Source organism: Macrotis lagotis, chromosome 8 (assembly GCF_037893015.1).
Source record: "Macrotis lagotis isolate mMagLag1 chromosome 8, bilby.v1.9.chrom.fasta, whole genome shotgun sequence".
Lineage (NCBI taxonomy): Eukaryota > Metazoa > Chordata > Mammalia > Peramelemorphia > Peramelidae > Macrotis > Macrotis lagotis.
Window position 1 is genome coordinate 60,875,661 of NC_133665.1, and position 68,928 is coordinate 60,944,588.

At 41.7% G+C, this 68,928-nt stretch overlaps 6 protein-coding genes and 1 pseudogene across 10 annotated transcripts; 5 read left to right on the forward strand and 2 right to left on the reverse strand.

Moving 5' to 3' along the window:
- The first annotated feature begins 3,112 nt into the window (after positions 1–3,112).
- On the forward strand, positions 3,113–10,418 carry CORO1A (coronin 1A). Its single transcript, XM_074197326.1, has 11 exons — positions 3,113–3,240; positions 5,170–5,368; positions 6,972–7,094; positions 7,476–7,605; positions 7,703–7,887; positions 8,069–8,188; positions 8,593–8,697; positions 8,828–8,973; positions 9,064–9,121; positions 9,440–9,655; positions 9,913–10,418. The coding sequence occupies exons 2-11, from the start codon at positions 5,171–5,173 to the stop codon at positions 10,015–10,017; spliced, it is 1,386 nt and encodes a 461-aa protein (XP_074053427.1). The 5' UTR covers positions 3,113–3,240; position 5,170; the 3' UTR covers positions 10,018–10,418.
- A 2,308-nt stretch (positions 10,419–12,726) lies between these two features.
- Positions 12,727–14,385, reverse strand: BOLA2B (bolA family member 2B). Of its 2 annotated transcripts, XM_074197329.1 has the most exons (4): positions 14,124–14,385; positions 13,894–13,991; positions 13,684–13,814; positions 12,727–13,419 (listed from the first exon to the last, which is right to left on the reverse strand). In XM_074197329.1, the coding sequence occupies exons 1-3, from the start codon at positions 14,184–14,186 to the stop codon at positions 13,715–13,717; spliced, it is 261 nt and encodes an 86-aa protein (XP_074053430.1). In that variant the 5' UTR covers positions 14,187–14,385; the 3' UTR covers positions 12,727–13,419; positions 13,684–13,714. The 2 variants fall into 2 exon arrangements, with proteins under 2 accessions (XP_074053430.1, XP_074053429.1); XM_074197328.1 differs by having other exon boundaries at positions 12,727–13,814; positions 14,124–14,384.
- Positions 14,386–14,539: 154 nt separating this feature from the next.
- SLX1A (SLX1 homolog A, structure-specific endonuclease subunit) lies at positions 14,540–17,417 on the forward strand. The gene is made up of 6 exons (XM_074197327.1): positions 14,540–14,935; positions 15,213–15,264; positions 15,363–15,677; positions 15,783–15,910; positions 16,004–16,094; positions 16,373–17,417. The coding sequence occupies exons 1-6, from the start codon at positions 14,739–14,741 to the stop codon at positions 16,400–16,402; spliced, it is 813 nt and encodes a 270-aa protein (XP_074053428.1). The 5' UTR covers positions 14,540–14,738; the 3' UTR covers positions 16,403–17,417.
- A 3,311-nt stretch (positions 17,418–20,728) lies between these two features.
- LOC141495711 (sulfotransferase 1A1-like) lies at positions 20,729–37,805 on the forward strand. The gene is made up of 8 exons (XM_074197330.1): positions 20,729–20,836; positions 32,488–32,636; positions 32,840–32,965; positions 33,181–33,278; positions 33,570–33,696; positions 33,779–33,873; positions 34,588–34,768; positions 35,629–37,805. Exons 2-8 carry the CDS (start codon positions 32,489–32,491, stop codon positions 35,739–35,741), a joined length of 888 nt encoding a protein of 295 aa, XP_074053431.1. The 5' UTR covers positions 20,729–20,836; position 32,488; the 3' UTR covers positions 35,742–37,805.
- On the reverse strand, positions 34,707–50,877 carry SGF29 (SAGA complex associated factor 29). 4 transcript variants are annotated; one of them, XM_074197332.1, is made up of 10 exons: positions 50,755–50,877; positions 49,449–49,525; positions 46,753–46,828; positions 46,590–46,662; positions 40,359–40,423; positions 39,236–39,365; positions 38,863–39,009; positions 38,647–38,682; positions 38,303–38,465; positions 34,707–36,837 (listed from the first exon to the last, which is right to left on the reverse strand). In XM_074197332.1, the coding sequence occupies exons 2-10, from the start codon at positions 49,521–49,523 to the stop codon at positions 36,721–36,723; spliced, it is 882 nt and encodes a 293-aa protein (XP_074053433.1). In that variant the 5' UTR covers positions 49,524–49,525; positions 50,755–50,877; the 3' UTR covers positions 34,707–36,720. The 4 variants fall into 4 exon arrangements, with proteins under 4 accessions (XP_074053433.1, XP_074053432.1, XP_074053434.1 ...); XM_074197331.1 differs by having other exon boundaries at positions 49,449–49,544; XM_074197333.1 differs by lacking the exon at positions 50,755–50,877 and adding an exon at positions 50,284–50,506 and having other exon boundaries at positions 49,449–49,544.
- Positions 50,878–51,602: 725 nt separating this feature from the next.
- On the forward strand, positions 51,603–52,725 carry LOC141494826 (protein FRG1 pseudogene; annotated as a pseudogene).
- A 5,586-nt stretch (positions 52,726–58,311) lies between these two features.
- On the forward strand, positions 58,312–59,983 carry NUPR1 (nuclear protein 1, transcriptional regulator). Its single transcript, XM_074197336.1, has 3 exons — positions 58,312–58,554; positions 59,340–59,491; positions 59,703–59,983. The coding sequence occupies exons 1-2, from the start codon at positions 58,443–58,445 to the stop codon at positions 59,474–59,476; spliced, it is 249 nt and encodes an 82-aa protein (XP_074053437.1). The 5' UTR covers positions 58,312–58,442; the 3' UTR covers positions 59,477–59,491; positions 59,703–59,983.
- Positions 59,984–68,928: the final 8,945 nt, after the last annotated feature.

Below are 68,928 nucleotides of genomic sequence, written 5' to 3' on the forward strand. Positions count from 1 at the left end.
ACATCACAGGACTTCTGCTCTAATCCAGTGTTATTTCTATTATATCAAGTGGTTTTTTGGTGTAGTCAGCTAGGTCCTTGTATAAAGTTCTGGACTCAGGAAACTGGGTTACTTGTATGTTGCCATAAATGGCCAAGGGATGGTCTTTGTCATGCCAATAATCTGTGGGGACATTCTCCCTACTATTTTACTGAGAATCAGCATCATATACTCAAATCATTGGAAACACCTGAGAAGTCAACCAGTCCAACTTCCTTCAGTGCAGATAATCCTATGTGAGCTTCTCTGACAGGTAATGAACCTCTGCTTGAATGATTCTAGTGAAGGGAAGCTCAGTGTCTCTCAAGAAGCAGCCCATTTGATTTTCCTCATATGAAGCCAATAAACCCTCTCCAAAGAGGACTTGAATTTGAATTGCTACTATGCTTACTACTGAGGTAACCTCAGGCCTCTCTGGATTTCAGTTTCCTCACCTATAAAATGATGGGATTGGACTAAATGATATTTTCTTTCAGTTCTAAAAACTATGATCCCATGAACTTCTCCAAATTGATTCTGAAATCTGTAGTAACATGGTAGGGGAATCTAATCCCTCTTCCTTCTGACTGTTTCATTTTCCCCCTAAGCTTTTACTTTTCCAGAAGAAATATTCCTAGTTCCTTCAAATGTCCTTTCATCATCCATTAGCCACCTTCTTCTAGAAGTTCACCAGTGTGCCAATGTCCTGACATGGAGCTTGATTTATACTGCCACCAAAACAACTGAAGATGACCCCAGTTAATTAGGAATTACATCATATAGTTTGCTTATTGAACTTATAAGGCCTCCAGATATTTTTCTTGCCAATTTCTGACCATTCAAGGCCTTTGCTGTTCTGTAATTGTTTTTAGGTGCAGCCATTGTAGATAGGTAATAAAGAAGAGAGTTAAAGAAAGGTACCTCATTTTAATCCAATTTTAACATAAAATTACCAAATCACAAAGGACAATCATGTTCTATACAATATAAGTATGAGACTAGTCCACCTAGCCCTAGAGGGTAGCCTGAGCAAAAATCTCTTCAGAGACCTCCAGAAAAATAGATTGGAGATACTACTGGAGAAATTAATGTTAGACTTTGTAAAAACCTTCCTGGCTGTGATGGAATGACTGAATGAGGGTAGTATGTGAAGTGGTAACTTTATCTCTCAGCATACAAATTCTCCTGTTTAATCAGAAATATCCATCGGAGAGATGGAGTGGGGGTTGGGGAGGTAGATGGCAGCTAGAGATGAAAGTTATTCCTCCTTCAACCTTCTTCCAAAAAAGTTCAGGAGCCTCTTCCTTCTTAAATAGTTCTTCACTCACTCAACAAACATTTTTTAAAAATTTTATTTATTTATTTATTTATTTTGAATTTTAAAATTTTCCCCCTAATCTTGCTTCCCTCCCCACACCCCCCACAGAAGGCAGTCTTTACATTGTTTCCATGGTATACATTGATCTAAGTTGAATGTGATGAGAGAAATCATATCCTTAAGAGAAAAAAAGTATAAGAAATAGCAAAATTACATAAGATAATTTTTTTTAATTAAAGGTAATAGTTTGTAGTCTTTGTTTAGACTCTACAGTTCTTTCTCTGGATACAGATGGTATTCTCCATTGCAGATACCCAAAATTGTCCCTGACTGTTGCACTGATGGAATGAGCAAGTCCATCAAGGTTGATCATCACCCCCATGTTGCTGTTAGGGTATACAGTGTTCTTCTGGTTCTGCTCATCTTGCTCAACATCAGTTCATGCAAATCCTTCCAGGCTTCCCTGAATTCCCATCCCTCCTGGTTTCTAATAGAACATACCATAACATACATATACCACAATTTGTTTGGTTATTTCCCAATTGATGGACATTCACTCAGTTTCCAATTCTTTGCCACCACAAACAGGGTTGCTATGAGTATTTTTGTACAAGTGATGTTTTTACCCTTTTGCATGATCTCTTCGGGGTATAGACCCAGTAGTAGTATTGCTGGATCAAAGGGTATGTACATTTTTGTTGCCCTTTGGACATAATTCCAAATTGCTCTCCAAAAAGGTTGGATGAGTTCACAGCTCCACCAACAATGCATTAGTGTCCCAGATTTCCCACATCCCTTCCAATTTTGATCATTGTCCTTTCTGGTCATATTGGCCAGTCTCTGAGAGGTGTGAGGTGGTACCTCAGAGATGCTATAATTTGCATTTCTCTAATAAGTAGTGATTTAGAGCAATTTTTCATATGACTATGGATAGCTTTGATTTCCTCACCTGTAAATTGCCTTTGTATATCCCCTGACCATTTGTCAACTGGGGAATGACTTTCAACAAGCATTTATTAGGAGCTTTTGGTGTACAAGATTCCCAGATTTTGGAATTAGTTGCTTTCTCTTTCTCATCAAGTCAGTAGCAGAGACCTAGAAATTGGTATTTTGACAATGCACTCCATTGTACAAAACCCTATGAGCTCAAGAAGTAGCTAGGTCAGGGGAGTGGTGGAATGCAAATATTCTAATAGAAGCAAAGAAGGGTTTGAAGGTGCCTGCCCCCTACTTCATGCGGGAGACTGAACAGGTCTACCAGGAGACTGATAAGAGAGCTAAGAGCCTGAGATCCAAGGGAGTCAAATTGGGCCGTGAAAGAGGAGAGAGAAGTGCTCCTTGCATTTGGACATTAAAAACATGAAATTGTGAGGCAGTGTGGTGAAGCCGAAAGGACCTGGATTTGTAGAGTCCTTGGGTCTAAATTCTAAACCTAGCTGCTGTCTATTCCTATTAACATCTCTGGGCTCAGTTTCCTCATTAGTAAGAGAGGCTTACTCTAAGGCCCCTTCGGGTTCAGGATGGAGGATCATTTGTAACGGGACTGAGCATCTCCAAGCAGCCCCACTGAAAAATGGGGGGGGGGGGCCGTCTCCCGGCAGCCCACCGGCGCCTCCTCTCCATCTCCGCCACTCTCCAGTTGAACTTTGCCTGAGGCAGGTTGGGGGGACCCGAGATCTAAAGACAGTTAAAGGCATAGTGGGCGTGTCCCATTGAATAGTCCTGCCCCCTTCCCTCCCCAAAGGGGTGCTGCCGTTCTTAAAGGGGCCGGGCTAAGCCGTCTGCTTCTCATTCATTGTCTTGACAGGAGCATCCTTTGCCGGGCGGGTGGTGTCTCCCAGGCTCCGACTTCAGCTCCTTCCTCCTCAACAGGCCTGGCCTCCCTGGATCTCAATTTACATCAGGTGAGGCTAAGGGACTTGGGGAGAAGAGAGGATGCATCTACAGGGGAGGCTTGGAGGGTCTGGGTACCCACCCACCTACCAGCCACCTGTGGGTGTGGGTTTGAGTGTGGGAGAAATGTAGGCTGTGGGGACAGAAGAGATGTCAGAGTTATATGCCCACCCCGAGTATTTGTGGGCCTGTCCTCTGCTTGACTATTTCTGTGTCGGTGTGGGTGGGGTGTCTTAAGAGCATTCATTGCCAGCGCTGGATCACTGTAGAGGTCGAGTTGGGGGGATGGGAAGGGAGGAGCTTGTGGGTGAGAATCTGAGTTCCATCCCCACCCCCACCCCCTCACATCACCCCTGGAAGAGTCCATGGGAGCAGGCCTGAGAACATGGGAGGTGTTTGGCTGACGGATAAGCAGAACACTCAGAACTGGGAGACAGGAAGAGGTTTCAGAGAAAAACAAGAAAACCCTAAGTTCCCCTTTCTGTGGTTTCTGGGCCCTGTAGGGTACCTGGGGTAGAAAGGGGGACTGGGTGGGGCAGCAGCTTCCTGCCCTACCCTCCCCCACCCAAAAAATCCCATCAAATCAGCCTAGGCAGGTTCAGGTCAGGAACTCATCTTCCCTAAACCAGAGGCAGACGATTAGGGTCCTCTACATAGAGTCAGAGGGATGGGTGGGAAGGTGGTCAAGATCCAGGACAGCAGCAGCTCTTTTGTACCCTTCCACCCACGGCTCTTCTGCTGAGGGGCACACAACCTGTTGCCCTTGCTGCCTATATACCAGCCTGTGCCCAGGTTCTTTCAGCTCAGGCCTGGAATTCTCAACTTCCCTCCCCAGTGAGGCCTAGTTTGCTAAAGCAGAGCATCTCAGGAAGAGGATGGAGATCTGGGATCATGGGGTATATGGGGTTTAAGGAGAGAAGCCTTTGTATGTCTATCCCCACTTTGGACTGAGTCTGTGGTGTAAGGATTTGGGGATAAGGGAAAGGCTGAAGCCAAAGGCTGTGGGTGAGGTCTCAGCCTCAGCCGGTTCTGAACCTTGTCTGGTCCAGTGATGGAGGAGCTTTTCCCAGTAGAGGAGGATCTAAAAGGAACAAGTATCAGATGTAAAGGAAGCTTGGCTTCTCCTTTGTGTCTATCCTTCATGGCCTCCCAGGAGGGTACCTGCATCCTCTGAGCCTCTGGTCTCCAGGGGAACAGGAGAGGGGCATAGCAACACAAGGGAGCACATTTCTAGAAACATGTCTACTTGGAACAGGAAGGGACCTGCAAAAGCTCTCCTTACTCCTCCCTGGCCGTGGTCTTCATTCAAATCCACAGATTACCGACTTTTGTGCAGGTTTTCTTGTACTAGATGCTCTGAGAGATGGAAAGATACATGAATACGAACCTATCTCTGCTCTCATGCAGGATAGTCAAGTCAGGAAGATGAGGCATGAAATGATAATTAACAAATACCAGATGATGCATAAATGCCAACTGAGGAGGAGCTCAGACAGCAACATGATGTAGGAGTTGAGGAAAGAAAAATCACTGTGCAGCCCATGTGTGCAGATGGAGAGTGGGGAGATGTCAGGCAGAGGGGCAGCTCGTATACATAGACATGCCAGTGAATGGAGTAGAGCCCAGGGACTCTGCAGCAGGCATTGTCTCTAGGGAATTCATGGGAAATAAAGGCTAGAAAGGTAAGCTCACAGAATTTGAACTTGATTCAGTAGTCAAGAGGGAACTGTGGAGGGTTTCTGAATTGTAGGGGAAAGTAATAGGAATTTTAAAACTAATGTGGGAGCATGGTCTGGAAGAGGGAAGACTGGAAGCAGAGAGATCAGTAAGGAGGCTGCTTTTTTAAGCTCATTTTCTATGATGGGGTGAAGCTGGAAGAAAATGGGAAGCTCACAAGGACCCCCTCTGAGTCTCTTTCCTTATGTCCCTCCCCCCCCCAGGATGAGCCGACAGGTGGTCCGAAGCAGCAAGTTCCGACATGTATTTGGGCAACCAGCCAAGGCTGACCAGTGTTATGAGGATGTTAGAGTCTCCCAGACCACTTGGGACAGTGGATTCTGTGCTGTCAACCCCAAGTTTATGGCCTTGATCTGTGAAGCCAGTGGGGGTGGGGCTTTTCTGGTGCTGCCCCTGACCAAGGTAATTCTGGGAGATGGGAGAAAGAAAAGGACAAACCTTCCATGGGAAAGGGGATAGGTAATAAAGGCACCTTCAGTGGTAAGGAAATATCCTTAACCCATGGTTTTAGAATCCTGCAATTTTAGAACTTTAAGAGAGGTGAGAGATCTCGCCCAACTTGCTTACCTGTCCATGGTCACAGTTATTTAGTGATTTAGTTCTAGACCCTGTCTCCTAATTCCCAATCTTTTCACTTTCTTCCTTTTCTTCAGGTGGTCTCACCTGAAGGACATCACATAGGGGAAGGAAGGCTCCACAATGGATCAGAGAAAAGTTAAAGGGCTAAGAGAGAGTACTTTAGGAAATCAGGTCAAAGAGACAGAAACACCTTCCCCTCCCCATATCATAATCTATGGATCAGCTGCTCTTCTGCTGCCCATGGGCTCCCATAAGGGCCTACTGGGGACTGGGGGGGGGGGAGTTAGCTTATGGGAATTGCTCTGCCTGGTCCAACAGCCCAACCTCCATCTTCAGCCTTGCTTCTGCAACTTGGTCTAGAGGGTGGGAGTAGTCTGAAGTCTGAGGTTGTTACCTTAAATGGGCTGATGAAGACAAGCAGAAGAGGAAGTGGTTTTGGGTGCTAAGAACTCAGCCCCTGGCTTCCCCCACCCAACTCTCCACTCCGGAAACCCTGCTCAGTTTGCAGCCCCCGGAAGAAAGGCCCTATTTCCAAACCTCCTGTACCTTGTTTTAGGCTAGAGGGTACAGTGTAGGGAGTTTAAGCACCTTAGTTCTTTCCTTCTTCAATAGCAATCCACCCCTCACCAGAGTGTTCCTCCTACAAGCCCATTACTCTAGCTTCAAGTTTCCAGTTCTTTCTCTGGCTTCTTCCCCTCTCCCAACTTCCCTTCTCAAATCTCCCCCACAAAGAAGAGAGAGAAGCCCCTACTCTTCAGGGAAAAAGATAAACTAGAAAATGATACTTTCCCCTCACTATCCACTATCCTAGGGAGAGAATGGAAGACCCATCCTTACCTTCAATGGCTCTCAAGAATATGGTGGGATGGAAGGAACTAGGAGAAATTCTAAAAAAAAATCTGAACTGGAAAGTACCTTAGAAATCCTTTACTTCATCCTTTTCATTTGATAAATGAGGACACCAAGAGGAAACATGTATCACACATCTGCTGAGTGGCAGAACTGGGTCCTGAATCTCCGGTCCAGTATTCTTTCAACTACCTTAATGATTCCCCCCTTGCTTGGACATTCTCTCCCATCCATTATCTATCAACTCATACATCCAGTTCCTTTTACAAAATAATCTGTGAACAACCAGCATGACAGCAAAAGAAGCCTTACATTTTTCTCCTTTTTCCTACATGAACATACAAGCACAGCTCTGTTTCTCCCACCATTGCTATACCTGCCTGCCCAAGAGAGCCCTTTAGTGTTTTGGATTACCTCCACTTTCCTCTTTTCTTCAATTCTAGAAGTGGGAGGAAGAGAAATACGGAGGATATTACTCCATAGTAGAGGTTCTATAGCACAGAGAGTGTCAAGGCTAGGCTCCAGGTTGGTCTGATGCAGGGTAGTCTGACCTCCTCCCTGACCTCCTATCTCTCAGACTGGCAGGGTAGACAAGAATGTGCCCACCGTCTGTGGCCACACAGCTCCTGTTCTGGACATTGCCTGGTGTCCCCACAATGACAACGTCATTGCCAGTGGCTCTGAGGACTGCATGGTCATGGTGAGTTGGGGCAGCTAGAAAAAGAAGGCACAGGGGAGGAGATGGGAACCTGAGGGAGGTGTCACAGAGTCTAAGGAACTGAGGGAAAGAGACAATGGAGAGGCAGATGAATCTGTGTGGGTCCCTCTTTAGAGTAGAAAAGAGGGGTGGCTAGGTGGCGCAGTGGATAGAACACGGGCCCTGGAGTCAGGAGTACCTTATTTCAAATCCAGCCTCAGACACTTAGTAATTACCTAGCTGTGTGGCCTTGGGCAAGCCACTTAACCCCATTTGCCTTGCAAAAACTTAAAAAAAAAATGCTATAGAGTAGAAGAAAGGGAGAAGGGAGTTGGCCACAAGGGAGGATGGGGTCAGAGAAAGCAGGATTCTTTGTCCTCTCAGGTGTGGGAGATTCCTGATGGGGGCTTGACCTTGCCTCTCCGGGAGCCAGTGGTTACACTAGAGGGGCATACCAAGCGAGTGGGCATTGTGGCCTGGCACCCAACTGCCCAAAATGTGCTTCTCAGTGCAGGTATGAGGGGAGCATGGGTCCGGGAACCATTCACTGTCATATGGAGGAGCACAGAGCATAGGGTGGAGCTTCTCATCCCCCTTGCCTTTCCTCACAGGTTGTGACAATGTGATCCTAGTGTGGGATGTGGGGACTGGGTCTGCTGTGCTGACCCTGGGTTCAGACATTCACCCAGACACCATCTACAGTGTGGACTGGAACCGAGATGGAGCTCTGCTCTGTACTTCCTGCCGGGACAAGCGGGTCCGGGTCATTGACCCCCGAAAGGGCACAGTTATAGCTGTGAGTAATCAAAGCTAGTGATGATTCTTTCCCTGATCCTTGCCTCCACCCACTAAAAGCATCCCTATGTTAAACAAGGGTCCTATTCCAGTGGGCAGGATTCATTATCCTATGACCCAAAGGGCCTCTCTTCTTTGGGTAAGCTTATCTTGACTCATCCCACCTAAAATATCCCCTTTAGGAGAAAGAGCGTCCTCACGAAGGGACTCGGCCAGTTCATGCTGTATTTGTATCAGAAGGAAAGATCCTTACCACAGGCTTCAGTCGAATGAGTGAGAGGCAGGTGGCCTTGTGGGACATGGTGAGTAAATTGCCTCTAGCAAAAATTGTGGGAAAGAAACGGGTTGAGAGTATGAGAGACTATCTTCCCCACTCTCAGGACTCTTATGAGGGAGGTGGATGTCACAAGAACAAGACAAAGGGAATGAAGGTTAGGGTTCAGCGCCTGGGAAGAGGCAACCAAAAGTCCTGGTTCTAGATACATCTATCAAGACATTTCATTCCTCTAGGTCTCAGCTTTCTTCTCTGTAAAACAATGGGCCTGGACTAGTTGACCTCTCATCTTGCTCAGCTCTTACATTATGGAAGCTCTTGTAGGGGTAGGATGGCAAGAGAGGCTCTTGGTTCTCCAAGAGATGGCTCCCTTGAGGACTGGTCCCATAGGGGCTGAAGGCTGAACCAGTTCCTATATTCATGTCCCTGCAGCAGAAACTGGATGAACCTCTGTCCCTGCAAGAACTGGACACAAGCAGTGGGGTCCTACTTCCCTTCTTTGACCCTGACACCAACATCGTCTACCTTTGTGGCAAGGTATGGATTCAGGGGTCTGGGGACTGAGTGGGAAAGTGGAGAGAAGGTGAAGGAGGACCTATTTGAGGAAGCCCTAGACCTTGGGAATGAGAATGTGATAATTCTTAGGGTATTTAACTCCCACCCCCAGGGGGACAGTTCCATCCGTTATTTTGAGATCACAGCAGAGGCCCCATTTCTGCACTACTTGTCCATGTTCAGCTCTAAGGAGTCCCAACGAGGGATGGGCTACATGCCCAAGCGGGGTCTGGAAGTCAATAAATGTGAGATTGCCAGGTGAGTTACCTTCCCTTGGCCTAGTCACCACTTTTTTCTTTACCCCAAGCCAACACTGACCATTAGCTCACCAAAAATATCTCCCTACAGATTCTACAAGTTACATGAGCGGAAGTGTGAGCCCATTGCTATGACTGTGCCTAGAAAGGTGAGATTCAAACTTGCCCCATACACCTTTACTGAGTTTCACATCCTCTTCCCTTGATCTTCTGGGTCCCATTCTCTGGGGACCAAGCCTTTTCACCCAGCTAGACAATGGGATGTCATAGATGAGGGGTCACCATCTCTATGAGGAAGGCTGTTGGGGAAGGGAAATGTCTGAGTCTTATAGCCAGGATATCAGTGATTTCATATGCAGGGTCACAGGGAGTAATTTTAGGATCTCTACCCCCAAAAGCCAGTAAGAAGCAAGCCTGTGTGAGGTACAACACCTTGACCCTATCATCTCTGCACTTTACTCCCACAGTCAGACCTTTTCCAAGAGGACCTGTACCCACCCACAGCTGGACCAGATCCTGCACTCACAGCTGAGGAGTGGCTGGGAGGCAAGGATGCGGGGCCCCTACTTGTGTCCCTCAAAGATGGCTATGTGCCCCCCAAGAGCCGGGAGCTGAGAATCAACAAGGGTCTGGATAGCGGCCGCAAACGTGGGACCACAGAGTCCAGTGCAGCCCCGAGCACGGTAAAAGGGGCTCTTCAAAGGGAGTTCAGATACACAGCTCAGCTCAGAGCAGGAAGGACTGAGGGTGAACAAGGAGTAGATAGAGCAAGACAGACAGGTATGGGAACCAGGTCAGAATAAGGAGAAACTAGGAGAGGATAAGAGGTCAGTCCTTGGGGGGAAAACTATGGGGTAAGGGTAGTGGAGTGCATTTTGTGGGGAGGAGAAAGAGGGGGGAATTGGCCCTCATCTGAACACTAGGCTGCCTCTTTTACCAGGAGGCTATGTCTCGGCTGGAAGAGGAGCTGCGGCAATTACGGGCCACAGTGCAGGAGCAGCAGAAGCGCCTCGATGAGCTGGAGGAGAAAATCGCAGGGAAGTAGCTTGGCCCTAGTACCTGAGACCTGGCTGGGCCCTGCCCCATGGGCAGAAGTCACTGGTTGAATTAAGCCCGTGAGGGCACCCTTCTCCCCCTCTCATATCCCCACACCTTATGGGATAGGGTAGGGTGGGCCTTAAAAGCAAAGAAAAATAAAATGGTTCTATTTTCTGATACCTCCTAGTCTCTCCTAATTCAAGCCCTTCAAAGTCTCATCACCTTTGTGACTCTGAAGGGAGGCTGGGATGCCTCACCTGGCAAAGATGAGGATATTCTGAGGGCCTGGACAAGACCCAAGAGCAAACATTCAACTTCCAGAGCTGAGATAGCCAATCAGATTTCAGCAGCCCCACCTACAAGTTCTGAGGATACAGATCAACTTCTGGGCAAAAAAAAGAAGCAAAGTTTTACCCTAAGTCCTTCCCATAAGTCTGCCTAAGTCACATTTGTCTCAGGGAAGAGAAGTGATCTTTAATGATTTTGCTACTGAATGTGGTGCAGGTTCCTAAAAGGTCAGAAGAGGAAGCATGCATCTGAAAGATAGTTGGCCTGACCTCTCATTTCACAGATGGGAGACCCAGGGAAAGTGATTTATGTTCCCATATTAATTTGCAGATCTAGGGTTAGAATCCAGGTGTCCTGACTCATAACTCAATGCTTTTCAGTCACACCATGCTGTCATGACCAATTTATTTGAAGACTGATGTAAAAACCTATTCCTTTTTTTCCAGCTGCTTAACTATTATCCCTTCCCTTGACTGCAGCACTCTAAGAAGTCATTCATTTATTCTAATTACATTATCAAGTATTTTAGAAATTCTCCCTGGGGACTGCCTTTAGAGCCCAAGGATATTCTTTTGGGTATCTTCAAGCATATTGCTTATGCTCTGAAAGTAGGTTGATTTCTGGAAAGTGCTGAGCCATTTAGAGCCAAATCAGACAAGGCAGGTGGGCAGGAGGTTGAAGGAATTTTATTTTTGGTCAGAAATGAAAAGCAATGATAAGGTACTAAAATGGGTTTCCTTCTACAGAGTATAAACTCAGATTTTGAGATCACAGCAGAGGCTCCATTTCTGCACTTCTAAGGAATCCAGTGGGGTCTCAAAAGTGGATCTTAAACCCATCTATTCTAGCCCCCAACTAGATAAGAATATCCTCCATGACACAAACTGATCAGGGACCACCTAGCTTCAAGAATAGAAGCATTTCCTCCTAAGGCAGCCCATTCCATTTCTGAATAGCCCTAAATGGTAAGAAATTTCTCCTGACCTCAAACCGAAGTAATCTCTCTACATCTGATCCCTCTAGTGCTAAGAACAAGTCTGATTAATCACTTCAAATACTTGGAGATATCACCTATTCCACCTCCCCCCATCTTCATTTCCTTCAACTGATTCCCAAAGCATGGCCTCAAAATCTTCACCATCCAAGTTGAAATTCTGCTGTTGACCAGCCCATATGTTTCCATCTTCTCCACAAGAGGTATCATGGAAGACTTTTTAAGTGCTTTGCTAAAACATAGGCAAACTATATCTATCACATTTCCTTAACCTCAGCAAGCCTGACAAAAATAGAGAATAAAGCTAGTCTGGCTTGATCGGTTGTTCTTTGGGAGTCAGGTTGACTCCTTGTGATCTCTGCTTTCTTTTTTAGATATTCACTAACCATCCCATTAATAATTTTAGAATTTCTCCAGTAATCAAAAGCAAGGTGAATGGTTTATGTGTGTCACACACACAATTTTGAGAAACATTCCTGTAAAATGACAGTGGGATTAGATAATCTCTTAAAAGTCCTTTCTGGCATGCCAAGAATATGTATTATCTCCCAAAAGGGCTGATTTGAAAAATAGTATGTTGGGCCATATGAGCCCTGAGATGTCTTGTCCGTCAAACAATTAACCTTACATTTGGTTAACAATGAGGAGTTGAAAGCTTTTAGCATGAGGCAACAGGCTAGGAGTTCTGTGAGGGACTCATCTCAAATCTCAAGTGTACAGGGTCAGTTCATACCCAGTTCTCAGGTCTCAGTACACAGCAAGTAAGTACTTAGTTCTTTCTATACCTATTTCTATCAATCCTTGGTATTGAAAGCACATTGGGTCTAGAATCAGAGAACTTGAGTTTGAAGCTTGACTTTGGCACTGCTTCACCATGTGACTTTGGGTAAAGTGACATCACCAGAAGTTCATAAAATGAACTACATCTAAACTAGATAAACTTTAAAGTCCCTTCCAGTTCCCCATCTCAAAGCAGTTTCTAAACTTGGTAATATACAAGTAGAAGTGTCTCCCAGCTGTCTCAAGTCAGGAATCTTCTAGAAAGAGCATGGGTTAATGATTCACTGTGCCCACCAGTTTTAAAAATCCATGTGGTAGTAACAGTTAACATTTATAGAGCATTTGCAAAGTGTTTTACATATTTCATTTGATCCTCACAACCATCTTCTGAGGTACTATTATCCCCATTTTACAGATAAAGAAATTGAGGACAAGGGAGGTTCTGATCTGCCCAGGAGGCCAGGTCTTTCTGATTCAAACTTGAGCTTTCTCCATCCCCAGATCACCCAGAAAGACTTTTCAATCTTATTTTGTTCTTTTATTTTCACATTACTTTTAAAGAGTAAAAAAAGTGGGAGGGTGGAGAAGCAGCTCAGCAAAACTCGCCAACACAGCAAGGAGGTCCATTTTCTCAATTCTTTTTTTTTTTAAGGATTTTGCAAGGCAAATGAGGTTAAATGGCTTGCCCAAGGCCACACAGCTAGGTAATAATTAAGTGTCTGAGGTCCTCCTGATTCTAGGGCTGGTGCTCTATCCATTGCAGCCACCTAGCAGCCCCTCAATTCTTCCTGAGGGGCAAGTCTGGAGGGTTCTTTAAAAAAAGATTTTCCTTATCATATGCTAATGAAATACTTGGAACTGGGAGTGGTTTAGGGTCTGAGAAGGTGGTGTTTGTAACAGTAGGATGAAGCACCGTTTGGTGGAAATGAGCAGAACTCTCTCTTCGGGATGGTAGTATGGGGCAAAGAAAAGAAGTCTATTGAGTCAGGAGGCCTGGGTCCTAGTTGTGACTATTAACCTGCTTCATGATAACACCCTTCTGCCTTCCAAGATCTTTTCTCTCCCTGGGTATGTTCTCTCTTTAAATAATGGTTTAGGGTAGATAGTTTCTATGGCGGCTTTCAGTTCTGTCAGGCTATGCATAATTCAAAGACAGTGAAAGAGAAAAGCCTGGTCCCTCCACCACTCCATTCAAAAGGAGAACTGTCAGGAGGCCTCATAGTTCCCAGAGCTGTTACAGCATTAGGAAACCAAGCATGCGATTTCTGCGGTACAGGGAACTTCCCTTGAGTCTTCAGCCTTCTCAGAGAGCTGGGGAATCCCTGCTGAGGTTATTTTTCTTGATACCTGTTAAGTTTGAGAAAATAAACCAGGGAGGAGCTGGACTGGAGGTAATCCCCTGGCAGGTGGTCTGGGAGGGGGACATGGATGACTTGTCATAGCAACCTGGAAAGCACCCAACACCGTCCCCTGGCCTCGGCAGCATCCCTCTGAGGGGCCGGTCAGAGTCGCAGAACCAGAGCCAGGAGGGACCCGACAACCGAGGCCCAGAGGGGGAGGGGGCGCCAAAGGGGGCAAAGGGGCCGGATCGGGCGGGGGAGACACACGGACCAGGGGCTTCGTGTCGGAATGCGGAGCCGCCTCACTTCTGCCGCTCCTTGTCCCACTGCTCGGGGGTCAGGGTCTTCTGCTCCAGCGCGTGGATGTGCGGCAGCTCCTCGGCCAGGCACGAGTTCACCAGTCTGGGGGGAGCCAAGGCGGGGTCAGGGGTCACTGCCCCGGGGAACTCGGGGGGCCGGGGCGGGGCGACCTCCCACTCACCTGTGTCTCTGCAGCAGGGGCTTTCCTTGGAACTTGGAGGAGACCACGAGGACTCGGAAACTAGCGGCGCAGCGCGAGGCCGTCGTGTCCTCCACCTCCTGCCCGAGGCGGGAAGGGTTAACGGGGGGCACCTCCACCTCCTCCTCCTCCTCCCTGACCTCCCCTTCGCCCCCACCAGAGCCCCCGGGGCCGCCTGTGGGGGGGAGGGGGTGGACCCGCCCCGCGCTCACCACGTGTTCCGCTTCCAGTTCCCGCAGGAGCTTCTCCCGGAGGCACTCGGCACTCAGCTCCATCTCGGCTACCGAATCCCAGCCCGCCCCCAGGGCCCTGAGCCGGGGCCTCTTCCGCCCACACTTGTCGCACTTCCGGGAGATGCCGTTCGACGAGAAACTTCCGCCCTTACGACGCCGCTCTCGCTTTGTCTCCCCGGCCCCGTACCGTTCATTTCCGCCCTTAGTTCGTTGCCGTCCCAGGTCCGTAACTTCCGGTTACATATTACCCCCTCCCCCCCCCCGCAGCCCCCACGACCCACCATTCTGCCTTCCAATAACCTTCAGCCAACCGGAGCCCGTGTTTGGACCACACCGGAAGTTCCGGCGCTGAACTGTGTTCGATGTGGGCTCCAAGTTCTTTTCAGAACGGTTCCCTGTGCTTGTATTTCCGGGCCTGGTTTCGACACCGGGGTCGTATTCCGGTGAGGGCTCCCCTCCCCGGGAACGAAGCCAAGGCCGGCCTATGTCTGCTTCTGCATCCGAGGCTTCGGAAAAACCGCTCCACGGCCATGACAGCGACGCCCTGGCTTCCGGGCTGCCCCTGATCCCTTTCCCGCCCGCTCACGGAGAACAATGGGGCCGGCGGAAGCCTCTCGGGCGGTGAAGAAGCCGCAGCCGTTCTTCGGGGTCTACCTCCTCTACTGTCTCAATCCCAAATACCGAGGCCGCGTCTACGTGGGCTTCACCGTGAATCCGTCCCGGCGGGTCCAGCAGCACAATGCCGGGCGCAAGAAGGGAGGGGCGTGGAGGACGAGCGGGCGAGGCCCATGGTAACGGGGCCCTTGGTAACGGGGACCATGGCAACGGGGACTCTGGTAACAGGGACCATAGTAACGGGGCCCTTGGTAACGGGGACCATAGTAACGGGGACCATGGCAACGGGGCCCTTGGTAACAGGGACCATGGCAACGGGGCCCTTGGTAACGGGGACCATGGCAACGCGGCAGGGGCGGGGCCTCCAGCTCCGGGGGGGATGGGTGGGAGGGGGAGGGGAGGGGGCCTGCTGCCCCCGCCTCCCAGTCCCTGACTCCCTCGTGGTTCCCACAGGGAAATGGTGCTCATCGTCCACGGCTTCCCTTCGGACGTGGCTGCCCTTCGGGTAAGAAGGCCGGCGGGCGGCGGGGAGGGGGGCAGGGCGGGCAGGGAGGGCAGCCTCGGGACCGTGCCACCCTGCCCCTATCTCTCTCTCTCCTTCAGTTTGAGTGGGCCTGGCAGCACCCGGCCTCCTCCCGGCGGCTGGCGCACGTAAGTGGCAAAGCCCGGAAGGAGGGCCCCTTTTGCTTCCACCTTCGGGTCCTGGCCCAGATGCTGCAGGCGGCCCCCTGGAATCGGTTGCCCCTCACCCTGCGTTGGCTACGGCAGGAATTCCAGCAGGAACTCAGCCCTCCGCCTCCCCAGCACATGCCTCTTGCTTTTGGGCCTTTGCCACCAGGCCCCTCTCAGAGGGGAAGGAAAGGGGGAGACCAAGAAGCAGAGGAGGTCTTGTGCTCTCTGTGCCAACAGCTAGTGCAGGTGAGACAGTTCAGGCTTTTCCAAGGTGTGCCTGAGGGGAAAGCCCCACTGGGCTAAGAGAGCCCTAAAAGGATCCTAACCCAGTTTCTCCTGTCCAACCGGCAGGATAAGGGTGGGCCCCTTTGCTGTCCTTACCCCAACTGTCTATTGAATGCTCATGTCATCTGCCTCGCTAAAGAATTCCTGCAAGAGGAGCCTCAACAGCTTCTGCCCCTGAAGGGCTGCTGTCCAGGGTGAGTCCAAAGTCTTGGAGCTGAGGAGAAAAATGGTTTATGTTCCTCTTCTATTCAGTCTCTCCTTTTGGCCCACTTCCTTTTTTTGTGTAGCTGCAAGAACACTTTGCTGTGGGGAGACCTGATCCGTCTTCACCAGGCATATCCTAGCAGTCTGGAGGAGGTGGAATCTGATCTTGAAGAGGTGAGAAATGTGTTTCTTCGTGCAGACTAATTCTCCCTCTTTTTTCATCCTTCTCTCTCTCTCTCTCTCTCTCTCTCTCTCTCTCTCTCTCTCTCTGCAAGGCAATGGGGTTAAGTGGCTTGCTCAAGGCCACACAGCTAGGTAATTATTAAGGTCTGAGGCCTTTGAACTCAGGAACTCCTGACTCCAGGGCTGGTGCTCTATCCACTATGCCACCTAGCCACCCCTCTCTTTTTTCATCCTAAGCCCAACTCTGACTCTCCCATTTATTTCCACAGATGCACTGGACGGATGAATTGAAGACTTAGCCATGGCTTTTCCTGCCTCGGCTCCTAATTTTATTTTTCACCTCCAGCTGGTTTGAAAGGATTTTTAATCATTTTTAATTTTCCAGATAGTTGGAAAGTTGGAAAAAGCTTGATTTGAAGTTATAAGAACAGGATTCAAATTTTAGCTCCAAAACTTAACAACTATATCATACTCGTACTGTAGAGTTAATGCTGCACTACTTGGGAGTAGGGGAAAAAAGGAAGATACCATCAATAAGGTCACAGAAAAAACAAATGTGTTGTATTGAACATGTTGTTGAGCCTGGAGGAGACAAAACAGTACAAAGGAGAGGAAAGCTGACTTGGGCTTTTCCCTACCTATATGGGAATGGAAGAATGGAAGCTCCTTGAGAGCAGGGATTTTCTCAATTTTCTATTTGTATCCCCAACACCTAACAGAGCTTAAGACAAAGTAACTATCTTAAACTCAATACTCTTTTATTCATTTATGAACTTTTGGTGATGTTTTCAGATTCCGGTTGAATATTAATCTTCAGGATTTGAGAATGAGAAATTGTAATGCTCAAAATCATGTTATTCTGTATTTTTAAAATATTTCTATTTACATGTTTTAAAACAATAATGAGTGGTCATAATAAAATCATTTTCTTTGAGGCTTATACTAAAGTTTAGGCTTATTGGAAACTATATATTGTTTAATTGGAAACTAATATATTGTTTAATGACAAGTATCTGTCAACAAGTTGACAAATTTCTGTAACTTTATTAAAATATTTCCAATATTACTGATAATCTCATCATTATGGATATCTAAAAGTTTTTGAGTAAGAATGATTGTCTAGTAATATTTTTTAAAAGTCTGTAATATTCAAATATTGGAAACACCTGTGAACATTATTGGGTAGCAGTCAAATAATGTAACATTGAGCTCTTCTTGCAAAGTTAACATTAAACAAAATCTGACAAAACTGCCAATTTAATAGGATTCAATTTTGCTTCCAAAACTTATTTCTTGGGATGCTACTTATATAAAATTTGTATAAATTATATTATGCTTTATGTAAACTTATTTATTTGCAAAAATGACTCCTTGTCAGCAACAGATAGGGCCATGAACTCATAACATGTCACACCAAGACTAATTAGATCTTGGCTACTTCTCTTGGATGTGTTCCTGTTCTGGTTTCTGGAATTATAGACCTTGACCTTTGATTCCATATTTCAGTGCTTTCTTCTTTCACTTTTGACTTCACTATCAGTAGATTTTTTTCAGTCAGTAATATCTTTTTGTTGATGATTAGCCTTTAATTTTCACAGGAGAATCATATTTTTTTCTGATAGCTCAAATAATCTTTTTCAGGATTTGGAAAAAAAGTATCTTACATAGAGACACTACACTCAATCAGTGATCATTTTTGAAGCACCTACAATGTGCCAGCACTATGCTAGATAGTGAGGATACAGATAACAAGAAAGATGCCTTCATGGACCTTGTATTTCTACCAAGGCAGAATGATCCCAACTCACTCTTCCAATTCCCCTCTCTGTCCTTGACATGATTATTCTTCTAGTCACCCCAAGATAGAAATTTTGGGGTTATATTTGACATCCTTATCTTGCATCCTAAGATGCATGATGATCCTTGCCAAATAAGCCTTGTCCTTTTCCTTCAATAATCCTTTTTCATAATCTTCCCTTGTTCCCATTTCTACTTCTACTTCCACCACCTTAGTCTAAACTCTCATTGCTTCACACATTATTTATTAGTAAAAGACTCTTAGCTGAATTCTCAGACTAGCACATTGGGACATTAGATCTCTGCTCATGGGGCCCTTATATAAGATTTTAATTCTAGTCTTATATCCCGAGAGGCATTCTCCACTCTACCCCTAGCCATCCACCTAATCACACATGGCATTTATCAAGTGCTGTACAAATGAAAAAGAATCTCTGATTTCAAGAAGCTTACATTTTAAAGGAAAGACAACACATATTGGGGAGTGTTGGTCATGAAGGAATATTTTAGTTTGGAAAATTGCAAGAAGAGAGGGTAACCATAGAGAATTGACTGACCTGTTCTTCCTTAAACACAAATCAATCATTCTCCTGTTTCAACATCTTCAATGATTCCCAGTTTATAAGATCCACCTTTCCAAATGTATTTCTCCTCTACTTTCTAAGATCTGGATCCCACAATGATCTTGGACAAATACACTGCCACCTTCTGAAAAAATGAGAGGGTTAAACTAGAAGCTCTATTACTCAGTAGTTCTGTGTATCTCCCTCTTACCTTTTCCCTTATCCATTGAGAAATCAAGAAAAATTAAACCTATTACAGATATGAGTAGTCAAGCAAAACAAATTCCCACATTACTCATGCCCAAAAGAAAAGAAAAAAACTAGCATGAAATTCTCAAACATGTCTCAGCTTGACTAGACTTGGACAATTCAGAACTGAAAATAAGACAGAATTAAAAACAAAAGGATATCAATCTATGATTACATACACACACATATACATAAACTACATTATTGATTTATGAGGGGGAGGGAAAAGGAGAAAAACATGGACCTAAAAATCTTACAAAAATGAATATTATAGGGGTGGCTAGGTGGTGCAGTGGATAAAGCAGCAGCCCTGGAGTCAGGAGTACCTGGTTTCAAATCCAGTCTCAGACATTTAATAATTACCTAGCTGTGTGGCCTTGGGCAAGCCACTTAACCCCATTTGCCTTGCAAAAACCTAAAAAAAAAAAGAATATTATAAGCTATCTTTACATGTAATTGGAAAAAAATTAAATTTTTAAAAATATTATGCTAGTTGCCACTATATGATTTTATTTCTGCTGTTTTGTGGGCAAGGACAAATCTCTTTAGCCTGTCAAAATTCTATAATTTTGTAGTTTATCTCATTCATGACATATGTCCTTCCAGACCTTTCCAATCTTCAGAGATCTTTTTCTCAGATGCTAGCATATCACTTACAGTTTGTATCATGCAGTTTAAAAGAATCCTATAAACATTGTCGTCTCCCCCCTTAAATATAAACTTCTTGAGATAATATCAAGCACAATGGCAACTGATTGATTCTGGACCCAATCATATAGTACAACCAACCAAGGTCACTAGGAAATGGAGGGACATCATCCTTTTGTTTTGTTTTGTTTTTTAGGTTTTTGCAAGGCAAACGGGGTTAAATGGCTTGCCCAAGGCCACACAGCTAAGTAATTATTAAGTGTCTGAGATCGGGTTTGAACCCAGGTACTCCTGACTCCAAGGCTGGTGCTTTATCCACTACACCACCTAGCCACCCCTTGACATCATCCTTTTGAAAAGAGGTTTTAAAAAAAAACACATCTTTTGGTGCTGTTTTCATTTCTGCAAGTAAGTAAAAAAAAACACTTTAATATTCCTCTAACATATATTTCTGTAAGGATCAGTTTACAGATCATCTTTGGAATAATAAAGTTTATCCTATTGAGAGAGAGGGAGGGAGAAATGGGCGTGATACTCAAACAGAAACATAATCCCCATCAGAGATAGAGTGTTATTTTGCAAGACTGAAGGGGGAAAAAAATCACTTTTGGTTGTAGAGATCAGGGAAAGGTCAAGATGGCATTAAAACTATGAAAAGTGCTGGTAGAATTTTTAAAATTATTCTCAGGAATGGCATTCAGTATCACATTCCAAACAGAGAGGCAGAAAGCAGAAAAATTAGATGTTTAAGGGAACATAAAATAGTGTAGTTTGAAAGATATAATCCAATTTATAGACATCTTTTGAGTGTCAGGCATTCTGCCAGAAGCAGAAGGCACAAAGAGAATGAATACTGTCCACCCCTCCCCCCCCCCCAAAAAAAACTAGTACTTTAAGGAGAAGTGCCTTGAGTTTGTTCCTCAAAGCATTGTAAGGTAGATTATATGTTGTTTTTTTTTTTAACTGAAAAGGCTCAGAAAGGTTTAAGAACTTTCTCCTGGTCACTCAGAGTAAGTGTTGAAGTGAGAAATAACCAGGGCTCAGACCATGCTTTCAAATGCAGCTTGGATTTTTAAACTAGGACCTACTAGAAGGAGGAATTGTGTAAGGATGGATAATATTTGTGCAAGGGAATTGAAATGCACCCTCATTAACTCCAAATGTTCTAGTATCACAGTAGCATCTAGCATTTTAAAAGTTCTTGTCAAGAATTCAGAATTGTAGCATCTTGCCCTGGCCCCCTCACTCTCCACTTGGTCAGTTTAGCTCACTTTTTAGAAGTATAGTCATTAACCCCACTTTCCTCTAGCTCCTCCCTTTCCTTTTCTTTCTGACAAATCCAAGTACCAGCCCTTTTAGTTAATTCTACCCCGCCTGCATTAGACACACAAAACCTTATATAACCCGAATCACTCAGTCTTCTCTCCAGGACACTGTGTTCCTTACCAGCACATTTCCAGATCCTAGAAAACTCAGGTTAGTAGAGAGCCAGTAGAGCTTGTGTGTGTGTGTGTGTGGGGGGGGGGGTGTTAGGGAGAGCCAGCTAGGAATGGCCCCCAACCCTTCCTTCTGGATATACTCTGCCCTCTGCACTTCCAGTAGATGGCTCTACCCCTCTTTTCTTTCCTACAAAACTCTTCAACACCCTCCAGGTTCCTCTTCCCTGCCGTATTCTCCTTTCCTTGAGTGCTTACCACAGCTCTTGTTTTCAGGTCTGCTAACCCTAGAGTTATTTCTCATACCTACTGCTCCCTTATTTACTAATTGCTAACCTAGGGGTTATTCCTTTTTTTTAACCTTTCTAAGTCCATGGGTGTGTTACTTCATTTTATTTTTTTACTATGTTAACTTATCCTTGAGTTGAGGCCATTCCATAATACTAAACTCTGACCCGAGAAGATGTTGCTTAATTCATTGTGCTAACTCTGAGAGGAATAATACTGGCAAATGTTTTAACGACTGGCTCTTAAGGGGAAAAATGTAGCATGTCATATTCTGAAGTTTAATATGCATTATTAATGTTTTAAGTCTAGACAATGAAATCAAGCCCCGATTTGTGATGTTTGCAATTTTCTAAGATGTTAACGCTCATACTGAAAATTGAACAATCAGCACTCTAGTTTGAGCTAGTGCCAGTAAATATCTGGGTAGAGATAAAGACTGGGATTTAGTGGATTAGATTTTTGGAAGTAACTAAATTTGTCACCCCCTCTCCTGTGCTTGCTTTTGGATTTGCTTCAGGATGAAGATAACAAATGGAGAAACAGAAGTAATTCTGTCCTTGAAGTATGGTACTTGTGATCTGTTTCCCATATCCAAGGGACCAGGTACCAAGCCTGGCACTAAAGCACAATATGGCAGTGATTGGAGACTGCAACTGTTCAAACAACCAATTGAGCTCTTTTTTTTTTAATCAGTAGTTAGGTATAGTTTTTTTAATCAGTAGTTAGGTATATTCTGACTTGATATTTTGACACCAAGAGGCAGATACGTAAACCAGATAAAATTTTATACTGGAGGATTTTCCTTCAAATGGAACTGATTATTGGGTAGGTAATTCCCAAGGAAATCTTGGGGATAAAATTGTCACTCCTTCCTAAGGTTTGTGATAGAGAGAGGAAGTCAGGCATGGTCTGACATATACCTTCAATATTCAGAAAGCAGGTCTTTGAGGGTCCAGAGGAAGGATAAGTAGTATTCCATGGACTAAAATTCTAGAGGTGGAAGTCTGCCCAAAAGGCATAGGAAATTCTCAAGAATTAAATTTTATAAATTAAAAAGAGAAATTTCAATTGTCTGAAAAAACTGCAATATAAATAACAACCAACTTAGAGTCTAGTGCAATTGTATAAAAATAGTTTTAGGACTGCCAAATGTAAGTCTGATGAGAGACAAATCTGAGGCTGACAGCAACAAAAAGTTGATGAGGTGTTTTGTTTTGTTTTTTAATATATACTAGGAATAGAAATAGAAGGGCTAAAAGGGAGGCAAATGTCTTGATTTTTAGAAAAGAATAGAGCCAGAATATTAAAAGCTAATGAGCTTGACACTTAAATTCTTGAGAAAATTCTTAAAAGTCTCATTCAAACTGCCAATATCTCGTAAAAGGAATTACATGAAGTCAGAATGACTTTTCAGGTCAAGCTGAAGCAGACTTATTTTTTTCCCTTTATTCCTCAGAGTTACCTAACTAACTGTGTGTGTGTGTGTGTGTGTGTGTGTGTGTGTGTGTGTGTGTGTGTGTGTGTGTGATGGGACTACTATAGATATAATTTATCTAAGATTTTAACAATGCATTTTACAAAATATTTCATCCTATTCTATCCAAGATAGCCAAATGTGTATGAACTTAATTGAGAATTACTTGAATAAGTGGTCTAAAGAATTAATTGATCAAAGTCAACTTGACAAGAGGTCTTCAGTAGAGGGTCCAAGGAATCTGTGCTGGGTCCTATAAAAGGATTTCTCATAACTTTGTTGTGGTAATGGAGAAGCTTTATATGGGTCACTTTTTTCCTAGTTAAAAATTAAGTTCTCACCAAACCTAGGAGGGCAATGATCAGGATATAAGGAGACCATTCTTCCTGGAAGAGATAACCAGTTTCAGATAACAATTGTTCAGAGATGATAATTTGTGTAGCTCAGTTTCAAGTAGAGATTTTGTGAAATTTTCTATAGTTAAGCCACTAAGGAGGTTATTTTCTCTATTCTTTGTTTTTGTTTAAAAGACCAATTTCCCATTTTCTTGCTAACCATCTTGGATGGAGTCCATTATCTATATACACTTATACCCTGACTGTTCCACTAAGAAGACACTTCCTCTCTCAGCACCACATTTTCTTTGACTCTCCCCATTCCTGAAATGCCCTCTCCTCTTCTATTCCACCTCCTGCCTTCTCTGTTTGGTTATTTCCAGTAATAGCCAATTCATTGTGATCCCACTGAGGGTTTTCTTTTCATGTTTTTTTATTTGGGGTTTTCTTGGTGAAGATACTGGGAGTGCTTTGTCGAATCCCCAGCTCATTTTATACAAGGAAATAAGCATATAGGGTGTTAAATGACTTGCTCAGGGACACACAGCTAGTTTCTGAGCCTAGATTTGAACCCAGGAGAAGTCATCTTCCTGTGCCCAAGCCCAGCATTCTACTCATTGTGCCACAACAATTTCATGTTGTCCCCCCCCCCCATTAGACTGTAAGCTCCAAGAGGACAGGGTCTATCTTTTTCCTCTTTTTGTACTCCCAGTGTATAGCACAATGTTTGGCTCATAGTGGGTGCTTGATCCATTAACTGGCTCAGAACAACATGGTGGCTACATTTAAATATCTGAGGCAATGTCACATAGAAAGTGGATGAGATATACAACCTACATAAGATTGTTCACTCCCATTGGGGGGGGGAGGGTGGCAGTAAAAAGAGGAACTCAAAAGGATGATTGTAGAAAAGTATCTTTACATATTTTTGGAAAAAATAAATAAAAAGAAAAGAAAGTGGATTAGAACTGCATCACTTGGTCCCAGATAGCAAAGTCAGGAGTAAGGCAGAAGTTTCAAAGAGGGCAAGTTCAGGCTTGAAATAAGAACATTGCTGCATCTAAGGACTCCAAGAATTATAGAAGTTGGGCTCAGGCTATAACAGAGCTCAAAAAAGATTTTGAAAATCAAGTAAGGGATATAGAAGAAAAATTGAGAAAAGAAATGAGAGAGATACAGGAAAAACATGAAAATGAAGTCAGCCGCTTAGTCAAGGAAATCCAAAAAAATGCTGAAGAAAATAACATGTTAAAAACCAGCTTAGGTCAAATGTATAAAACAGTTCAAAAAAGTTATTGAAGAGAAGAATGCTTTAAAAAGCAGAATTTTTCAGATGGAAAAGGAGATAAAAAAGCTCTCTGAGGGAAAACAAATCCTTCAGGTGTGTACTGAAGCTAAAGGAAGCTGATGACTTTGTGAGAAATCAAGACACAATAATTCAACACCAAAAGAATGAAAAAACTGGAAGAAAATATGAAATATCCATTGAAAAAACAACTGATCTGGGAAACAGATCTAGAAAAGATAATTTAAAAATTATTGGAATACCTGAAAGTCATCATCAGGAAAAGAGCCTTGACTGCAGGAAAATAGCTCTGATGTCCTAAAAGCAAAGGGTAAAATAGAAATTGAGAGAATCCACTAATCTCCCCTGGAAGAGATCAAAAAAATGAAAACAACCCCCAGGAATATTATAGCCAAGTTCCAGAACTCCCAAGTCAAACAGAAAATATTACAAGCAGCCAGAAGGACACAATTCAAATGTGGAGCTGCAGTCAGGAAATCCCCAGAACTTAGCAGCATCTACATTAAGAGTTTGTAGGGCTTGGAATATAATAATCCAGAAGGCAAAAGAGCTGGGAATGTAATCAAGAATCAACTACCCAGCAAAAATGAACATCCTCTTTCAGGGGGAAAAAGATGGACTTTCAACGAAACAAGGGATTTTCAAATGTTCCTGTTGAAACAACAAGCACTGAACAGAAAGTTTGACCTTCAAGTACAGGATTCAGGTGAAGCACAGAGAGGATGGATGAGAAGGGTAAATTATGAGAGACTTAATGATGATGAACCTGTGGTTTCCTCATATTATTCAACTCTGGATCTAGCCCAGCACTTAACTTTAGTATTTGATTCAACTAAGGCACTAAGTAGAGCACTGAACCTGGAGTCAGGAAGATCTGAATTCAAATCTTGCCTCAGACACTTACTAGTTGTGTGATCCTGGCCAAGTCACTTTACCTCTGTCTGCCTCAGTTTTTTCAATTGTAAAATAATCACAGCACCTACCTCCCAAGATTGTTGAACAGATGAGATAATATTTGTAAAGGAGTTAGTATAAGTGCTTAGTATACTACCTGGCAAATGGTAGGCATTTAATAAATATTTCCTTACTTCCTCTCTGAGTGATATGCACTGACATGCTAATACATTGGGTATCCCCTTCAGCCATGTTACAGATTGTGTTTCTTATTTGCTTTAATACTTCCAAGGTGAATGGATAGGTCAATTTCATTTAAATTATTGGTTTTTCACTATGGAGACTTTGGATTGTTCTTGGTCTCATAATATAATGGGGGTTCTTTCAATGGTGAGGTCCTCTGATTAATTGGCTTTCCACCACACTAACTGACAAAATCACAGATTAGAATGGGTGGTTAACTGAGACAATAAAGTCTTCTTGTTTCTTTCTTTCTCAAAGAGGACCATGACATGGGGATGTGATGTCATGAGAGATATGTAAATTGGATTTAAACAAGGAATAGCTATGCAGTCATCAGTCTCATTTTATCCTTCAGAGACAGGTTCTCCTCCAACCCTATCTCCCCCTTTAATCCTTCCAGCCTAACCCAAACTTTCAACTCTTACCTTATAAACCTCCAACTCCCACACTAATCAAAGCCTAAATGACTTAAACACAAACTCTAACACTAACCTTAAATACCTCTGACTCTCACCCTAATCCTAACCTCTAACTTCAATTCTAACCCTAATCAATAAAGTCTTTAATGAACCTTCTATGATATTTGAAGAAATTCCTCTGTCAAATTTGATAGAATTAGAGGGAAGTTAATAGCCATTGACTAAGTGAAGGACTTTGTAAGGAAAGAGAATGGCTTAGTGCTAGCTATCTGGAATTGAGCTTGGTTGAACCAGGTCTAGGGAGAACAACTGAAGGATCTCAAACTAGAGGGAATAACATCAGGACACCAAGAAAGGATGAAGAAAATGGGCCCCATTTACATTTCAATTAGTAAAAAACGAACAAAATCAAATTATTAACCACTTAACCATTGCTAGGCAATGTCCGAGGGACAAAGCATATAAAGTAAGACAAAATGCAGTCATTGTTCTCAAGGGGAGAAAACATACAAACAAGCTATGTTCAGAATAAATTTAAGGTAGCCATCTGAAGAAAGACACTATAATTAAGGGGAAATTAGGAAATTCTTCCAGTAAAGATGAAATTTTAGCTGGGACTTCAAGCAAATCCAGAAAACCAAGAGTCAGAGAGATGATGGAATTGGTGATGATAGCAAATGATAATTCCTATATCCTTGATTTTCTAGTAGTATGATACTAGAGTTCACTTTTCCCATTGATGCTATGTACATTTGTGGGACAATGTGCCCCAGGTTTCTGCAAGCATGTTTTGTCATTATTATTCTTGTCATGCCATTCCAGGATGCCTTTGCTGTGAGTTATAATTGTTCTAATTCTAAATATATCAGTGGAGACTCAAGCTTTAGTGTTATTCCAACCCATGGTATAATTGTTTCTGGAATACCAACCTTTGAAAGTGATTTGGGAGGCTGGGGTGTCGAATAACTCAGAGAGTTTACTGAATAAGAGTTTTTGGAAAGGTTCCCCTTTCATAAGGAATCTATTTGTACTCTCATAGGACAATTACTATAGACAAGGAAGTGACTACTTTCATTTTTAAAAATAATTTCTTTTTTTTTTTTTTGGCAAGGCAATGGGGTTAACTGGCTTACCCAAGGCCACACAGCTAGGTAATTATTAAGTGTCTGAGGTTGGATTTGAACTCAGGTACTCCTGACTCCAAGGCTGGTGCTCTGTCCATTGCGCCACCCAGCAGCTTCTTTAAAAATAATTTCTGGGGTGGCTAGGTGGCCTAGTGGATAAAGCACCAGCTCTGGAGTCAGGAGTACCTGGATTCAAATCCAGTCTCAGACACTTCACAATTATTACCTAGCTGTGTGGCCTTGGGCAAGCCACTTAGCCCCATTTGCCTTGCAAAAAAAAACTAAAAGAAAAAATCAGGTCTTTCTGTCTCCAGACCAAGCACTATATTCATTGTACCACCTAGGGTGTTTGTGTCTGTGTGTGTTTGTATTTTTGTGTGTACATATAAATATATATTTATCAGTGTAGCACCTTCTTGTCCTTCTCTCTATGCAACTTTTAAAATGCTCTATTGACCATCTTTTTGTCTGATGTACTCACTAATCTACATTCTCACTTTCCCTAGTAGTTCTCCCTTATAATAAATATATATAATGAATATAATTATATATATGTATATATATATATATATATATATGAAATTTAAAGATGAACCCTTTGAAAGTATCTAAAACATCTCTGTTTTTGTACCTCTAGTCCATCCCCTCTTTACCAAGAGATAACAGGTGTTTGTTTCATTCACAGTCTTTTCAGGCATTATTGGTGGCTGGTTTCACCAGCATTTTGAACTCTTTCAAAACTGTTTCCTTTCATGTTATTCCTATGATCATTGTGTAAACTCTTCTTTTGGTTCTACTCACTTTACTTCTACTCACATTACTCCACATTAATGCCTACAAATCTCTCCACATTTATTTGCTTTTATCATTTTCCTTGTATTTTTATGGCTATTGATAAAATTTGGACTGGTGGTCTTGAGAGCACCATGACAGTTTTCCTTTAAGAGAGTCTGTAATTTATAGAATCTAAGAGTGGGAACCATTGATTAAGTCCATTGATCTTGAAGTCATCATAATGGTCTCCCCCTAAGAGAAACTGTACACTTATAGAACAGCCACTTGAAAAATATAGAAAATAGGGGCAGCTAGGTGGCACAGTGGATAGAGTACAGCCTTGGAGTCAGGAGTACCTGAATTCAAATTCTATCTCAGACACTTAATAATTACCTAGCTGTGTGGCCTTGGGTAAGCCACTTAACCCTATTGCCTTGCAAGAAAGAAAGAAAGAAAGAAAGAAAGAAAGAAAGAAAGAAAGAAAGAAAGAAAGAAAGAAAGAAAGAAAGAAAGGAAGGAAGGAAGAAAGGAAGGAAGGAAGGAAGGAAGGAAGAAAGAAAGGAAGGAAGGAAGGAAGGAAGAAAAAGAAAGAAATAGAAAATAATATTCTTCTATGGTTTGTACAGCTGTATTCAAAAAATATCTTGTCCACCACCAGCTTGTTTTTCTCCTTGATACACAAACCTCCAAAAAAAATTTTTGCCCTGAATCCTGGTTTGTAAATTGGTCAGATGGGGAGCTACCTAAAATTAGAGTACAAGAACCCCATTCTCAGAAGGACACCTGAAGTACACTTCCCAATGTTCTTAAACACAGTGCCATGCTTAAATGATAATGTGTGTCTGAGTTGCAAATTGGGTCCTTTTCTTCTGTCCCCTTCCCCCTCTTCCCTATTAACCACTAAAGCTTTGCATTGAACTAATTTTCAATATTTTACATGTTATTCTCACTATCTGAACTCATTAAGGGATAGTTTTCCTGAAGTCTCCAGCTGGCCTACTCCTTAGACAAATTGGGTACCCAGACAAGGACTTTACCAACTGATAGCTGCACTTTTCATTTGGGAAACATGATACTTTGAGCCCAATTACAGAAAGCAAGGACCAATAGGAAGGACTCCATTATGCCAGAGAACTGTCCCAAAACAATAGAATAACTTTATCATATACCAAAATTTGTTCAGCCATTGCCCAATCATTGCACCATTCAGTCACTGGTGGACATTTATTATGTATTTAACTTTTTGTTACAACAAAAAGTGCTATTACAAATACATATCAGTCTTTTCCCACTATCTTTGGTCCCCTTATTGTGCATCTCTAATAATATTTTCTCTGAGTCAAAGGAACATCATAGTTTAGTGATTTTTGTAGTATAGCCCCAAATTGTTTTCCAGAATAGTTGAACAAATTCACAGTGTACTCAAATGCCTGTCCTGCTAGAACTCATTTTTATGTTTTATTATCTGAAAGAAGCAAACCTGATTCTCCTCCTGCCTCCCTTTGCAAAGAAAGGGGGGGGGTAGGAGATGCCTTTTCATCTTTGTCATTCTAATTTTCCACCACTTAGCTCCAGCAGTTTTGTGGTGGTTCTTTCCATTTCCATTGCTGTAAGAATTGTGTATATTACATAGATTATTTCATTTTGGATTAGTGGTATGTCTTCTCATGCTTCTTTGTATTCTTCACATTCATCATTTCTTTTTTTTTTTTGCAAGGCAATAATGACTTGCCCAAGATCACACAGCTAAGTAGGTGTATTAAGTGTCTGAAATCCAATTTAAACTCAGATTCTCCTGACTCCCAGGCAGGTGTTCTATCCACTTTGCCACCTGGCTGCCCCTTCATCATTTCTTTAAAAAAAATTTCAGGAACAGCTAGGTGGCACAGTGGATAAAGCACCAGCTCTGGAGTCAGGAGTACCTGTATTACCTGTATTCAAATCCGATCTCAGACACTTAATAATTACCTAGCTGTGTGGCCTTGAGCAAGCCACTTAACCCCATTTGCCTTGCAAAATAAAGAAATATTTCATTGCATCCATACGCCATAATGTTTAGCCATTCTAAAGCTGATTGGCATCACTGTTTACAGTTTTTTTGTGTCGGTGGTGGGGCAGGATGATTAGCCAAGCCATTCAACTTCTGCTATTTATTCTTGCCTTACTACTAGTTCATTGCTTAGCTGTGGTTCCTGATATAAACATTTTCATTTTGCTTTATTAAATTGTAATGAATGAATCTAATTACTATTTTTTCATCTTCTAGCTCCTAGCCAGAGGGCAGAGCACTGCAATTTAAAATCTATTCTTTCTTTTCTTGCTTCCTTTAATACTTCCTTCCAGCTTCATTTCTAATAAAGATACTCAGGTTAGCAATGCCTGTAGTTAATTCCATGTAATTGAATACCAGTCAGAAGACAAAGAAAACAAAGGTAAACAGACTTTCATTATACCCAAAGGAAAAGGTTTCAAGTTCCCATGAGAGAATTCAAAGGGAGAAAAGAAATAAATAATTGGAAAGGGGAGAGAAAGTTCAGCAAGATAGCATCCATCCTAATACAACTAACTCCTGCTTTAGCAATACCAAAACCCTCATTCCCAGTACTATTCACTAAAGTTGCCTCCATCTGCTTTTCTGCTCTTATAACTTTAAGCAGTTTCTGGAGGCCTCTCATCTTCTGATTCTGTGGGTCTTCTAGGCTGGGCTTCTACTCCATTGAAAGTTTGGACTGGTAAGCTCACTTCTTTTAAGGGTCACCAGAAATGTAGCCATTCCTCTCCAGTCAATGCCAAGTATCATTTCCAATGAAATAAAGGGAACATCTTCATATTGAATAAAGGAATAACAAGGAGTTGGCAAATTCTCCTTATTTCTGTATTTTTTTGAATGATTAGATAAACTGAACTGTGATGGAGGCAAGAATCAGCTAATCATGAGATAGTCTGACCTTCAACTATATTTGCTACTACAAAAAAATACTATTGATATTCTGATGTACCTCACTATCCAGCGAGAAAGTACCCTTTGGCATAGTGGATAAAGCACCGGCCCTGGAGTCAGGAGTACCTGGGTTCAAATGCGGCCTCAGACACTTAATAATTACCTAGCTGTGTGGCCTTGGGCAAGCCACTTAACCCCCCTTTGCCTTGCAAAAACGAAAAAAAAGAGAGAGTACCCTCTTTTAAAATTGAAAGAGAAATATATTCCTTCAATAGTCACAATGAAGGTTTGGGTCTTTTTTAAATTTACTATTTTTTTTTTAGGTTTTTGCCAGGCATTTGGGGTTAGTGGCTTGCCCAGGGCCACAGAGCTAGGTAATTATTAAGTGTCTGAGGCAGGGTTTGAACTCAGGTACTCCTGACTCCAGGGCCGGTGCTCTATCCACTGCGGCACCTAGTGGCCCCTTAAATTTACTATTTTATTTTTTTCCCAGCTACATGTAAAAACAATGTTTAACTTTCATTTCTAAAAACTTTGAGTTCCACGCCCAAAGAGCAACAAAAATGTGCATACCCTTTGATCTAGCAATACCACTACTGGGTCTATACCCTGAAGAGATGATGAAAAAGGGTAAAAACATCACTTGTACAAAAATATTCATAGCATCCCTGTTTGTGGTGGCAAAGAATTGGAAATCAAGTAAATGTCCTTCAATTGGAGAATGGTTTAGCAACTGTGGTATATGTATGTCATGGAACACTATTGTTCTATTAGAAACCAGGAAGGCCGGGAATTCAGGGAAGCCTGGAGGGATTTGCATGAACTGAAGCTGAGTGGGATGAGCAGAACCAGAAAAACACTGTCCACCCTTACAGCAACATGGGGGCGATGATCAACCTTGATAGACTTACTCATTCCATCAGTGCAACAATCAGGACAATTTGGGGCTGTCTGAAATGGAGAATACCATCTGTATCCAGGGAAAGAACTGTGGAGTTTAAACAAAGACCAAGGACTATTACCTTAAATTTAGAAAAAAAAACAACTATATCTTATTGTCTCAGCTTGCTATGTCTCTTTTTTTTGTTTGGTGGGGGCGGTTTGCAAGGGAAATGGGGTTATTAAGTGGCTTGCCTAAGGCCACATAGCTAGGTAATTATTAAGTGTCTCAGGTTAGATCTGAACTCAGGTACTCCTGATTCCAGGGCTGGTCCTGTATCCACTGCTCCACCTAGCCGCCCTGATCTTGCTATCTCTTATACTTTATGGTTCTTCCTTAAGGATATGATTTCTTAGTGGTGCTAAGTGGTGTACTGGATAAAGCACAGTCCTTGGAGTCAGGAGTACCTGGGTTCAAATCCCACCTCAGACACTTAATAATTACCTAGCTGTTTTGCCTTGGGCAAGCCGCTTAACCCCATTTGCCTTGCAAAAAACCCCCAAAAAACAAAAAATTTTACTATGTTAAGGCATATGAGTTATTTTTATCATTCTTATGATTATTGTATGAATGCAAGTTGCAGTGTGATTGTTATTAAACTTTACAGAACAACAACAAAAAAAGAAATAAGAATATCATCTGAACAATTGGATTCATCCCAGAAGCAAAGTATGCACTTGCACTTGAGAAGCAGTGGCAGCCCCTTGCTACATGCCTTAAAAACAGAAGTCCATTCACTACTTGTAGGGTTCTCCTGAATTACTTTGAGGCATGGGTTGGACAAGAGACTCCTAAATATGTCACCCCATGTAACTATAACAGAGGAGTATGCTTAAATGGAAAAGTAGAAGAGGGAGAGAAAAGCAACAACAAAAATGAAAGCAGCACATGCAAAGGAGACTCCAAGGAAACTAGGTAATTAATTGCTCCCTGATCCAATCTTTATCTTTTAGGATGGAGCTGATAGAAGACAATCCCCGAGCACCCCTGGTACCTGTGAATGGTATTCCACTCATCAAGTATTTTGCTGAAGCTCTTGAACAGTTGAAGGATTTTCAGGCCTGGCCTGATGATATTCTCATCAGTACCTACCCCAAATCTGGTGAGCAAACCCCACCTAGTTTAATTCTAATGACCCTCCAGAGTTACAAGTTTCTGCTACCTTCCTTCTCTGTTCTCTTTACAGTTGGGTGCTATTCAGGATCCAGGGTCTTTATCTTTCTGGTACATCACCCAATTCAAAGGTCTTCCTTGCTTCTGATATAATCAAAAACTTTTCCTGTTTCCATTGCATTCTCATCACAGGAACAACTTGGGCAAGTGAGATCCTAGATATGATCTACCAGGGGGGTGACCGGAAGAAATGCCAAAGGTCCCCAATCTTCATCCGAGTGCCATTTCTTGAATTCAAGGCCCCAGGAGTCCCTACAGGTAATTGAGCTGCTAGTAGATGGAAGGCAAAAAGGGCCAGAGAAGCAGGAAAAATTAAAGAAACTGAAGAGAGAAATGTACTAGAGGAGGTAGAAAAGTGGAAGAGGCAGGAAAAATGGGATGAGACCTACTGCTTGTACTGCTGAGTCAAGAAAGACTTTTGAGAAATGGTATTCCTAACTGCCTCTGACAACTCCATCCATTCTCTGCCTTAGGCATGGAGACTTTAAAAGAAACACCTCCACCACGAATACTCAAGACCCATCTGCCACTGTCCCTCGTCCCCCAGACGTTGCTGGATCAGAAAGTCAAGGTAAATGGGTAAAACTGCAAGGCAGAACAAAGGAAGCAGGGTGTTCTCAACCATTCCAGACTCCCAGGGATGGAAGGAGGAAAGTGGGCACTGAAGAGAATAAAACATACGAACTAAAGGTACTTTTTCCAAGTGGTTTTTGGTTGGTTTCTTAATTTTGTTTGATTTTGTGGGGGGGAGGAGAAAAGATATGATTACCAACCTGTCTAATCAGGACCAATAGGTAATGCCAGAAAGAGAAAATTCCTACTCCTGATTTGGCTATGTGAGACCTTCTCTTCCCTATTCCAGATCATCTATATAGCAAGAAATGCCAAGGATGTGGCAGTCTCTTATTTCAACTTCTATAAGATGGCAAAGGTACACCCTGAACCTGGGTCCTGGGAGGAGTTCCTGGAGAAATTTATGACAGGCAAAGGTAAAGTATGATTCAGTAGGGAATCAGACTGAAAGGGATGGGGTGAACGGAGCCAGGTTCTAGTTTTTCTTCTTCTAATCAGTATCTTATGGCTCCTGGTACCAGCATGTACTGGAATGGTGGGAGTTGAGAAAGCGGCACCCAGTTCTCTACCTCTTCTATGAAGACATGAAGAAGGCAAGTCTTTTCCCTGTCTTTCTGGGTAACAGCTTCCATTCCCTGCCAATGTCTCTAGGAAAACATTTAATAGGAAATCCTCTCAGATATTTCCATCTTAAATCTTTATCCAGTAATTCCAATCATTTTCAACCCCTATTTTCTCCAAAAGACTTTCTAAACCAAGGTCAGATCTAAAAGACTAATGTTGAGATTGGTTTGGTGAACATTATGATTAGTCAGTATGGATTACTAAAATGGAAGACCCCAATGCCTTAGTCCTTCATCATTATTCTGGTCACACTCTAACATTACAGGTAAGACAGTCCAGTAGAGAGAACTAGTTTGAGCCAGAACTGAATTCAAACCCAGCCTCTGATGCTTACTACCTGGGTGATATCGGTTTTCGCAAGGCAATGGGGTTAAGTGGCTTGCCCAAGGCCACACAGCTAGGTAATTATTAAGTGTCTGAGGCTGGACTTGAACTCAGGTACTCCTGACTCCAAGGACGGTGCTCTATCCACTGTGCCACCTAGCCAACCCAACCTGGGTGATATTGGACAAGTCACCTACCTCCCTTAGTTCCCCATCTGTAAAATGAAGGGAAAGTTTGACTAGGTCTCTAAGATCCTGTCCAGCTCTAGTCACAATCCTATGATCTCTATGCATGTGTGCCACCGCCCCCCTTCTGCCCTACCTTAACTCAAATTCTCCTTTAACTGGCACCATCTCCAGGATCCTAAGAAGGAAATTCAAAAGATCATTGACTTTGTGGGACGGCCACTGCCTGAGAATATTCTTGATCAAATTGTTCAACAGACATCTTTCAAGGCTATGCGTGAGAACCCCATGACCAACTATAGCACTCTCCCCAAGCAAATCATGGACCACTCAATCTCTCCTTTCATGAGAAAGGGTAAGCTTTATAAGAGACAGAGACCAATGTATTAAAACTCCCTGAGAAGGAATGTAATCAAATAGAAACTAGATTTCCAAGAAAGGCCTACATTTTGGGGATATAGATAGCAAGAAAGGTAAATTATTGTAAGAATATAGGATGGGACTAATTGGTCTATTTCCCAAAGAGAACAAAAAAATGGGGAAAAGATCCATTTTTTGTAGTGGCAAAGAATTGGAAAATGTGTGAACAAGTTTGGTGTATGAATGCCATGTAGTACTATCATTCTATAAGAAATCATGAGCAGCCAGATATTAGAAAATCCTGAAAATGGATGCATGATGCTGAGTGAAGTGAGTAGAACCAGGAGATCATTATACATATTAACAGCAACATTGTGAGATGATCAATTAAGATGGACTCTGCTCCTCTCAGCAGTTCAATGATCAAGGACAATTCTGAGAGACCTATTATGAAAAATCTATCCACATCCAGCAAAAAAACTATGGGGTCTCAATATAGATTCAAAGTATATTATGTTCCCTTTTTAAACTTCTCTATGTTGTTTCTTTCTCAATTTTTTCTCCCTTAGTTCTAATTCTTTCAGTACATGACTAATATGAAAAAATGTTAAACAAGATTATATATGTACAACCTATACAAAATTTTTTGTTGCCATGGGGAGGATGGTAGAAAAATGTGGACCGTAAAAGCTTGAAAAAGGATGAATGTTGAAAACTATCTTTGCATGAAATTGGAAAAAAAAATGAAGCAGCCTGGGATAGAGGAACAATGGAAATCTATATCACCCCCTGTTCAAGCTGGACATGTGCAGCTTTCAGTCATTGCACAATATCTCTTATTCTATTCTTTCATAGGTGCTACTGGAGACTGGAAGAATACCTTCACTGTAGCCCAGAATGAGAGGTTTGATGCTGACTATGAAAAGCAAATGGCTGGTTCAGACCTTCACTTTAATACTGAGCTCTAAAAGGCAAAAGGAAGATGGGATTATCAACCCATACTTCTGCACTGGTCCTTAATTTTTCTAGTCTAATAATCTTTTTCAACATGCAAAACTAGCTCCCCTATATTCTAACAGGAAGTAAATCTGATTCAATAAAAGGTTTATTCTGCTTAGCCTTTGTAATCAGGTTCTCAGTCCAAAAAAAATAAGAAATGATGAACAAGCAAATTTCAGAAAAACTGGAAAAGATTTACATGAACTGCTCCTGAGTGAAGTGAATGGAACAAGGTGAACATTGCACATGATAACAGCAATACTGTATAATGATCAGCTATGATGGACTTAGCTCCTTTCAGCAATAAAGTGATCAAAGACAATAATTCCAAAAGACTTTTGATGGAAAATGCATCTACATTGCGACAGATAACTATGCAGATCAAAGCCTACTATTTTCACTTTTTCAAATTTGTTTTTTCTTTCACAACATTACTAATATAGAAATATGTTTAACATGATTGTACATGTATAACCTATAGCAGATAGCTTGGTCTCTTGGGGAAGGGGAGGAAGAAAAATTTAGAACTTAAAAATTTTACAAGTGCATGTTAAAAACCTTTATATATAATTGAAAAAAAATAAAATATTATTAACTAGAAAGATATCCAAAGGACTAGGTGAATCAGTTATAGGACAACTATTTTATTTCTTTCACAGCAAAAATAATTCTTAAATAATAATAAAATGAATTACCCCCAGTTCATTAGTCACCCTCAGAACCAAAGGACAGTACACACACAACTCCATAGCTCCCAGTTCTCACTTGGAGAGGGGACTGAAATCTGAGGAAATCAGATTCTGGAAACAGATGATGCAGGGGAGAGGGTTGTATATTTATTTATCTGCAGAGAATGATACATTAGTTCTTCCCTTCAAAGGGTATGGCAGAAGAGTCAGGTAAACAAAGTCTAGATAATGTAAGTCCATGATTCAGCCAAACCAAACTTCATTTCTTCTTGGGTTCCTTGCAGGCTACAACATACCTCTGAGCCACATTAAGGGGAGGAGAGTAGCCATCTGCATAGGAAGTGTCTTCAAAAAGGACAGAATAGTCTTCTTGGGGCTAGAGACAAGGGAATAAAATTAAGAAGAGTCAGAAAGACCAAGAATGATAGTGACCATACCAGGTGATCATTAAATAACTCTGCCTGTTCCCCCATCTTAGGTTATATGGGAAGCTAGCACCTCCTGAGAAAGCATCTTTCTTAGAAAATTCAAGATCCGTCTTCCATCAATTGACACTCCCAATAATCAAGAGGTCCTAATCTCTAGTCCCATCACAATATATTTCTTGAAGACAGAGAGGGTTTTGCCTTTCTTTGAATTCCAGGATTTTAGCAGCCTCTAGTACATAGTAAGCACTTGTTGCTTAACTCTCTTGCTGCACTTCCATTTTGTTCTGTCTTCAGGGGAAACAGTCAACAATGGAAATTAAAGTGTGTGTTACAGGAACAAGGAGGAAAAAAGACTTCCCCCTGTGTCAGCTGTGTCTGAGTCAAGCCTGCAGACTGCATATGGCCCTCAGTCCATTCAGGCGACAGTGTTACAGTTTATCATTATGCCCCAATCCAAAGATTGGGCACCCATATCCTATGTCTGCTCACATCTAGAATACTCTGTTCAGGGCTGAGAACTGCAACTTCACTCAGCTAAATGTTCATTTCAAGGAGGGGTGACTGAGAGGGTGTCTAAATACTCAGTAATATGAAGAAGAGAGGATGGAAGAAAGAGGGCATGATCACTGTCTTCAAATATCTAAAAGTCCAATATTTTGGGTAAGAAAAGTACATTTGTTCCATTTAATTCCAGCAGGAAGGACTAAGACTGATATATAAGTTTCAAGGACATAGATTTCGCCTTAATATAAGGAGGACCTTTATAACAATTAGAGTTGTTAAGTGACGGAATAGGCTGTCTTAGCAAAAAAAAAAAAAGCCTCACTGTCACTAGAATATTCAATCAATAAACATTTTGAAAGGCACTATGCCAAATGCTGATGGGAAAAAATTAAATAAAAATTAATTAATACAACTTTAAGGTCTGCAAAACACTTTACTTGTATTATGTCTTTTGATCCCCATGTTGTTGGTACTTTAGGTATTATCCTCATTTTTACAGATGAGTAAACTGAAACTCGGATTAAGCTTTACACAGTTACTCCAGTCCACTGAAGGCAATTCCAGCACACTTTCTAGAACAGTCCAAGTGTTGGACAAATAACAATTTATCAGGGACGCTGACAAACAAAATTCCTGCGCTGAGTGGGTCGCTGGACTGAAGGTCTACTCTCCAAGGTCCCTTCCAACTCTGAGATTCTATAAGAACCCAAAAATTGCACATAAAAATGACTGAGAAGGCACAGTGATCCCATAAATTCAGCCAAGACAAAATAAAAAAAACAACACATCAAGGTTCTCCCCATTCTTCTATTCTTTCAGAAATCCTCAATTTAGGAACCTGGCAGGCAACCCCAATTTTTTTCCATTTACTACTGAAAAGTTTCTAGCCTAAAAGTCATCTTTCCTTACTCGTTGTGGGGGAGTGTGAATTAAAGCCCGGTAGAAGCAGGTGGTTTGAGGGTACAATGCCAGAACAAGCTGATCCTTCTGGAATAAAGCTTCAGGGTCTGTCTCAGGATTGGCCTTCCACTGTGGTAATGGGATGATACGCCTTCGGCTCAAGGTGTGTCTCCTGGGGGAGGAATAAACTCTAATCATGATCCTCTGCCCTGAAAATACACAAGAACTAATTCCTAGGAAGTATTTTTCTCTCTTCTCATTCTTTCAGGACCCACACTTATCACTTTTTGCTTTGATTCCACATCCTTCCCTGCTCCTCCCCTCTGTAGTCATCCCTTCAGTATGACACTTACTCTTTGCCTTCTTCATCAATGTCATCCACCTCATATCTACAGGGGAAAAAAAATAAAAGAATACATTTCTGATTTATTGTCTAGAAAACAAATCTGGATGACAATAAAGTAATGAGGCAGAAATATTTGAGTGATGGAGCTAATACAAATAAGAGAAACTCAAAAAGTTACAGAAAGGAAAACACAAATTCTAGAAGACAAAATACTTTTACTCACTTGTTGGTGGCATGACTATAACTAACCACTTCTGCTAGAATCCACTGCTCATCTCCATCCACAGCTTTCACTCGAGCAGCCACCTTATCACCTGGTTTGGCTACATAGTCCCCTGAAGCTGGAATGGCCCCACAGAGGGGTGGAGGCCTATGGGGTGGAAAAGCCTCATTACAAACTCTTGCTTCTCCCTTATTACAATCCCCCAGCTATTCCAGAGATCCACTTTGAAGATCTCCAACTGAACTCACATATCTATATCCTGAAAGCAAAGTGATTCTAGACTTCCACTCTCATTCTCCTAAATTCTCTCAAACCACCACTGTTTAGTCAAATCCCACCTGACCCATATTTTCCTCAGGGCCCCTGGACTTACTTATCCCCAGGTTTCCCAATCCACAAGGGTAATGTCATGGCTGACTGTTGCAAAAGAGTCATGAGCACCCCTCGGCGCATGGTTTTTCGTGGAGGCTCTGAATCATTGTACAATCCTGCGATTTTAGCCGCTGCAGGGGAAAAAGAAATGAAACCCTCCCATACCACGTGGCAAAAAACATAGTCCTCTTTTCTTCCTGTTCCCTTCTGCCAGATTTTATCCACAAATCTATAACTGTGCTTTTAAGTGTGATTCCTTCTCTAGTCTTTGCCATGGGCCCCTAATCCCAAATGGGATTTGACAGTCCCAATGGAGGAAAAAAAGAGGGAATGGGAAGAAGAAATTTCTTTGGTAGTCTGAGAGGGATCCCTGTCACCATATCCTGAAGTACAGAATCCTTTGGTGTCTAACCCACAGCACTGTGCTTGGGCATACAATAGGCATTTTTTTTGTTATTGTTTTTCCCCCCCTCAAGGCAATGGGGTTAAATGACTTGTCCAAGTGTCTGAGACCAGATTTGAAACTCAGGTCCTCCTGACTCCAGGGTCATTCTTGTTCTATCCACTTGGCCACCTAGCTGCTCCATACCCATAGGCATTTAATAAATGCTTCACTGACTGAAATTTAAAGAAACCATTAAATAGAAGCTTCAGGCACCCATCAGAAAGCTGGAAAAAACTCAAAATATGAAGAACTATTTTACTAACTATATGATCATATGATTGCATAAGACCACCAATAGGAAATCTAGCCTATAGCAACTCTTCAGATCTCCTTCATCAGAAGCATCACTGAGGGGACACAGACTAGGGAACTGGCTCAACACTGATTTTAACCTTGCAGGACCTATTTTTACTTGCACATCAATATTTGTACAACATGAGGATAAGATTTCTACTTGCCTCTAGAAAATATGGCAAGCAGAGTGTAAAGAATATGCAAGGAAACAGTGAATAGACCCCAGAAAATCTGAGAAAAGTCAACCTTTCACAAAAGGTGAAAATTGAAGCAGCCTTCCCTCAGGGTCAGGGGCACACAGGATGCTAGAAGAGCTAGCAAACACAGCCCCATCTGCCTATGTACCTCTTCCCCTACTGCCTAAAGCACAGCTCCCCCAACTCACCAATTCGCCTTTCCTCCAGCAAAGTCTTGATCTCAGCAATCTTATCCAGGGCTCTGCGCAGGATACTGAGGAAGCAAAGCAGAAAAGTAAAAACAAACCTGTAAGGGGCGGCTAGGTGGTGTAGTGGATAAAGCACCGGCCTTGGAGTCAGGAGTACCTGGGTTCAAATCTGGTCTCAGACACTTAATAATTACCTAGCTGTGTGGCCATGGGCAAGCCACTTAACCCCATTTGCCTTGCAAAAACCTAAAAAAAAAAAAACCTATAGAGGGCAGGCAGCCAGAACTGGGGGGTCTTCCAGAGCCTCTGGAAGGAGCTGCTTCTGCATCAGGCAATTAATTATATCATCTTAGGCAATGTAAAGTGGGCATTGGGGGAAAGAAAACATGTTTGAGGTTTCCTTACATCTTTTTCTCAGTCACTCATGAAACATGTTACCCTTTCTAGATAGTACGATATCACTACTTGCTACCTTGCTTTGAGGCACATAACCAAACTCACAATCTATAAATCAGGAATCCCACAAGGATTTCCACAATACCTTCTAGAAAGGTTAGTTGCATTATTTGTTGTCTATACAAATTCTCAATTCTATTCCAAGACAATAAGAAAATTAAAATATTAACTTTGTTCTCTTTGAGATCGTGAATATTTGATTTTCTCCAATCTGTCTAATTCGCTCATTAGTGGTGTAAGTATATCAGAAATAGGACAGAGATTTCAAGCACTGACTGATGAAGATAGAATCTTTACTGAAATTATGGACTTCAGTTTATAAATCCAAAAGTATTTAGCCATTAAAATTTATTTAAATTGTGCAACTACTTTCAACCTAAATCTTTCCAACTTTAAGTGAGAGTAATAATCATAGGATTCATAAAACTAGACTTGGGAGGGATCCCAGAGAAAGCATCTAATACCATCACAATTTACAACTGAAGATGAATGTCTTTATTTATACAGAGCTGTACATTTTCCTTACATCAAATCTTGAGTGTTGAATGTAGTACAGGTATTTATTTTGCAGAGGGGACAAATGACTCAGAGAGGACAAATGACTTATCCACAGTCACAGAGCAAAGGAAATGACATGGGTAGGATTTAAATCCATGTCTTCAACTTTAGTTTTATACTCTCTTTTTTCTCCCCAAGTAACCAGTATTTTATTAAGTGGTTCTTCCTGAAACCACCCCACCTCCTACATGAAGAATATTTTTTTAAATGAAAAACAAATACCTCAGTACATACCTATGTAGTCTGGCAAAACAAATTCTCACATTAGCCACGTCGAAAAATGTATTTCTTATTCTGTATTTTAAGTTCATCACCTCTCTGTCAGGAGCTGAGTCATATGTTTCATCTTCATCTTTTGGTTTATCATTACATTGATCAGAGTCCTAAAATCTTTCAAAAAACCTTTTTTTATTTAGTTACTTTTTCTTTTTTTTAGGCTTTTTTGCAAGGGGGTTAAGTGGCTTGCCCAAGGCCACGCAGCTAGGTAATTATAAGTGTCTGAGGCCACATTTGAACTCAGGTACTCCTGACTCCAGGGTCCGTGCTCTATCCACTGCGCCATCTAGCCGCCTCCTAGTTATTTTTTCAGTGGCATGTTAATACATGCCTCTCAGACAAAAATCTTAACCATTATCTCCTTACCAAACATGTTACAAGGATAAATAGGAAGCTGTATGATTGAGGGGAAAAAAACCCAAACCCCTGGAATACAAGTTGGAGGACTTAGGTTTAATTGTAGTTCTGACACGACCTTGTTTTGAACTATAAGTTTACTCCTTCGCTGGGTTTCATTATCCTTATCTGTGAACTAATTTTATTTTTATAATTATATTTCAATATAATTGTCTTCATATGTAATCCCAAGTATTTTATTTTATATATTTAAAAAATATCATTCTGAAGGCGGAGCCAAGATGGTGACAAGAATGGATCCCGTCTTAGGCTCTCTCTCATAAAACTCATAAGCTAAGGACTCTAACTAAATTTTCGAGAGACAGAACCCACAGAGAGACCCAGTGAGGCAGTTCTCCTACTCAAGGTAACCTGGAAATGAGCAGAAAGGCTCTGCTCCCCGGGGTCGAAGGAGCAGCCTGCCAGATCTAAAGAACTTCAGCCTCCTGGAGGCAGCCCAGGGCACTGGGAGCCGCTACTGCTGCGGGGGAGTTTCCTGAGCTACACCCCAGGGGGAGCACTAGGCACAAATTGGGGGAACAGTGGGGGACCTCTGCCAGAGTGAGCACATGAAGCCCAGCCCTCAGGGCACACAGAGAGCAGCATAGCCAGCACAGCCAAGTTCCAGGAAACAGAAGCAGGCAGAGCCAGTAAGCAGGAGCCACCAGGGCATACCCATTGAACCTAAGGAGGGGAATGAAGAGAGAGAGAGAGACTGTCGAGCTCTGTCCTCTGCCCCTGGAACAGGACTCTGGGGCTCTGACCACATTCAGATCCTGATCGCAGTCTAGGCCCCCCCATAGAACAGCAGGGGCCCCCTCCACCTCAGCCCCGTAGCAGAGGGGGGCCCATATGGTCATTCACAGACCGGGAGGGAGTACAGAGCCTCACACACTGAGACCCTTGTGGGAGTGTCCCAAAAGCTCAGGAAGCACCCCCAAAACAGGCTCAGGCTGGGAAAATTAGCAAGCAGAGAAACAAGAGGAACACCACTGAGAAATATTTTGCATATGAGCTCAAGAAGGATCAAAACACTCAGTCTGAAGATGAGGAAACACAAACTCCTGCATCTAAAGACTCCAAGAAAAACAGAAATTGAGCTCAGGCTATGACAGAGCTCAAAAAAGACTTTGAAAATCAAATGAGGGAGTTGGAAGAAAAACTGGGAAAAGAAATGAGATGCAGGAAAAACATGAAAATGAAGCCAGCAGCCTAGTCAAGGAAATCCAAAAAAATGCTGAAGAAAATAACATGCTAAAAACCAGCTTAGGTCAAATGGATAAAACAGTTCATAAAGTTACTGAGGAGAAGAATGCTTTAAAAAGCAAAATTGGTCAGATGGAAAAAGAGATAAGAAAACTCTCTGAGGAGAACAAATCCTTCAGACAAAGAACAGAACTCAGAGAGATTGATGAATTCACGAGAAACCAGGACTCAATACTTCAAAACCAAAAAAATGAAAAATTAGAAGAAAATGTGAAACATCTCATTGAAAAAAACAACTGATATGGAAAACAGACGTAGGAAAGGTAATTTAAAAATTATTGGAATACCTGAAAGTCATGATCAGGAAAAAAGCCTTGACATCATTTTCAAAGAATTACTACAAGAAAATTGCCCTGATATTCTAGAAGCAGAGGGCAAAATAGAAATGGAGAGAATCTACCGATCCCCCAGAGAAAGAGATCCCAAAAAACCAACCCCTAGCAATATTATAGCCAAATTCCAGAACTCCCAAGTCAAAGAGAAAATATTACAAGCAGCCAGAAGGACACAGTTCAAATATCATGGAGCTGCAGTCAGAATCACACAGGACTTAGCAGCAACTACATTGGAAGCTCATAGGGCTTGGAATATAATATACCGGAAGGCAAAAGAGCTTAGAATGCAACCAAGAATCAACTACCCAGCAAGGCTAAATGTCCTCTTCCAGGGAAAAAGATGGACTTTCAATGAACCAGGGGAATTTCAAATGTTCCTGTTGGAATGGCCAAAGCTGAACAGAAGGTTTGATCTTCAGATACAGGACTCAGGTGAAGCATGGAGACTGGAGGAGAGGGGGAAAATATGAGTGACTTAATGATGATGAACTGCATGTATTCCTGTATAGAAAAATGACACTGATAATACTCATATGAATGTTCTCAGTTAATAGAGCAGGTCGAGGGAGCTTTTATAGTTGAAGTACAGGAAAAAGCTGAATTTGAAGATAAAAATATGGTATAACAATGGAGTCAATAGAGAAAAGGGAAATGTAATGGGAGAAAGAAAAAGGAGAGGGGGGAATAGGCCAAGATATTTCATAATAAGATTTTTATTACAATGAGCTATTGCAATGATAAGGAAGAGGGGAGGCTAGGAGAGGAAACAGCATATATACTCAATGGGGTATAGGCATCTGGAGTAAGGGGGGGGGAAACAGGGGGAAGGGGAGGATGTAAGTGATGGAGGAGAGGGTGGACCATGGGGGGAGAGTGGTCAGATGTAACACATTTTCTTTTTTTACTTCTTGCAAGGGGCTGGGATTGGCTGGCTTGTCCAGGACCATAGGGCCAGGTGGATGCTGGGACTAAGGGGTGGTAGGGGGGCTTGGGGCCTCTTGACCCCAGAGCCAGGGATCTGTCTGCTGCGCCACTCAACTACCCTACAGCCCTACAGCAGAGTCAGAGTGAAAGGAGAGAGAAAATATAGTACATGGTAGTGGAGAAATACGAAAGGAGGGAGGTGCGATCAGCAATGGCAACATTGGAAAAATATGGAAGCCAACTTTTGTGATGAACTTATCATAAAGAATGTGATCCACCTGTGACAGAGTTGGTGGTGTTGGAACACAAACTGAAGCACATTTTTTATTATTATTATTTTGGGGGGGGTGCAGGGCGAATGGGGCTGGGTGGCCTGCCTGGGGCCACATAGCAGGGTGATAGATGGGTGTCTGAGGCTGGATTTAGACCCAAGTGCCCCTGGCTCAAGGGCCAATGTGCTGTCTGCCACCCAGCCACCCCTACTATTATTACTATTTTATTTTATTTTGGACTTTTTTTTTCTTTTTTTGGTTTTTGCAGGGCAGTGGGGTTAGGGTGGCTTGCATGTCACACAGCTGGGTGATTGTTGGGTGTACGGGGCCGGATGTGGGCTCGGGTACTCATGGCTCCAGGGCTGGTGCTCTGTCCATTGAGCCACTTGGCCATACCTACAATTATTACTATTATTTTTTTTAATTTTAATTTTTTTTCTCTCCCCTTTACTTTATCGCTCAAGCGAGTCTATATTTATGGGGGGGAGGGGGTATTTTGTTTACTCTTAAACAAGAATATTTTATTAATGTATAAAAAAACATTATTTGTACAAAATGAGAATAAATATTAAAAAATAAAAAATATCATTCTGAAAAGGGGGTTCATAGATATCATCACACTGCTAAAGGGGTCCATGACACAAAAGGTTTAAGAACCCCTGGACTAAATGGTTCTACATTCTCATTCTATTCTAATAAAATGATAAAAAATTAACTCCCCATTGCCAGACAACTCCTTAACCTTCTGGAAGGCTTACCTTTTATGGAAGGGGTAGAGTTTTGGGGGGAGCAGAACCACATTTAAAAATGAAAAGGCAGCTTTGAACAAGTAGAAATGGGTACATACATTTGTGGGGCCATTACTCTGTACCTCCACTACCACCCCCTTTATTCACCCCACCGTCTCAGATGAGGGAGGGCTTGGTTCAGCCTGCAGTGGCCTCCTAGACACACTTGAATCCTTCTGGGCCAGCAGCAGCAGTCAGAGTCAGGGGGTGAAGAGGGGTATATTTCTGCTGCTCAACACAGCTGGTGCTAGCTCAGTAAAGGATTCCTTTCCTATTTTCCTATTTTAGTAGAGAAAATAAAGAAAAACAGTTGCCCTATTTTTATTTTTCAATAGTTTATAATAATTTAATTACAGAGAATTAGTAAATTGCTGCCATATTTGGACCTGAAAACCTACGCTAAACTTGTTTCAGAAACAAGAGCTCATGTGCCAGCAGTAGCATCAAAGATATAAGGTTTCTTCTTTGATTTATCAAAGGAACATAATTTGCTCTCTTATTCAAGAAACCAGACCAATTCTAACTCATTCAATTGGCAGATATGGCATAAATTTGTTTCAAAATTTAGGAAAGAATGGAAATTTTTTAAAAAGGGGGCTAGGGATACAACAATGGCAAAGAAAAACAGACAAAAAGAGGAAGGAAACACTGATAACAAGGATATAAAGAAAGAGAACTTATGAACAAAGAATAAAGATGAATAAAACTGTAGTAGAAAGGACCCTGCACAAGCCCAAGGGAAAAAAAGCAGTTTGTATGTGGAATTGAGTGAGAAATAGCTTAAGGACAAGAAGAGAAGGAATACAAACTACAATGGAATAAAGAAGAACTTGGGCCAATATGAGAACAGAAATAATATCTCTGTGGCAAGGCTGTGAACGTGAAGCATCTTTTTAAGTTTTGTAGGGCATGCATGAGAAAAGGATGAGGAAAAAGAATCCTAGGTACAACCACACTCACTTGCATTCTGCCTCTGCATCTGCCTTGGCTGTGGTATAGAGACCTCGAAGCTTTGTCCGGTAATAGGGAGAGACTGCAGATGAACACAAAAACACAAATCAAAAAGAAAGGTTCAGGGCCAACAACATCCCAGGCTAACTTCCTTCCCAAACTCTTTTCTCACTTTTGTTTTCTGTTTGCATTCGCTCATGTGTCTTCTGGATATTGATCAGATTATGTTCACTTCGAGACCGTTCTTCCTACACAGACATGGAGAGAAAAGGAATGGAAAGGGAAAATGAGAAAGGGAAGGAGGTTCTGTCCTGCTACACCAGCTTAGTGCCTCCCTCATCATTTCCCTTTACTGACTCCACCCAAAATGTTCTTCAAAAAGTTCCTGTGGGCAGCTAGGTGAAGTGAATAAAGCACCGGCCCTGGAGTCAGGAGTACCTGGGTTCAAATCTGATCTCAGACACTTAATAATTACCTAGCTGTGTGGCCTTGGGCAAGCCACTTAACCCCATTTGCCTTGCAAAAACCTAAAAATAAAAAAAGTTCCTGCACAAAAACTGGAAACAATTAAGTCCAGTGGCTCCCTCTTTTCTCTACAATCAACTCTAAACTCTCCCGTTGTTTGGCTTTCAAGTACCTTCACAACCTGACCCAGTCTATCTTGCAGCTTCATTATACATCATACACTTTGTCTTAAATTCTGTAATGCAGCTAACTGGCTTTTTCTCTGGTCCTCCCAAGCAGTGCTTAGCCTCCTCTCTCCTAGCCTTTACAAGGCTGTCCCCACATGTGGGGATTTCTCAAGGATTTCTTCTTTACATACAATACCCTCACCACCTTCCACACAAAGCCTTTTCTAATCCTATCTGTTAGTACTCTACACCTTTCTAACCATCTTATATATTTTCTGTAAATAGTAATACACTATTGTTGAATACTTGACTAAACAAACTCTTTGAAAGTTTGGAATGTGCTAGCTGAGCCAGGTGGTGCATGCCTATCATCTTTACTTAGGGGGGGGAATCTGAACTGCCAAGCCCGTCCTGTGTCTGCTCCAAATTCAGCACCAATGCAGGATGTCCTTAAAAGTCCTAGAGCAGGGTTAAGAATGCACTAAAACTTTTGGGTGAGTGAAGGAGCCAATAGACTTATCTAAGGAGGGGCAAACCACCTCAAGTTGTAAACAGAGCACATCAAAATGTCCATGCCAATGTGGTGGACTGGGTCATCAAGAGGACAAGAAGCTTCCATTTCCAGTCTGGGTAAGATAAGGAGATCCAGTTTTAAAAGAGAGGAATGGGAGAAAGAAAAGAAAAGAAGAAAGAGGGAGGGAGGAAGATGTGGAAAAGATGAAGGGGGAGGAGAGAGAAGAGGGGGAAGAGGTCTCCATTTAGAAAAATTCTTCTAAAAAAACCAGAAGAATTCTTCATTTGGACTAGCGTAAATCAAGGAGGTGTTGCTGGAGAGGGGAGGACCAGCTCTCCTACTTACTGCAGCCCTAGGACCTTTGGCAAATTATAATACCTTCTGGTGCTGTTTCCTCCTCCATTAAAAGCAGTAATACTTGCATATCTCCCAAAGTATGATAAATGATTGTTGATAAATTGAAATGGAGGCACTACTAATTTGGCTCAAAGATCTGAGAGTTATGAGAGACCTCAGATGTCATCTAGTCCAACCCGCCCCTTTTACAGGGGCTCTAGGAGGTCATATAACTTTTGAAAGGTCACATATCATGAGTTGCAACTTTATCAGTTACTAATTACTGAATCAGAAAATTTATCATGTCTCAAAGTAGATATTAAAAAGGTCAAAGTAACAGTAATTTAAGTTTGAGGTAAGGTTTGTCAGCAAAATCTGTTCAAGTGGAGGGCCTTAAAGAATCAGGTTTTCTGGCTCCTCAGTCAATGCTCTCTCCACTGTGCTTCCTGGCTCTGTCAGGTGCAGATGAATATCTATACACTGGTTGGTTTTGCTCAACTTTTTGTTTGTGTATTATGAGAGAAGTTAAGGGAACGGAGGGAGTAAAGTTGGGGTTTTTACACATTTTCATCAATAAAATGTTGATTAAACATTCATACATCCACACCTTTCTTGTTCTATTATTCATACCTAGTTTCTCCTACGTATACCTCAAGCAGGCTTTGCTTAACTATCTAAAATGGTACAATGGGGAAGAAAAAATTAATAAAACTTAAAAACAAAACCTTCTCCAAATTCTTGAATATCTCATTTCCCTTAGACTTATGAATATCTAGTTTTTCCTATTTATACTCAATACAGGGGCGGCTAGGTGGCATAGTAGATAAAGCACCAGCCCTGGAGTCAGGAGTACCTGGGTTCAAATCCGGTCTCACACACTTAATAATTACCTAGCTGTGTGGCCTTGGGCAAGCCACTTAACCCTGTTTGCCTTGCAAAAAAAAAAAACCCCTATACTCAATACAACATTGCACTAATCATTACTTCACAATAACACTGTTAATACATTATAGCCAATTTAGTTCTATTTTAGTTGTTCACCAAAATGTCCACTGGCTTCTGTCCTCTGCTTCCCTTGATCTCTTATTCCTCAGTCTAAAGCTCCCCTAACTGTACCTAGATAATTACCCCTTGTCCCTCAGGCTTTTCTCTGACCATATAGATTTCCTATTCTCTCCTTGTCCAGGAACTAGCACTTACAACATTTGTTCCTATAGTACTTGACAGCACCTGTTACACCGTTTCATTCTAAAGTTAAGTTTTCAACAACTGCAGGAAAGGTAGACTAGAGACCACTCTTAAAATCTGTCTTGATTTCCTGTCTAATTGCCCTCTGAATTTTCCCAGGGTCATCGCCTCTTCTGAGGAGAGGGGTCCAAATATTACCTGAGTTTGCTTGATTAGTTGATGGAGCTCTGTGAGTAGTTCAGCTATTCGAGAATCTGCTGACACCAAGGCCATGGCTGTGGTAAATATAGTTTCCTGTGAGAAAGGGTAATGGAATGGCAGAAAAGAATGGTCAAAAGCCTCTGAGAGGGGAGACTTCTAAAGCTGAAGGACTAACAACACCATGGCATTCATAAAAGTTTAATTAATTCAGAAACAATTCAATAAATCTCTCCAAACAGTGTGGCCTTGCATTAATGCCAAGAGTGGTATTTTATTTATTTATTTATTTTAGGTTTTTGCAAGGCAAATGGAGTTAAGTGGTTTGCCCAAGGCCACACAGCTAGGTAATTATTAAGTGTCTGAGACCAGATTTGAACCCAGGTACTCCTGACTCCAAGGCCAGTGCTTCAGCCACTACACCACCTAGCTGCCCCCATTAATAGCTTTATACTTCATTCAGAGTCAGGAGAACCTGAGTTCAAATTCGACCTCAGACACTTATTAATTTCCTAGCTGTGTGGCCTTGGGCAAGCCACTTAACCCCATTGCCTTGCAAAAAAAAAACTTAAAAAAAAAGTTTTCAGTATTTTAGGAAAATGTGCCTGGCTGAAGTAGAGGAAAGGAAAGGCAGAAGAACCAGTCTCAGGTGATAAGGGTCTGCATCTGGGCGGCGGCAGCAGATGCAGGAAGGATGTGACAGGAGGGGAGAGGCCCAGCCTCCTGCCTCCTCCGTGACGGGCGGCCCTGCTGGCACTACCTACCTCCCGGGCGGGCAAGAACTTTGCAAACCCTCCGGTCGGGCCGCAAGGCCTATTGATTAGGATGTCTGTACCTCGTGCCGCCACCGACCTCGTGCCGCCACCGACCTCGTGCCGCCACCGACCTCGGGCCGCTGGCAGAGGGCATGCGCTCGGGGGCTTTCTAAATGCCCGCTACTCTCCCTACCGGGGCCCCCGGGGAGTGCCCCTCGAAGCCATGAGCTCTCTCCCGTCGCCGCCGCCGCCTCCCTGCTCGCACCAACGCACGTGCTCCTAAAGGCCGCCTCCCCACGTGGCCGGCTCCCGGCCCGGGGGAACAAAGAACCCTCCGCGGCGAGCGCGTGACCGCGGCGGCGAGCGCGTGGCCGCTCCGCCCCCGCAGCCCTCTTCCCCGAGCTCCGCGGTGTGCGCATGCGTGCACCCAGCCTCTTGGGGCGCCGCAGCCTGGCCCGGGTTGGGGGGAGGACAACGGAAGGGATGTTGCCCCTCCCTGCTCCCCCGCTCCCCGGGTCCGCCCGAGGCCCACGGCTGCTGCCCGCACTCACCTATCTAGGACGAGCCAAAACGAGCCGACTGTGAGGGAGGCGAGGAAGACCTCAGCCACCGCAACTGCAACACCCCCCCGGAACTTTACTCATCCTCGTTCCCGGGCTGGGGAATGTTAGTGCGCGTGCGCCTGCGCCTGAGCCCCTACGGAGCCTGTCGGGAAATGTAGTCTTTCTCTTCAAACTGTGGAAAGGGAGTCGGAGGACTCTATAATCTTACGCGCTCCCTGGCGTGTTCTTTGCTGGGAAATGTAGTTTTAACTTTTTCAGAGGACTCTGTAGTCTTGTTTTTTCGCCTATGTCGAGTCTTTATGAGAAAAATAGTAACAAGTAATGATAGGCATTTTTTTTTGGTATTCTTATAGTATTTTTTTTCAGTTTTTTTGCAAAAGATAAATGGGGTTAAGTGGCTTGCCCAAGGTCATACAGCTAAGTAATTATTAAGAGTCTGAGGCTGCATTTGAATTCAGGTCCTCCTGACTCCAAGGCCTGTGCTCTATTCACTGCCCCACCTAACTGGCCTCTTAGTATGCTCTTAACTTTTTTATTTTATTTTATTTTGCTAGGTTTAAGTGACTTGCCCAAGGCCACACAGCTAGGTAATTATTAAGTGTCTGAAGGCAGATTTGAACTCTGGTACTCCTGACTCCAGGGCCGGTTCTCTATCCACTGTGCCACCTAGCCTCCCCCTTAGTATGCTCTTAAGAAATACATATATATATATATATATATATATATACTACTTTTTTTTAAATTGACTCTGTAGAGCAAAATGCTAGGGTCTACCATACATATAACAAGACAAGGTTCTTTGAGAGATGCAAAGAGATCATTTTGGTCAGTGTTCCTTGACTATAAGTATTAATCTAATAACATGTAATTGGAAAAAGAAAATAATAAAAACTATTAAGGGGTAGCCCTCAGGGTCTTAGGGTTAGAGACCAAGGCAGCTTCCAGAGGAACCTCAAGAGAATGAGCTGAGGTCAAGATCAGGGTCATATCTTTGGGCAAAGCTTCAGAACTTCAGGATCAAAGGCTAAAGATAAGGTCCTCACAGCAGACTGTTCAGTCAAAGTCACGAAAACCAAGATCTTAGGCCTGTACAGGACTCAGCAGTGGTCTCTGGCTCCTGCCACCATGGCCGAGCACGCTTCAGTCAAGCCCAGAAAGCTGGTGCTGAAGGGCACGAAGGTCAAGAGTAGAAAGAAGAAAAACAAAGACAAGAAGAAGAAGAGGGAAGAGGAGGAGGAAAGCCAGCTTGACTGTGTTGGAAACTGGTGGGCAGTCCTAAACTTTGGTGAAATTTCTGGAACCATAGCAATTGAGATGGACAAAGGAACCTAAGTCCACACCCTTGACAACAGCCTCTTCACCCTGGGAGCACCACATAAAGAAGATGATGAGGGTCCCAGCCCTCCTGAGCAGCTCACAACAGTCAAACTGTCAGATTCCAGAATTGCCCTCAAGTCTGGCTATGGAAAGTATCTTGGAATAAATTCAGATGGCCTGGTTGGGGGGTGCTCCGATGCAATAGGACCCCGTGAAGTGGGAGCCAGTTTTTCAAGATGGGAAGATGGCTTTGCTGGCTTCAAACAGCTGCTTTATCAGATGCAATGAAGCAGGTGACATAGAAGCCAAGAGCAAGACTGCCGGAGAAGAAATAATCAAGATTCGCTCTTGTGTGGAAAAAGAAATGAAGAAGAAAGACAATATTCTGGAGGAGGACAAGGGGAACGTGAAACATTGTGAAATCAACTCTGTAAAGAAATTCCAGAGCTTCCAAGACCACAAACTTAAAATAAGCAAAGAAGACAGTAGAGTTCTGAAAAAGGCTCAGAAAGATGGAGTTTTTCATGAAACGCTCCTGGACAGGAGAGTCAAATTGAAAGCTGACAGATACAGCGAATGAGGAAAATGGTTTTGCCATTGCTGTCCTTTTCATTGTTATTCCTGAATAAAATGCTCTGCAGATGTGAGTCTTTGTCCAGAAAAGTTGTTTCCTTTGTGTTGGCGAGGGAGGCCCCTAGGAGATGAGATGACCAGTCAACATCGCTCCTTGGGGCCCGATGCCATTGGGGCATCACTGGAAGAAGCGCTTTAGACACAGAGGAGCCCTGACCTGTCACCTGGACAAGAGCCCACCATCAGACTGTCCTCTCCAGGTGCCTCCCCAGGCCCCGAAGCTTTCCCTGTGAGAAGCAGATCCAAGGTTATAAATTAGGTGGTATGGCCTGTTGACTCAAAACTTAGAGCTAAACTTGATTTCAAAACCTCATGGGGAGAAACTGCAGCTGAGTCAGGCCAAGGGGGAAGGAACAGAAGACCCCTCCCCATGCCTGCAGAGTGTTTCCAGGGAGGGGTATTACTATTCCCCAGGGGGAGCTAGCAGAGGGGGACGCCTTACACCAGTGGATCCATCCCTGCAGTTGAACTGGTGTCAGAGTTCACCATGCTTACCTCCTTCACAAGTGTCCTCTGGCTCTGGGGAAGGAAAGGGACCTGCAGAATATCTCCCCCATGTTGCAGAGGAGGAGGGGCCAGCAAGGCCAGGGTCTCGTTCAGGGTCCACTTGGGTGCCCTTTGGGCCTGGTGTGTGTGGCACCCCCTTCAATAAATGTTTCATCCAGATTGAAAAAAAAAAGGAAAAAAAGAAAACCAAGATCTTAGAAGAGATTTATCTCTTCTCCTTTCCCATCAAGAAGTCTAAGATCAAGGCAGCTAGGTGGTACAGTGAATAAAGTACTGGCCCTAGAGTCAAGAGGATCTGAAATTTTTTTTGTAAGGCAATGGGTTAAGTGACTTGCCCAAGGTCATACAGCTAGGTAATTATTAAGTGTCTGAGGCTGAATTTGAACTCAGGTCCTCCTGATGCCAGGGCTGGTGCTCTATCCACTGCACCACGTAGTTGCCCCCCCCCTTATTTTTAACATCAGTTTGAACCCCTATCTATTGTGTCTTTTTTGAAGGCTATAAATACAAATTTATTTTTTAAAATCAATATCTTTTCACTATGAGATCAAAATACTTATAACAGAGCAAAAACTTGAGAGGGGAAAAAAAAGCAATTCAGAATATCTGGTCAACACATCAGCTGTCTAACAGTTATGCAATATTTCACAACCATAGTTCCCCACCTTTGCATTTAGGGAGGGGAATACATTTTCTCCTATCTTCTTTTTTTTTCTTTATTAAAGATTTTCTTTATTTTGAGTTTTACAATTTTCCCCTAATCTTACTTCCCTCCCCCCACCCCCCACAGAAGGCAATTTGTCAGTCTTCACATTGTTTCCATGGTATACATTGATCCAAATTGAGTGTGTTGAGAGGGGAAATCATATCCTTAAGGAAGAAACATAAAGTATAAGAGATAGCAAGATCAGACTATAAGATATTAGGTGTTTTTTCCTAAATTTAAGGTAATAGTCCTTGGTCTTTTTGTTCAAACTTCATTGTTCTTTCTCTGAATAAAGATGGTATTCTCCATCACAGACAGCCCCAAATTGTTCCTGATTATTTCACTGATGAAATAAACGAGTCCATCAAGGTTGATCATCGCCCCCATGTTGCTGTCAGGGTGTACAGTGTTTTTCTGGTTCTGCTCATCTCACTTAGCATCAGTTCATGCAAATCCCCCCAGGCTTCCCTGAATTCCCATCCCTCCTGGTTTCTTTTCTTTTCTTTTTTTTTCTTTTTTTTTTCAGAAACAGTAATTTTATAAAAAGGCTTTCTCTTTATACCCATAAAATGATGCAATTTTCCAAGTATAGAAATGTGTCATAAATTATATGGAATGTTTCTTAATTACAGCTCAATGCAACTTAGCATTTCCCCCTTCCTGGTTTCTAATAGAACAATAGTGTTCCATGATATACATATACCATAGTTTGCTAAGCCATTCCCCAATTGAAGGACATTTACTTAATTTCCAATTCTTTGCCACCACAAACAGGGCTACTATGAATATTTTTGTACAAGTGATGTATTTTACCCTTTTTCATCATCTCTTCAGGGTACAGACCCAGTAGTGAGTGGTATTTCTGGTTCAAAAGGTATGTACATTTTTGTTGCCCTTTGGGCATAGTTCCAAATTTCTCTCTGGAAAGGCTGGATGAGTTTACAGAACCTCTATCAATTGTGTTACTAATGTGGATTAGTTAAGGGCCAGTAACTAGCACCCTGGATCTTTTAATCTCAACACTGGATAGCATTTGCAAGGGATATTTACTTACAAGATACAGAAAGAACAAATTTATAAATATTTTCTCTAGTCCTTCTAAGGCATACCCTTCCCTACTACTTTGGTCTCTGGGGGAGGTCTCAAATCTTAGTTCAGTTCCTAGATAGCATTGGTTCACCAAGGTCATATCCAAATACAGCATCAATTCTGAATGAAGTCTGATTTTAGATTTTACTGGCATGGATCCAAAAACTTCTTGGGGTATCAGTACTGGTCTAGTGACAACAACCAACTTGAAACTCATGTTCTGGAATGCCAGGATGATAGGATGTTCTCATGATGATCTTTTTTTTTAATGTTATTTCATTTTTTGTAAGGTTTTGAGTTCCATATTTTTCTACTTCCCTTCCTTGCCTCCTTCCTCCCTATGAAATGAGAATCTGATCATGTTTAGTCATGTTGTAAAAGAAAAATCAGAAATAAAGGGGGAAAACATGAGAAAGAAAAAAACAAAACAAGTTTCTAAAAGTGAAATTAGTGTACTTTGGTCTGCATTCAGACTCCACAGTTTTTCTCTGGATATGGATGCCATTTTTCATTCAAAGTCTTTTAGAATTGATCACTGCACTACTGAGAGGAGCTAAGTCCATCATAGTTGGATCATCACACAATGTTGCTGTTAATCACAATGTTGATATTAATGTGTACAATGGTCTCCTGGCTATGTTCACTTCACTCAGCATCAGTTCATGATGATTTTTTGTTTGTTTGTTTTTGGTTTTGTAAGGCAATTGGGGTTAAGTGACTTGCCCAAGGTCACACAGCTAGGTAATTAGTTAGCATCTTAGGACATATTTGAACTCAGATCCTCTTGATTCCAGGGCCAGTGCTCTGTCCTTTGTGCCACCTAGCTGCTCCTCATGATGATCTTCTAAACTTTTGAGGTTGTAAGGCTTTATTCCCTTCACCTAGAACAGAAAATGAATAAATGAAAATAATTAATATGGAGATATATTTAACATAGTTATATATGTATAACCTATATTAAATTACTATCTATCAAGTGGAGGAAGGAGGGAAGAGAGGGAGGGAGAAAAATATGAAACTTAAACCTTACAAAATAATGATTGCTGAAAACTGTCTTTGCATGTAGTTGGAAAAATAAATTTTTAAAATGAACAAATGAAAAATCCAAGGACCCAAGTCTAAGCCCATTTCTATCAGGTGACAGCTGGGGAGCATAATAGGACGGGTCCTAAGGCCATCTCCTTTATAGAATAGAGTCTTACCAGATACTGTTATAGTAGCTCCATAAGATGCTAATGAAGCAAAGAGTTAGTTGCAGCTGACTTGGATATTTTTGAGATTCTGATAACTTCAGCTATGTGACCATTTGAAAAAGGATCCTCCCAGGGGTGGCTAAGTGGCGCAGTGGATAAAGCACAGGCCCTGGAGTAAGGAGTACCTGGGTTCAAATCTGGTCTCAGACATTTAATAATTACCTAGCTGTGTGACCTTGGGTAAGCCATTTAGCCCAATTTGCCTTTCAAAAACCTAAAAAAAAAAATGGATCCTCCCAACCATATGGTCAACCAAACAGAACAAGTTACCTTTTGTCTACTCATTTCCCTACTCTTTTCAAAGGTACATCATAACTGTTTTGTCAGAAGCTATTTCTCCAGTGTTCTCCGTGCATCTTGAGAACCAAGTATAATATTCTAGTTAGGAAAATTAGTTGACCTGGAAAACTGTTAACAGAATATTGCCTTGTGAGATAATGGGGATGAAGGAGGCTGGATACAAATCTTTCCCAGACTACATTTGTCCATGAAGTCCCTCCTATCTGTTGTCTAGTTTCAAGTATCAATAAACCATTATAACCTATCCTCATGTAGATGCATGTTATTCACCTCTGTCTGGAGATGGGTAGCACACTTTATCACTGGTATGCTAGATTTATCTTATATTACACTGTTACTTCTGCTTTTATCATTACTTGAATATCCTCCACTCCTCCAAATCTCCATCTACCAGACTATCCTGTCTGTTAAAGCATATCTCAAGTCCCATCTCAGAGCTTTCTCTAACTGCTTTCCTTCCTATTCATATGCCATACACTATGTTTGAACTTTTATAAACACATTCTGCCTTTCGTTATTTCCCTGAATACTTGTCCCAACTCTTCTCACTTGTTGGAAAGCTGCCTATTCTTTTTGCTCACATTTCTATACCACTGTGAGGTATAGAGCAACTTTATAAGGTATTACAAGTACTGATATCCCATTTTTACAGGGGAACTGAGAATAATGAATTTGAACAAGATCACAGGTTGTAAGTAGTATTTCACCTGACATGCTTCCCTATTCTCTATCTACTGTAAAACTTAAAAAAAATAGGTGGAGACCATCTGTCCAAAATGACAATCATGAGCAAAGGGAGACTAGGATATTTATATAGCAGCAAGAGAGGGAGGAGGGGAACTTGGATATGCATAAAAAAGAAAAGAAAGAATATAAAACCTCCCTGAAGACCACTCTATTAGATTGTACAAAATCTCATCGAAGAGTATCAATCTTATACAGTGCTATTATTTAAAGAACAAGGAGGGCTGGACAAGTATTCCTTTCAAAATCTAAAGGAGAATACATTCCATTCCTCACAGCAGGTAAGAAAATCAACCATTGGTTAGAAATATAATTTTAACAAAATTATTCTTTCACCCTACTTATTTTTAATCCTAGGTGCCAGCCAATCCCACAAACAACCCTATAGAATCCTTTACAGTGTCTCCTTATCTCAGCCTCTCCTTGAAGACTGGGGCAATAGATATATCATATTAGATAATGTGTCTTTGGCTCCTCTTCAATACCAGATACAAGAACTTGCTCATGATGATTCTCAAAAGATGTTTGCTTAATGAATGCTCACACTATTGATTGACTTTTATCTGTTTTGGGTTTGTCAAAAGGAAGGGTCAAGGGGATTTTTATATTCTTTTTACCTTCCCACCTCCCTAAGCCACCAAATCATAGAAAGCTTGTTTGTATGAAGAAAAGTACTCAGTCCTAGGAGATTGTGTGTTCCTTTTATCTTCTCTTCTCTTCCCAAAGTCCCCAGAGCCCTGAAATAAGAATTACCCCACTGGAAAATATCCTGATGGGAGGGAACTGAGGAGAATAGAAAGGAGGAAAAGGAATGACTGCTGGGGGGATGGGAGTCATGGGACAGAATGCTTTTCCTGTTATGATTTTATTTCTGTTTATACTGGACTAGAGTCCTGGGATGGGGCCAGATTGCATCAGACAGTATCTACGTGGATTGTGTACACAGTTGTGGAGAAGGAACCCAGCCCTATAAGTTTGGGGAGGAGCAGTCCCAGGGAGAAGCACAGGGGAGAGAGAGAGAGAGAGAGAGAGAGAGAGAGAGAGAGAGAGAGAGAGAGAGAGAGAGAGAGAGATTCACAAACAAAAAATCAGAGTAGTCACTGAAGGGACAGAATTCTCCAGACCTAATGGCAGCAGCTCCATTAGCTTCCCCACCACTCCAGCCCCTGACCTTAGAGGATGAAGAATTACAGTGCTTGGACCAGTATGACACATACAGCTTTACAGATTCTTACCTGGGTGAGAGATGTGGCTCCATTTTCCTTACCTAGATACCTCCTCTTTCTAACAAGTACATAGTACCCCTGGTTCCAGTTCTTTCCCCATCCAAGCTCAGCTCTGTATCTCTAGAGCCTTTCATTCTAATATTTTCAGACTATCCTATGGATTTCAATCAAATCTCATCATCACTCTTCCCTGCCCTCTATCCATTAATTTTAATCCTAGGTCCCAGTCAGTCCCACAAACAACTTTATATAATCCTTGACTGTATCTCCTTAAGGATCTCAGCCTCTCAGAATTCTTATTTCCCATCATGGCTCAGTTATCACCTTGTTCTTCCTTATCCCTCCCTTTTTAGATTTCTTACTCTCTTGAAATTGCCTTGTTTTTATTTATTTGAGCACCTGTAGCTCCCCAGTAGAACATAAACTCTTTAAAGGCAAGGACTTTTCATTTTTTGTCTTTAACTCTCTAGTACTTAACAATACTTTATATAAAGTAGGTACTTAATAAATGTTTGCTAAATTTATTTATACTGATCTGAGAAATGGTCTAATCCAAACTCTTGAGTTTTACAGAGGGGGCTGGCTGAGAAGAATAAAATGGTTTGCCCTAATTAACCAGGAAATTAAGAAGAGTTCTAAAAATAGAACTCAGATCTCCTGCCTCCAGGCTAGTGTTCTTGCCATAACCCTCTTGGGTTTCTATCTCTCTTTCTGATGTCTTTGCCACCAAGTGACTTTTACCCACCATATTCTCTGAGGCACTTCATTCTTAGAACTATTTATTACCTTCTATTTCAGGAAGAGGGAGCGGGAAGGGACGCACTAAGAGAGAAGCTGCCAACCATACCAACCGACCTAGCCCAGCGGGTCATGAGCGGAAGCTATTGACCAAACTTCAGAATACAGAACAAAAGAGACGTGGTGCTAGACCCTGAGCCTAGAACCTTGAGGTAAGGGAGTCCAGAACCCTATACAAATCTCTCCCAAGTTAACATATGGGCTGAGGTTAGCAAGAGGAGATCCAATTCTAAGTGTCAAAGCCAGCTGGGAGAGATGACCCCAAAATCTAGGGAAAAACTCTGGAGTCCTTAGAAGAAGATCCCATAAAGTTGGGAACCTTAGATTCACTGATCCCAACCTCTAAAAATCTCTTTCTTTCAGACTTGGCCAGAGTACTGATACCAGGATCACGGCTATGGACATAGAGCATTGAAGACAGGGCAAGAGAGATAATGTCTTAATCTTCCCTGACAGCCTTCTCTCAAGAGATGTGCCCTCCTCAGTCTTGCTGGAGTTTGGAGAACTCAGCAAGTTCCTTTAGCACTTGCAGAAGAGATGAGGAGAAGCAAGTGCAGGAATGGATGAGCTGGGAGGAATAGGAGAATCTACAAGCAGAAACTAAGTCTGTCAAAGGACAGTGTTACAATAAAGAATCAATCAGAGTTCTATGTCTGTGTGTGTTGATTTCAAATCTCCAGTGCTTACTGAAACACCCTCTCTCTTTTCCCCAGTGTCCTCCAAAATGACAGAGGGTCCCCAAAGCATCTCTCCTCAACCATTCCAAGCCATAAGATCCAGACTTTCAGTCTTTATTTCTATCAAATGATAGAACCTTTGTAAGGCTAGTGTCAGGAAAGGATTTGCCTTTCCTTTGTCTTTGGGAATCTGATTTTGCTATATGACTATAGACAGAGAACTTAGGAAAAAGATCCAGGAATTCTCAGCACATTAAGAAAATGGATATCTTTTTAAAATAACAGTGAAGAGAAAGTCTTTTGGGAAAAGAATATGAGGGGGGCAGTAGGGTATTAGAAATAAAGAGCCAACCTTCAGAGTCAAGGCCTAGATGCCAAGTCTCTCCTCCTCCCCCCCATCCACATATACTAACTGACCACCTGGCCCTAGGAAAGACCCTTCATCTCCCAGTGCACCAAGAAACTCCCTAATATTTTAAGTTTCAGAGCAGATTCCAAATTGCATCAGTAGCAGTTTTCTTACTGCTTACTTTTCTATTCTTTACCAATAATATAAGGTGCAGTTCAAAAGATAAAATATTTTGTTCAGGTATTTAAAGAACGAGGAGTCAACTTGGAGTATTTAAAGAACCATACTCTGCCACTAGTTAATGATAGAATGGACAGAACACTCTAGAATGATCAAGAGAGCAATCAATCAATCAACATTTATTAAGCCCCTATTGTGTGTCAGACATTGCTAAATAGTGGGGGATACAAAAGAGGCAAAAGACAATCCTTTCCCTCAAGTAACTTAGAAGGAGAGACAATATGTAAATATATACAAAGCAAACTTATAAAGTGGAAAAAAGAAATAATTAACAGAAGGAAAGTATTGGAATTAAGAAAGTTTGGAGAAGTTTCCATGATATAAAAGATGGGCTCTCCCATAGTCAAGCTGTCCCGCTTCCTTAGCTCATTAAACCATGTCTAATGACTAGGAGCCTCTCTCCTTTGCCCTCCAAACTAGTCACATACATCCCCAGTTGCATTGCTTATTAAAGTTAGAGTAGACAATATTTTCAGGCCAGTTGGTTCAAGCAATAAAAAGCTACCTTGTTATATGTACAAGCCATAAGTTCTACCAGTCATCTTTTTCTAGCACAAAAATAATTGGAATTCAGTTTGATCAAGTTGATTCTATATATATAAGTTCATTTCAGTTAACCACAACCCAGGTTCCTTCCTGGCTTATAAACAGGCACAGGCTCAGATAAAATGAGACCTGGGAAAGACTTTAATTTAAAAAAGTTTCCTTGACTTTTGTCCTGCCACTGGACTCTGGAGAAGACAGTGAAACCAACAACTTTGTGCAGCCCTTTCTTATTTGAATTCAGTTCCTGAGCTAATTAAGACACCACCCTTGTAATGTCTTTGGTCCTCTTCCAAAACTAAGGACAGATAACAACAACCACCACCAAGACAACCAAAAGGCCTACACTCGCTTCAGTTCCATGTTTCTGTTGCCAAGTACATAGTGAATTCTGCTCATCTGACTGAGTTTTTTTTAATTTTTTCTCTGACTTCACTCCCTACTCCCCAAATTGCCCCACTTCCCTTTTAATTACTGTGATCTTGAACCATTGAAATGAGGTAGCTCATTTATCTGTCAATAGTTAACTATTTCCTATACTTGTTAACCATATGTATATGATATTAGAATGTGCCATTTTGTGTATATACACAATATGATACTTGGGACACTGCGGTAGTGACATTACCCCACTTTAACTCCTACATTGCCTTCTATAAGCCTACAGAAAGGTTGTCACTACATTAATTATCCAGAGAGAGGGTGCAATATCTGAATTGTCCTCTAGTTGGCATACTAACCATGCCAACTAAGTGTTCTCCCCAGTCTCAAGAAGAGAGGACCTTCCCATCTACTCTTCCACCCTCATGGCCTTTCCATCCACCTGATGAGTCCTTCTTTGCAGCCTCCTTATAAAAAAATACCCATGCCAGTCATGCTCACTTCAAACATAGTTCAGCTCATAACTCTCCAGACTAATTTTCCATCTTGCCCTGTTCAAGGACCTTCCCCTTTATAGACTTAGCCACTGGGTAAATTTTCAGCTCTCTATCTCTCTACCTTCTCCCCACTACCCCCATCAAAATTGAAACTAAATGGTGGACCCAGAATCAGAAAGACCTGAATTCAAATCTGATCACAGGTGTTTGTTAGTTGTGTAACTTTGGGCAAATTACAACCTCTATTTGCCTCAACTTCCTCAACTGCAAGATGGGGATAATAATAGTATAGGGTTGTTGTGAGGATCAAATTAAATAAAATTTATGAGAAGGCTCTATATAAATGCTTTTTGCCATCTCTTGCCCTCAACCCCAAATGGTGGCCCTGGCAATGTTTGAGATTTGAGCTAGGATATCAGATAAATAGCATTCAAAAATATTAAAAATAGAAAACTGTAGACTCTAGAGACCTCATTCCACAACTGGAATTGTCTTTCTCAGCCACCTACCTCCATTTTCACAGGACATAGGCACTTGACATAGAGTAGCTACATAGAATAGTATATTGGTTATAATAGTGAACATTTTAAAATTCTGTCTTATGGCAAGTAGGTAGGACAGTGCTCAGAGCACCAGCCCTGGAGCCAGGAGCACTTGAGTTAAAACCCAGCTATAGACAATTATTGGCTGTATGATCCTGTGTACGACACTTTACTCCGAGTGCCTCAAAAAAAAAATTTTGCCTTTAAGAACATAGATTTACAACTTAAAGGGATCTTAGAGGTCCTCAAATCTAACCTCATTTTACAGATTGAAGACTCAGAGAGGGAGAGACTTCCCCAGGGTCACACAGCTAACAAATATCAAGGCATGATTCTAGCATCTGTCTCTCTGACTCCCAATCCATCACTCCATCCATTACACCACTTTGTTTCCTTTTGAAAGTCTCCAATGTTTCTGACAACTTTACCATAAAGCACAAAATGACTCTCTCTAATTACTTCCAAGTCGGGTATTATAATGACTTCTGTTACATTTACTGTTGTCCCCTGTGATTCCTCTTCTTTTTGTCATTTAATAAACCCAGTAAATTACAGGGAGAGAAGCAAGACTGTTTCAAACAGGGATGATACTAATGATGTCAAAACTCAAACAAAAATGGGGCTCAAACTATATATGAGGATCTCTCCGGTCACATAGTAACTTAGAAAACCACATATGTTTATATATTTCTTTTTTATTAATATATGAACACATTAAAATCAGGTATGAACTACATTTTAATCTTGCTTGAGGGTAGTGGACCTTGTATGACCCATGAATTGGATTATAGTGTATATATATATATAAAAGACAAAAAGCAGGGGTGTCTAGGTGGTGCAGTAGATAAAGCACTGGCCCTGGAGTCAAGAGTACCTGGGTTCAAATTCTGTCTCAGACACTTAATAATTATCTAGCTGTGTGGTCTTGGGCAAAGCTCTTAACTCCATTTGCCTTGCAAAAACCTAAAAAAAAAAAGCAAACAGCAGAGGCCACAAAGTTGAGGTACCTTCTGTCCCAGTTTATTGATTCAACATTATACCACCATGACTTGCATTTTTTTAGGGTTTTTTTTTTGCAAGGCAAATGAGGTTAAGTGGCTTGCCCAAGGCCACACAGTTAGGTAATTATTAAGTGTCTGTGACCAGTGACTTGCATTTTTATAGTGCTATAAAGTTTACAATGCAGTTTGCAAATATTATCTTGTTTTATCCTCACCTTAATCCACACTGAAGATAGGCAGGCACTATTATTGTTATTACATTCATTTTATAGATGAGGAAACTGAGGTTTATATCACCTGTCCAGGATCACAAAGCTAATAAATGTCTGAGGCTGGATTTGAATTCAATTTTTCTTGAATCCTTGATTCCACCTGGAGTCCACCTAGCTACCTTTATTTTTCCAGAGTTGCTTAGAGATTTATCTAGTTATGACTCTGGACTCCCATTGTAAAGAGGTCATAAAATGGTTGAGGACACAAGGAAAATTTCCAAAACCAAGAAATAGGTCTTGCATTTTCCTGTCCCTACCCATTTTAACTATCCTGTCAGTTATTTTCAGCTGTCATCCCTTGCAACTCCAGTTACCTTAGAACTAGGTGAAAAGAGAATTCCACAACAGTATCTTCTTCTCCTTATTCCTTTTGTTGGGCATTTGCTCTTCTATCTTCTTTGCTCCTGTTTTTTTAGTTCATGGAGATCTTTTAGATGCTGACATTTTGCCCGATCTCTTGACTACCGATTGTCCTGTTTCTTTAAAGCCTAAAAATCATCATCCACAAACATTTATTGAACACCTGCTATATAGACAACCATAGTGAGGGGACTTCACAGAATAGAGAAGAAGATTAATCAGATAGAAGATTGTCTGTACCGAACAGGAAAAGAATAGAGCAGAGAGTCAGTACTACAGGATTCTAGGGAAGAAGAGAGATAGTCAAAGAAGGTTTTTGGAAGGGATCAAACCTAAGTAGGGCTTGGGAGAATGGGGAGGAAGGGAGTCAATGTTTGATAAACATAAGTGTTGGATCTAAAAAGGTAAATAAGCAAGGCATGTTTTTTCTCAGAGATAAGAATGGAGAGGCTGGTCAGGGCCAGCCTATGGTATGCCTTGACTGTGGATCTCCTGTTTGTTGACTCTCAGAATAAAGCCTGGTCCTCATGGTTTGCTTGGCTTTCCAACATCCATTTTCTGATTGATTTCTTTTTACCTACTTGGCTTCTGCTTCACTGAAACTGCTTCAGTGAAACAAAAATAGTCTCACCAGAAATTCTCTATATGTTCCCCACAAGCAGAAACTCACCCAGCTTCCTTCATTTAGAATCCCTATAAACAGGCCTAGCCTTGTTTTCATTCTGTCATGTCCTTAAACTCCCATTTGACCACCAAGGCTCTACTTGTACATCTTGTTTCCAGCTTATGAATGTTGTGTTCTAAAAGTTCACTTGTGGGTCAGTTGGAAACTTCAACTGCATTTCCTCATGTAAACAATGTGGTTAGATTCCCAGGCCAATTCACAAATGCCAGTTAACCCATAAAGTAGTCGAATTCCTGTTCCAATGTCATTCTCTGTCCTAAAGCTATCCCAGCAAACCATAAATTCTAGAATATCTATTAATTCAACAAAATTTTTGAGCCCATTCTATGTTCAGGACCTCATCATTAGATTGTCCCCAAGCATGAATTTTTCAACAGAAGAAACTCTCTAAAGACCTTTTCTAAGGTGCCTTGGTGAAGTACCCCTACCAATGAAATCACAGATACTCAAAGTATTGAAGAAGTATAGAGGGGATGCATTAGGCAATGTACAAAACTTAAATAAGATACAGTCCTTGCAGGAAGGGGTTAAGACTGCAACATGAGTAATCACAGTGCACAATATTGTGGTATAAACATAATAGAGATTGCAAAACAAAATTTTACGTAAGGTCCAGAGGGAAATTTGTTAGCAGCCCCAGAGGATCAGAGAAGGCTTCAAGGCAAAGGTAGCATTCCAGTTGTGATTTAAGAAAAGCAGGAATTCAGAGAGGAAGAGAGAAGAACTTTCAGGCAGAAAAAACAAGGATAGAGAATATTCAAGTAATCCAGTTGAAATGGAACACAGAAGGAATACAGGAGGGTAATAGGAGATAAGGCTAGAAAAGCAGAGTAGAACCAGGTGATTGAGGGCTTTAATTGTCAAGCCAAGGAGTTTTAATTTTGTTCAGTAGAAATAAGGAGCCAAAGAAGACTTCAGAGTAAAGGAAGGATGTGATCAGGTATGCATAAGAAAAGTTAGTGTGACTACATCCTGAAGAGCATTTTGGAAGTAGGGTGGAGAGTAGGGACAGGAAGCCTGTCAGAAAGCTTTTGCAATAGTCTAAGTGTGTGTGTGGGGGGGTAATAAGGGTATGCAATGTTTAGTGACAGAGGGTAGAGAGCCATGGAGAGATACAATTCAATTTGCTCCAAACAAAAAATATTAAACACCTCTTATTTGCAAGGTACTATATTAAATATTAGAGATGGAAAGACAAAAACCAAAGTGTTTTAAGAAAATTTGAGTAGGGAGCTAGAAACCTGACCTACCTGCTAACTGTGGGCAAGTCACATAACCTTCTTTGACCTCAGTTTTCTCTCTCATAAAAAATGAAGTCCAAGATGGCCCTTGAAATCCTTATTACTTTTAAATCAATGGCCCTCTGATTCTATGCACTAAGAAGGAAGGAAACAAATATTTATTAAGTACCTACTATATACAGACACTTTATTAATATTATTTCACTTAAAACTCAGAACTCTGGAAAGTAGAGGTAGATGGTATTATCCCCTATTTTATAGTTGAAGAAATTGAAGCAGTTAGAAGTTAAATAACTTGTCTAAGTTCATATATGTCCTAAGTGTCTAAGGTAGGATTTGAACTCAGGTTTTTCTCACTTAGGCTCTGACTTCTGCCCATTTTAACCACCTTGAAGCCTCTACAGGTATATTACAACTGAACCAAATCTTTTTTTCCCCTTTTTTAAGTTTTTTAAGTGACTTGCCCAAGGTCACACAGGTAATTAATAAGTATTTGAGGCTGGATTTGAAGTCAGGTCCTTCTGACTCCAGGCCTACTGAGCTGAATCTTAAGAATAAGAAAAGGATACAGAAAGGAAAAATTAGAAAGGAATACCTTCCAGGCATGAAAAATTATTTCTATTTATTATATGTGCAAGAGAAAAAGTACAAAGGCAGGAAGAGATAGACTATCAAGTTTGGGAGAATATAACCAGAACATATGGGTTATGAAGGGAAATAATATTAAGTAAGACTAAAAAGAAGATTGGAGCCAGATTATGGGATTTGTATTTTATAATGGAGGTAAAAGGGAGCCACTGAAGATTCTTGAAAAGGAGGATGCTATGTTCAGGGTTAGGGCTTTCGAGCAGCTAGGTGGTACAGTGGATAGAGCACTGGCCTTGGAGTCAGGAGTGCCTGAGTTAAAATCCAGCCTCAGACACTTAATAATTACCTAGGTGTGTGGCCTTGGACAAGCCATTTAACCCATTGCCTTGCAAAAACTTAAAAAAAAAACAGACTTAGGGCTTAAAGAAATTATTTTGGTACCTATAAATTTGGACAGAGAAGAAAAATCCTGTAGGTAGAAAAAAATAGTTATGTGGCTGTTTTTTAAAACTGTTAACTTGCAATAATTACCTAGCTGTGTGGCCTTGGGCAAGCCACTTAACCCCATTTGCCTTGCAAAAAAACCTAAAACAAAACAAAACAAAAAAAAACCTGTTAACTTGCTTCAATAAGTATTCAAACACAAATTAAAATTTAAAAAAGAATATTGTATGCATATAGATTATATAATATATAACATGCATACTAATCTTACATAGTGCCAAACCTAAAGTTGTAAAAAAATCATAAAAGTGTAAGATTAAAATAAAATGACAAAGGGTGGCTAGGTGGCACAGTGGATAGAGCACCAGCCCTAGAGTCAGGAGTACCTGAGTTCAAATCTGACCTTGGACACTTAATAATTGCCTACCTGTGAGGCCTTGGCAAGCTACTTAACCCCATTTGCCTTGCAAAAACATAAAAAGAAAAAAAAACAAAAAAACATGTTAAATATTTAACATTTTTATTCTCTAAGATCTTAGTTCTAACCTATAGGTGATGGCCATTCAGAAAAAAAGACAACACTTGTACAAACAAAGAGTTGAACTTTTATAAAAAACAGAAAAGGGGGTGGCTAGGTGGCGCAGTGGATAAAGTGGATAAAGCACTGACCCTGGAGTCAGGAGTGTCTGGGTTCAAATCCACTTAATAATTACCTAGCTGTGTGGCCTTGGGCAAGCCACTTAACCCCATTTGCCTTGCAAAAAAAAAAACAACTAAAAAAAACAGAAAAGGGAAAATCATTAACCTCCTTTTGTGGCCTGACTAGCACTTTAATGAGTTGCCCAAACTGTTCTTCAAAGACTATCATCCTTGATCTGACCTCTGTTATTGTCTCTTCCTGAAAAGGCATATCTCCCAGCATTCTGATTATTGTTCTGCTAAGTTTGTAATTAACATGGGGGAAGATACCTAGGAGTCTTAATTTCTTACTAAATTGCAAAGTGATATGAAAGTTGAATATTCTCTAAAGAAATCAATCTTTTTACCAGGATTATAGTTTTGAAAATCTTATTATTTAACATTATCCCCCATTTTGATCACAGCTGATGTCATTACATCAGCAATAGCTCAACTAAAGAGGTTAAGAAAAAAAAAATAAAGGGCATATTAGAAGGGGAGATAGCATCATTTGGAGACCTCAAATTGCTAGAAGAATGGGAAGGCAATAAACATGAGGTTTATCTGTAAGGGGGAGAGGGTCATATGACACATTCACAGAATCAAGGGAAAAGTTATAGAGATCAAAAGGGGCAGTTCCCTTTGATTAAATAATACATACAAATAAACATAAGACAGAAAAGGAGAAATCAGGTCCATACTTCTGGAGCCCTTTTGATGTAGTTCTGTGGTTTTTGATGCTGTTCCAGAAGTCCTCTTCATTTCATGTTACTAATAGAGAATTTCCTTTCTATTAGAACTTCTTACCAAACTTTCAAACAGATCAAAGCTCATATTTTCATCACTAGGAAATAAAATTCTGGAAGTTCTTAGATCTTAACAATTTACATTTTGACTTGCCCACTGTCATGTTGACATATAGAGAAAATTCATTACAAAAGAAATTAAACTAGTTTTGTTTTTGACATTATCTTATTCCCTTATTTATTCATTCCTTCCCTGATTTGGAGGATACTATTACACTCAACAAAATTAAATGAGAATTTTCATTGCAAAAGCAAATTCTTTAAAAATCTACTATTAATTTTGAA

Excerpts from the sequence above, each read along its gene's own strand:
- CORO1A (XM_074197326.1), top strand. The coding sequence starts at position 5,171 with ATGAGCCGACAGGTGGTCCGAAGCAGCAAGTTCCGACATGTATTTGGG. Across the intron at positions 5,369-6,971 it reads TGGTGCTGCCCCTGACCAAG|ACTGGCAGGGTAGACAAGAA; the intron begins GTAATTCTGGGA and ends CCTATCTCTCAG. Across the intron at positions 8,974-9,063 it reads AATAAATGTGAGATTGCCAG|ATTCTACAAGTTACATGAGC; the intron begins GTGAGTTACCTT and ends ATCTCCCTACAG.
- BOLA2B (XM_074197329.1), bottom strand. The coding sequence starts at position 14,186 with ATGGAGCTGAGTGCCGAGTGCCTCCGGGAGAAGCTCCTGCGGGAACTG. Across the intron at positions 13,992-14,123 it reads AACTGGAAGCGGAACACGTG|GAGGTGGAGGACACGACGGC; the intron begins GTGAGCGCGGGG and ends CGCCTCGGGCAG. Across the intron at positions 13,815-13,893 it reads CCCCTGCTGCAGAGACACAG|ACTGGTGAACTCGTGCCTGG; the intron begins GTGAGTGGGAGG and ends GGCTCCCCCCAG.
- SLX1A (XM_074197327.1), top strand. The coding sequence starts at position 14,739 with ATGGGGCCGGCGGAAGCCTCTCGGGCGGTGAAGAAGCCGCAGCCGTTC. Across the intron at positions 15,265-15,362 it reads CGGACGTGGCTGCCCTTCGG|TTTGAGTGGGCCTGGCAGCA; the intron begins GTAAGAAGGCCG and ends TCTCTCCTTCAG. Across the intron at positions 16,095-16,372 it reads TGGAATCTGATCTTGAAGAG|ATGCACTGGACGGATGAATT; the intron begins GTGAGAAATGTG and ends TTATTTCCACAG.
- LOC141495711 (XM_074197330.1), top strand. The coding sequence starts at position 32,489 with ATGGAGCTGATAGAAGACAATCCCCGAGCACCCCTGGTACCTGTGAAT. Across the intron at positions 32,637-32,839 it reads CAGTACCTACCCCAAATCTG|GAACAACTTGGGCAAGTGAG; the intron begins GTGAGCAAACCC and ends TTCTCATCACAG. Across the intron at positions 34,769-35,628 it reads CTCTCCTTTCATGAGAAAGG|GTGCTACTGGAGACTGGAAG; the intron begins GTAAGCTTTATA and ends ATTCTTTCATAG.
- SGF29 (XM_074197332.1), bottom strand. The coding sequence starts at position 49,523 with ATGGCCTTGGTGTCAGCAGATTCTCGAATAGCTGAACTACTCACAGAG. Across the intron at positions 46,663-46,752 it reads AATGCAAACAGAAAACAAAA|TCTCTCCCTATTACCGGACA; the intron begins GTGAGAAAAGAG and ends GTTCATCTGCAG. Across the intron at positions 38,683-38,862 it reads TATAGTCATGCCACCAACAA|ATATGAGGTGGATGACATTG; the intron begins GTGAGTAAAAGT and ends TTTCCCCTGTAG.
- NUPR1 (XM_074197336.1), top strand. The coding sequence starts at position 58,443 with ATGGCAGCAGCTCCATTAGCTTCCCCACCACTCCAGCCCCTGACCTTA. Across the intron at positions 58,555-59,339 it reads CTTTACAGATTCTTACCTGG|GAAGAGGGAGCGGGAAGGGA; the intron begins GTGAGAGATGTG and ends CTTCTATTTCAG.